The sequence below is a fragment of the Papaver somniferum genome, unplaced genomic scaffold (assembly GCF_003573695.1).
Source record: "Papaver somniferum cultivar HN1 unplaced genomic scaffold, ASM357369v1 unplaced-scaffold_154, whole genome shotgun sequence".
In the NCBI taxonomy this organism is placed as follows: domain Eukaryota; kingdom Viridiplantae; phylum Streptophyta; class Magnoliopsida; order Ranunculales; family Papaveraceae; genus Papaver; species Papaver somniferum.
The window spans coordinates 8034977-8107065 of NW_020624820.1; the positions used below are offsets into that span (position 1 = coordinate 8034977).

Genomic DNA, 72089 nt, shown 5'->3' on the forward strand with positions numbered 1-72089 from the left:
TTAATAGTGCATATTTCGATGTGATTTTATTTTAATTTGATTCTGAAATTCTATATTAGATTAAATTAAAATAAAATATATTATAATTAATCTTTCAATATATTTTTTGTAATTTTATAAGGCTTTTTCAAGATTTAGCTGTTTTCGGAAATAATTTTTGTGGAATGTGATTGTTTATAAAATATTTTATGGGGCAAAAATGTATCTTCTAGGATTTTCTTTTCCAGAATTTTTTATAATTACTATAAAAACAAAATTGGTGGGGCCAGAATCAACCAGAAGTGACGATTAACCACGTCGGTCGAAAAAACTCTATCAGAAGGCCGGATGATCGGCGAAAAGGTTGCGGAGAAGATATTGGATAAGAAAGAACTAGAGTTTTATAAGTGGGATGGAAACCTTTGCCTACATTTGCAGAATGTGAGGGAGAAACTGAACAAAGTTGCTAAATATTGGAGTAGAGAAGAAAAAAACCATTGTTTGGAAGAAACTGAAAAATCATATAAGTTCTCTTTTCAACTCTTGCAACTGATGTTAGCGCAATGATGCAAAAATATGTCAACCTAGTTTCTCCTCTCTTAACATACTGATCTTGTGCTTTGTATATATATATATATATATATTGTACCGCCGAGGGAGGCCTAATAGCATGGAATCTCATTTGTTTGTCTTTCCGGTGTGCCGCCGTCACAATTTTTGTTAAGTGTGAGGATAAAAACTTACTCTAGCTCATATGTTTTGGTATAATTATGTAAATCTAAATAAAGAAAGTTTTATTTGTAACTTGAATTTACAAGAGCGCTAAGAAAATCCAACCTAAAGAATAAAAAAAAGAATAACCTATAAAAAAAAAATCAGCAATTATAATCATCATAAGGGACGATAGCAGTTGTAGTAGTTGCCGTAATACTGCATTTTGCTTCTGGAAGATTCTCACCAGGTGCGTACGAATTCATACAACAGATTGGATTCGGGTTCAAGAACGGCGTCGGCATCATCACTGGAGAAGAAGATGTAGCAGCTCCATTTATCACCAACTCCTCGATTCTTTTAGCGACGGTTTTCTTCAATTCTTCCATTGCTGATTTCATCTGTTCTAATTCATTCAAACTCAACCCATCAATGGGTATTTCCCACCAAAACTTATCGCTACCATCATTAGTAGAATTAAGCTTCTTCAGTTTCTCTACCAATACTCCTCTCTTTTTCTCAAGGTCTAGTTGATTAGAAACCTTAATATACTGTTGCTGTGTCTGCAGCTGCTGTTGTTCATGCGCCGAAAATCCATGTCGATGAACATTGTTCGGTCGAATCGCCAGTTGATGATTATTATTATTATTATTATCATGTGAGGTTAGGAATCGTTTTATGGTGGAATCGACTTGTGGGTTCCCGAAAGAGTATGCTTTACCGGCCGGAGAGAAAACGATAACAGCAACTTCAGCACCACATAATACACAGAGTTCACTTGCTTTCTTGAATAAACCATTGCGACGCTTAGAAAACGTGACTTGTCTGTTTGATTTGATTTCTATCATTTTTATTGGGATCTTTTTCCTACCTTGACTTGGTTTCCTTTCTTTTTTGTTCTTCACTGCCATCGCCACCATAGTTGCTGACAGAGCTTGAAAATCAAGTAAAAATTGGAGAAAATAAGAGCCGAGTTTAGTAAGAACATTGGCATGGACCAGTCTATATATATTTGAGTGTACCAATAAATTTCCATTTAAGATTTCAATTAAGACAAAAGAATTTAGGATATTTTACTATGTTTGGCAATAGTATACACGTGTTCCTAAAGTTTTGGAGGAAGATTGGTTGGATTTTAACTGTTAACATGTTCAAAAATGGCATTTTTGAGAGGCGTAAATGGCAATTACACGGTGTGGACATGGAATATTCATTTGCCGAATCATATAAAAGGAAAGAAAAAATCTTAGAACAAACTGTGGCTTTGTGTGTGTCGGTTCATAACAAAGGAAAGAAAAGTTTCTGAAATTTATACATAATGTGTTGTTGAGTTCATAACAAAGGCAAATGAGGGCAATTTACCAACAAAAAAAAATAAAGAAAAAAATGGAAACTAACAGCTGAGCAAGATTCAATCATCTTGGCATTGGTACGAAATTTCAACTCATCAAAATCCCATACTAAAGATTGCTGAAAATCCTAGTAGAAATGTGAGTCAGTTCATAGGATATGGGCAATTGATTTACTCGGTTCAAGTATATATCACACAACGTACTAAAATGCTTCCATTTCAAATTCACAGAAGCTTTTTGGATCTTCGACTTTTTCCCGATGCATCAAAGAACATCCTGGGCATACATAGAGAAAAGCATCATGTAACTAAAAGGTAGAAGAATATATGAAGAAAGCTTAACAGTCCTGAAAGCATAAATCTAGAAGGGCTTCTTAGCAATTACAGACCTGTACATGAGTATTTGGCATTCGACGTGGGTTAGAAGAAAGGTTGCTAGGGCGAAAAACAGAAGCATTTGAGCTAGTGGTCTGGGCAATTTTCGCACTGTTGCTGCTACTAGAATGTGAAGTCAGGCTGTCTTGCATGAACTTCCTGTTACGAAGAGACTCCGAAGTTCTCAAAGTATCACTAGTAACAGAACCAGCAGAAGGTCCAGCTCGCTTTGAGGTAGGGTCGAGGCGTTCCATCAGCCGGGTTACACCAGAAATACCTGCAGTGACCTCACGTTGAACTTCTTTGCTCAGCTCTTTAACTGAGTTGTTTCGTGATAGTAGCTTTTCTTTAATACCTCGAGTGCTTTTTGAGATGGATTCTTTATATCTGTAACAAATTACGCATAAACTTCAAAGACTTATAGAAGAAGAAAAACAACATCATCAAAGGAAAATCCAGTTGAGACATTATAACAACTACCTGGATGAAGCAGCAGAAAATCTAGATTTAAAGGATTCAGAAAGCGAGAGCAAGTCTGACGGCCGTGATCTCTGTGGACTAGATGGTGGTGTTTCTGCAGCAAAAATACTGAATAATAACAAGCAAAATGTTAAGATTTTGACTTTGCATGACGAATTTTGAATCAAAAGAACTAAAGAATACCACCACAAGTTGAATCTTCCCACCATTACTCTACATTAAAGGGTATTCGAGGAAACTTGTAGAGAGTTCTTATCCACTACTTGTGAGGACCCTATGATTAAGGACTAAAAGCTCAGAGAAGATGTTCTTTTTATTTAATTTTTTTTTTTAATTTCACTCAGAGAAGATGTTCAATAGCATTTAGAATGCAGTCATGCAAACGTGTATCTGTTAGGATATATTGGTTACAAAGCAATAGTGAGAAGATAACCAAATTTTATGACTAAGCTAAAAAAGAGAAGATAATAATGGAAATGCCGAAATATTGCAAGTAAACCTTGGTCTGGGAGGATCATATCTGTTGTCTGATATGTTAGAGGCTGTATGCAGACCAGACAACAGCACAGTTGATGTAGGTTGATTTGATCTTCCAAAAGCCATGACGGATGCTGCTGAATTAGCTTCGTGTGACACCAAATTTCCAAGATTTTGACTGCGAACTGGTGAATTTGTATATGCATGCTCAAACTCAGATCCATTTGAAGGAGAAGCAAAGCCAAGATATATGTCTTGGTCGACATCAGATCGACGGTTCTGCTTCCTCCTAAAATGATGAGTCCTACCCATTGCAGAAGCCGCTAGATGCTGCATAATATTGTCATCAAATTCCGAGTCAACTGCATATGATCCGACCTGCAAATCCAATTTACAGTCAGGACCCAAAATCAAAATAAGCATGCAAGACCATTGGCTTCTAATGACACTTATAGACATACATGATCAGATTCTATATCCTCGAAGGAGTTTTGACGAACTATGGGTGTATTGGAAGATCCACGCCTTGATCTAGATGCCCTTTCAATCCCCACTGCTGCAAGGAGCTCTTGGCTAATGATTTAAGGAAAAAATGAATGATAGAACGTTAACCGGCTAAGTTGACAATTGAGAAGCAAATTAACTCCATTTCCATCACATAGTAATTCAGATACAAACCCAAGTCAAAGAATAACCCTCAAGTTGCTTAAACATTTGACAAACTCAACCATCGAAATGTTTGTAATATACCTTGAAGAGTCCTTCAACACAAGCAACTGCCAGCATATCGGACACTCCTTGCTTCTCTGGGACCTGAAGTAAAAATACCGGTTTAAATTATCAACCTACAAGTGTACGAATACCTTGATTTATTTAGAGAAAACAAGTGCAGGACGAGGAATACAGTAATTCACTATACCATTCGAGAATGCATTGAAGATGATACTCATGTTTGCAACTGGTCACCTGCAATTATACAAATCCAACCATAATTATCACCTAAAGATTTTGGGGTACCCAGTAAAACAATCATAATCTAATTCTACACTAAAAACATCACCACCACCTCCGGTCAACGATGGTCAAACCACCACCACAGGTCATCCACAACCACCGGTCGACGTGGTCAAACCCCTAAATTTCTTCTCAAATTTTCACCAAAAATGTAAAGGAGCATACAAATGCAAAACCAACCCCCATACGAACAACATAAAAACCTAAGTTTGATTCAATTAAACTGATCAAAAACACATTTCATTAGAACACTTACAGCAGAAGGATCATCCGAGGTAAAGGGTTCGAAACAAATGCTACAATCTTCCTTTTCCTCTTCTTCTTCTTCATTAAATGAACAAACAGGTTTCAACATCATCGGATCACTCTTCAAGGGAGTAACGAAATCCTCCATTACAAAGGGAAAAGAAGATTGAAAATGTAGGATTACAGAACGGAAACAAGATTGAAAATGTAGGAGTAGAAGAGAAAAATAAAGAAGAAATGAAAAACCCCTTTGAAAAAAAAAAAAAAAAAAAAAAAAAAAAGAAAGGTAAAGAGAGAAGATGAATGATGTAAGTAAAAAGTAAGGAATTTTTTATTTGATGATAACTTTGAGAAGAGAAAAGGGATAGAGGAGAGAAAGTGGAAGAAGATGTTGCAGTAGTTGAGTGTAAGAGAAGTTGTTGAAGAAGAGAGAATATTCCGAGTCGGATTGTTTGACTAATCGTTTTAGATCTCAACCGACCAGTTTTTTTCTCTGTTACAATCCAAATTTGGGCAAGAGCAGTTAGTTGTCTGTTTTTAGCTGACTCAACCAAATTTAATCTGATCTGAAGCGGGCACCGGTATGTCTACAGAGCACTATGAATCAATTTTGATGCCAAGTGACCGGCAAGTGCTTTTTTTCTTTATTTTTTTTACCGAGAGAAACAAGGTATTATTTTGTTTGTTTTCGAAAGAGAACGTCTGCGACTCCCTCCTTGGTTAGGGGCAGTTATATTCATGGACGGTTTCAATTACTTCATCTTCAACAACCTTTATTCATTGTCTTCAATTTTAATTATTTTACTGGTCATTTTTATTTCTATTTTGGTTTCTGCCTGGATATAGATTATAACTTAAGATCCGGGCAGAGTAATTTAGGTTTCTATATATATGTATTATAAATAAAATCATATGACAACATCTTATCGATACACTTTTGAAGTGGTTTATTATAACCTATTTTGGTGGCGCTTCATTGTTATCGAACACAATACAAGGACGATCCACCTTCGACAAAGTATTGATCAATTCATCAGACAAGATCAACAAATATCGAAGTCGATCGGAGCAATTTGGATGTATCACTTCTTTTTATAGAGCATCAAAGTTCTACGGTGAATATCAAGTACAATGGTTTGACATCATTGTTGATCAACAAAAATGGTTAAATACCATTAAAATTACATTGAATTCTTTGTCAGATTATGGATATTTATTGATTTTTTCATTATTCGTTTCTTTAAGTTTCGAGTTATGTAAACATTGTATTATCCATCATCTTAATCTGATTATTGATGTAATCGATACTACTATAAGCAATTTCATATGAATGAAATTTTGAGGCATTAGCCTTTTCCACCAAAAAAAATAAAAAATTGTTTGTTTGATACAAATGTATTTTCTAGGACAATTTGTAACGTGCATTTACATTTTTATAAATGAAAATTATAAGAACACATAAAGTCGGGATTTGGTAGTGATTTCGATGTAGTGTGCAAATTACCCCTTTACTGAGCATTAACCTTAACGAAGAATAAAATTGGTTCCAAATGAAAAACAAAAATTTTAGCGTTAGATTTAATTTTTGCACCATTCATCAAATGTTGTAGACTTCTGGAAGACTTTTTTTTTTTTGAAAATAAGATATATTGTCAAGCAGAAATTTAATTCCTTGGTTCAGACCCATTTAAAATCAATTGTGTAGAAGTTGTTCTGTTGGTGACTAAATCTTCAGAATTAACAGTTTATGTAACGATTATAAGAGAGTTTTGATTGTTACATAGTTTTTGTGCTTTGACAGAGTCATAAGCAATTGAAGGAAATAAAAACGTGGGTACATAATTAAACCAACATGTCGTCAAGTGTTCCTTTCTCCCTTTCTTTGCTAAAAGTTTACAACCTTGTTGGCTCGCCTGTCGACATGTTTAAAGCCCAAAAAAGAAACTAGTTTAGCTGATTCTGATTTTACTTCTTCCAAAATAGGTATACTTTGCCATTGAACTGAAACAGATTTCCCTGCAGATAGTTGAGAGTGAGTTGATTGTCTCCCTCTATGACCAAATTATGTAGATTATTCTGATTAGCCCATCTGGTAGTTTACAGAAGAGCTAGAGCTTCTGCTTCTTCTGTTGTTGATGCTCCGAAAACTCCCATTGCTGCTCATTTGCATGTTCCTAACCAATTTCGAAGCACACAACCAAAACCTGCATCAGTGTATTTTGAAACCCGAGAGGCATCACAGTTTAATTTGAGAGTATCTTTTATAGGAAAGTTCCATGGCTTAAGCATCACTGTCTAAATTTTAGGTTGTGTTGTGTCAATGTTAAGAGTTTGTGGATGCCAATATGCAAAATGCCTTGTGATATATACAACAAATTGTTCTGGTGTTCTTTCTTGTTTTTCAAACACACGCAAGCATCTTTCTTTCCATATGAACCAACATTTAGTTGCAGCTAAAGCCATAGATATAGAAATCATGTCACCTGTCAACCATTCATTGTATTTATCTAAGAAAGAAGTATTATTAGAGATAGAGTTAGAGTTTACTCCCTGTGATGCCATAAGTGGTAGATTTTATACTGCTTGAGCATAAGACCAATCAAAGAACATATGGTAAGTTGATTCAATGGCCTGTTTATTGAAAATACACTGTGTTTCCACATCAAGAACTGAGCTTAATTTCTCTCTTGTTGGAAGAGTGTTTTTCAAACACTTCCAAGTGAAAACCTTCATTCTTTGGGATGTATCCATATGCCAAAGACCCTGCCAAAATCTTTTAGTCTCATTAGAAACTGATCCCATAGGATTAAGCAATTTAGCATATAAAGATTTTATAGAGAATTCACCATTTCTGGTGAGCATCCATCTCAGTTTATCTTTTTTCAAGTTTACAATTTTGTTGGTGTAAAGCTTGATGTTCAAAATTTCGGAAACTAAATAACTGTCGAAAAAAGAGTATAACAATGATTCATTCCACTTCTTTGTTTCATGATTGATCAAATCAGACACAAGTGTTATATTGGAAAATCTGGTAATTGAATTAGCCAGAGGTTGGTCCCTAGTTGGTATCCATTTGTCGTCCCAAAGGTTGATTGATAATCCATCTCATACTTCCCAGAAACTGTATTTCTTTAAATGTTCTATTCCCTATAGGATGCACTTCCAAATACAAAAAGACGAAGACTTATTTTTTGAGTGTAAAGCCCCTGTCTTCTTAAAGTATTTTCCCTTTAATATTTTTGCCCATAAGTCATCTGGTTTACTAACTAATCTCCGATCTATCCTACTAACCATAGCTTGGTTTACCTTATTAGCTTCTTTAAACCCCAGACCTCCCTGGTTAATAGGGTTACAAAGAAAATCAAAGGCCTTTATGTAAATTCCTTTGGAGTCAGTGTTTTTCCCCCACCAAAAATCCCTCTGAATGTCATTTATTCGTTTTATAGTCTTTTTTGGTAAAACAAAACAACCCATGGTAAAGATAGGCATGTTAGAAAGTATTGTTTTGTTTAAAATAATCTTGCTGGACTGAGATAGTACTTTAGCTAGCCAAGTTTAGACTCTTTGTTCCATCTTTTCAATTATGTTATCAAAAGATTTCAGTTTTGATCTGTCAACAAATAGAGGAACTCTGAAGTGTGTATCTCTAATATTGGTTTTCTTTATTTTCATGAGTCTAGTTATTATTTCCTGATATTTACTATGAACTCTCTTGCTGAAGAATAAACCTGACTTTGTAGAGTTTATAACTTGTCCTGAAGAGTCACTAAAAAGATTTATGGCATCTAACAGGTTCTTACAACTGCCTAAGTCAGCCTTAGTGAAGAGAAGTATGTTATCATCAAAAAAATAAATGAGATATTGGTGGAGATTTTGGAGTAAGCTTAATTCCTGGAATCTTTTTAATTGTTTCCAAATGACAGGGTAACCTAGAGAAAACCTCCATACGTAGGACAAAAAGGTAAGGGGACAAAGGGTCCCCTTGTCTGATTCCTATGGAGGGATTAAACTCAGTGCAAGGATTCCTATTAAGGAGGACTGAGATAGTTGAAGTTGAGATACATTGAGTGATTAGTTCACATCAATGTTCCGAAAAACCAAAAGATTGAAGAGTTTTTATCAAAAATTTCCAATTCACTCTATCGAACGCTTTAGACATATCTATCTTAGCACGCATGTTACCTGTTTTTTTCCTACTTTTCTTCATATAATGAATAGTCTCATTGATGGTATTTTCAAAGTTGTTGTAGTAGTGGTCAGAAATGGTTCGTTCAAGACTTGTGAAGGAAATGATTTTTTTTTAGATTTAAATAAAATTAAAGCAAATTAATTTTCAAAGAGTGATGTCAAGATTTAAAATTGACTAAGGCTCCGGATTCACTGTTACTTCAAGTTGATTGGTTACAAAAATATTTCATAATTATTATCTAGCTCTTTTTTCATTAAATCACTTATTAATATATAAGGTGTCCAAATATTAAATTGTAATCCTTAAGCATGATTTATCAAAGAATTAATTCTAAGCATAGAACATCAAACTGATTCACAACTAATTAAGAAAACCATTTTTATTTCTTTTTTTTATTGATCCAAGTGAATTAAATAAAATAAATAATTAAGAAATTATAAAAAGAATTTACCAATCAAACATGTGTGAATAGCTCCTCCGTCGCCTCAGTCACCAGGTATTTTAGCCGCTCATCATGTTGGAAAACCTCTCAAAATATTTCATTGATGCTCACAAGTGTTTTACAAATGATGAAAAGGAAAATAATTGAGTAAATTGGGTGTTTGCAACACTTATAAATGTTGCAGAACACTGTTACAGAAACGATAGAAATAAACTGCTGCTGACGGTAATTCTAAGACCCTCAGTGTTAGTCGTTATCGCTGTTGAAGAACGACTGCCCTGGTCTGTCCGTTCTTCGTGTTCTTCAATTGCAGCAGCAGCAGCAGAAACTTTCCTGTAACTTGATTTTCTCGCTCTGTTAATGCTCTATACTTCTCCCAAACTCTCCATAAACTTGCTAACCCCTTCTGCTCGACACTAGAGACCTATTTATACACAACAGGTCACTCCAATCCTTGTAATAACTCCAAGAATATCCGTCCATAAAAAGAATATTTTCCGAAATATTTTTTATTTATTTCTCTGATTTGTTACGGATTGTTTCCTGGTTTATATCTTTCACGCATCATCTCTGAGCTGTAGGAGAAGTTTCCAGCCAATAGAGTTAACCCATGCACGTCTCTTCCATCCAACACTTCCAAGAATAGAATATCTTCCCTGTTTTGATTACCACCGATTATCTAACCAAATTTGACCGAATCCAACACCCATACCAGCTCTGTCTAGGCCCTAGGAACAAACCCATTTAATTTGGGTCGTTGAATCTCACTGGAACACCTTCAAATCCTCAACCCTAGTCACGGCAGTTCAAGAACAATTTTTCCCGCCAAAATTTGAATTTCAAAAGGTTGAAGATGATATGCCCCCTATCCTGGACTGGGGTGCGAATAGCAGATGCCTTGGGGGTGCCCCTTAGTAATTAGGTTACCCCTTATCCAAAAGCGAGAGTCTGAATAACACTTGTCCTCCGGGTGCCAAAATCAACTTTTCGAGCTGAATTTTCCAAAAATGTTTATTTCCTAAAAATACATAAAAACACAATATTAGTACAAAAATAGAGTTCCAACAATACAGACATTGAGGACAAATTAGACACAAAAATGTGTCTATCACTCATGAGCTACAATAATATTATCTGAGATTTGTCTAGAAGATAAGAAAGTCGACTGTAAATGAGAGATTGTATTTTCCAAAACTTTTTTAGATCTATTAGCCAATAGTTTAGCAATCACCTTGTAAGGTGTGTTGCAGAGTCCTATTGGCCTATAATCGGCTGGTGATTTGGGATTTCTAATCTTAGGTATAAGGAATAAAAAAGTTTTATTTAGGTCTTGACGTAAGTTTCTGTTTATAAAGAAATCTTGAACTACCGCTATCATCTGATCTCCTACTATCTCCCAATTGTGTTTAAAGAAGCTTACCGGAAAGCCATTTGGTCCTGGGGCTTTATTAGGTTTTAAATTTTTAATCACGTTCCAGATTTCTTCTGGTGAAGGGGTAGCAGTTAACTCACTGTGTTCTAAAGTAATACAGGGTTTAACATGGTTGAAAATTTCCTCATTCATGATGTTAGATGTCTCAGTAAATAAATCAGAGAAGTAACTGTTTAAGACCACTTCTATTTCCTCTCTAAAAGAGACAACATTGTCATTCTTATCAATTATACAATCAATGTTATTTATTTTCCTTCTTTTTAAAGTTGTAACATGAAAAAAATTGTATTTCTTTCTCCTAAAGCTATTGTGTCATTCCTAAACTGTTGGATGTCATAAAGATTTTCTAACTCTAACATCTTTTTATCTACCAAGTCAGTATTTATTGTAGTCATAGGTTTGGCTGCTAAGTGATGTATTTGTTTAAGAAGGACCTTAATCTGTTTATTTGGTTTTCCGAAGATATCCCTTTTCCAAGAACCCAAGTTTTCGCCTAATATCATTATGTTTTAAAGTAAGTTATCAGCAGGAGATAAATGTAACTCATTCCAAGATTGTTTTATGACTTTTAAGCATGTTGGTTCTTTAAGCCAGACATCATAGAATTTAAAAGTAGGAATACAAACAAAAGTTGAGGAATTTAAATTTAGACAATATAGGTCCATGATCTGAACCTATAGATACCATGTTTTCCAGAGTTGCCTCATGAAATTCCATGGTCCATTCTGCATTTGCCATAGCCCTGTCAAGCCTCTGCTTGATGTTGGCTAAGCCTTTCCTTTTATTACTCCATGTGAAAATATTACCCTTAAAGACTAGGTCTTCTAATCATGTTCTATTTAGTAAGTTTAACATAGGCTCAACTTTTTTCTATCGAAAGGCAGACCACCCTCCTTTTGTTCACTGTTGAATATAATGTTTAGATCTCCTATGACTAGCCAGGGCATTTGATTTATGTTAACCATATAGGCAATTTCTTCTAAGTATCCCAAAATTTCTAACTTGTTTTCATGTTTGGGAGACCCATAAAAGCAAGTTAATAGCCATTCTTTTGAGTTGAAGTTGTTTTTAATAATGACATTAATCATGTTAAGGTTCCGCTGAACCACTTCAAAGTGAAAACCATCCACCCGAGAAATTGCCAGACCACCAGCTATTCCATCTGGGTCTACAATGTGGGTGTTTGGGAAATGATTAAGAAGTGTTTTCATCAAGCTCCTCTGAGACTTGGTTTTAGATATAAAAAGTATCTCAGGTTTTTCCAAGTTAAGTAAAGAGTGCAAATGTTATTGTGTTTTTCTGTCCACAACCTTGTGTATTCCATGCAAGAATTTTCATGGCTATAATCAACAGAAAGACACACAAGATATTCCACAAAAATACAGTACAAACTATAATTACTAAATCTTAGTCTAGATAAAGTATTAGTTCATAGAAATATGCAGGATATATCAGGTGCATAGCAAGTAAGTGAAAGTAGAGCAAGAAATCAGATTATAATTTGTTTGTGTGCATAATGTGAATTTTATCTATAGAAATATGAAGGATATATCAGTTGCATAGGAAATAAAAAAATCACATGATACCAGATTGTAATTTCTAAGTGCTCCGAAAAAAGTAGCAAGTATAAATCTATTGATGTTTGCTGAAATTTTAAATCTAAGGAATGCAGGAAGTTTGTAGGACAGAATACAAGAAAATATGAAATTAAATATTAAAAAGAAGGTTTGAAATCAAAAGCTTGAGGGGATAGCAAGGTGATCTGCAAGAAACAATCAGATTTTAATTCCAGTTAGAAACCCTCAAGATTTTGTTACCTCGATTCCTGTTATGAAGTCTTGTTTCTTGATAATGCAAAACACTCTTCAAAATGGATCACCAAAGGCATGCACCAGTAAATCTTGAGTATTAGAATTTCGATGAAGAAGAGAGAGATTATAGCGGGAGATAAAGGATGAAATCAAAGGATTAGGTCAGCTTACCTTCGGGTTTTATCGGGTCAGATGAGCGGAGGTTTAGATATAATATTTAGGACCAGTAAAAGGGTGGTGATTTTATTTAAATTAATTTATAAATTCTTAAAGAGAACGTAACACTAAAAATGTAAGGAAAAAGAACCAAACATTGATTCCTAACGGGAAAAAAACACTCAAGCGCAGCGAAGACAATCCATGTAAGATAGCAATGAAAAAATATAGAAATTAACTGAATGTAGAAAACCTTATCACTATTTAGTACTCATTAATCACTAATACCCTGATTCCAAAGTAACTTACTAGGATACGACGACTATAAGCCTACCAATATTGACTCCTTTGATCCCATGAAGATGTTTAAACCAACAATGAAGTTAATGATAATTCAGAAATCACTTTGATCATCAATCCTTTTTCTAATAACTTCCTGATACAAGACACAACAGATCCCTTAATCTGTTTAAGAAGACCTCAATTATAATTTTCTGTAACCACATGAACTGATAATCCCTCACCAAGAGCATAATGAAAAAATATTCAAAATGCATTTTTGCCTTCTCTGAAACGCGAGACCCGTTTAATCTAAGAAACTACTGAACAAAAACTTTTAGATTTGTAATTTAAAGACGATTCCTTCCAAACATAGTGCACATACACTTATCTCACAAAACATACATCTCACTGCGAAAGTTTGAAATTTTAACACACATAGATGCACATACACCTGAACAATGAAAATAGCTATGAGTTACTTATTTTAAGATGCAAACCAATCCTGGAAAAATGTTGAAAACCGAACGAAAAGGCCCTAGTGTTTAACAATACCAAAGAAAATTTCAATACAAAGATAAATTTTGATTGCTTTTACGACCCAGGGAACGTTTTTTTTTTTAAAAAAATTGAAAGGAAAATATTGACCTCAATGTTGCAGCCAACACAGGTTTTTAGGAAACAAGGTAAACAAGATGAGATTGCTAAGAACCCAAAAACACCAGGGAGGCCATTCAGGACTATTAACAAACAACATATAGGCATTGAATATAAACCAAACCTAAACAAAATTGGGAAATCAGGAAAATTAAAATGGAGTGTATAACTCAAATCCATCGACCCAATCAGACTTGGGTTACAATTATCTAATTGACCTATCACAATTCCAGAGACCTAAACAAAAAGTTAGGAAAAGCAACCTTAAGGATAACAGAAAAAATGTTGAATCAAACTTCAAAAACCCTTATTTTGTCGTGTCAAAGCTACCATACTAATCCACAAATAACCTTAAGGAAATCAGAACAAAGATAGAATCAAAATCAAATGCCAGTTCAGGACTTTTACCAAACAACATATAGGCAAGAAAGGATAAACCAAATCCAATCATCATTGGGATTTCAGCAAAAGGAAATTGGATTGCTAGATTCAAATCCACATATCCAAACAATAACAGAATGCAAGACAACTCATGATGGTTTCCAAGGACACACAAGTTAGGAAAAGTAAAGGCAAGCTCAAGGAAATCATACCAAAGTATAAATAAACTTCTAATACCCCGTTGTTTTGTATGCAATTGTACCATACCTACAACAACCTTACGGAGGAAGAAGCAAATGAACACTAAGCTACTAAACATGGCAATTTCTAAAATGAATCAAAAAATAGAGTTGAAAGAAAGAACTCAGAATCCTGTTGTTGTTGTACCTAATACAACGATACCCACATCAACCTAGATAATGGGAAAGGAGATTCAATCAAAGCAAAAAACAAGAGCATACAATCCAAGGAATTACTTGTGTCAATTTGAAACCACAGCTTGTATTCCTACACGGATTGAAGCGAAGAAAAAGATAAGAAACAATTATATTAAAAGGATGAAGGACCTGAAAATCAAAAAATTCATCACCACTTTGTCATTCAATAATATTCAAATCCTTTCCTCATTGCTCATGACCCAATAATCACCCAAAGGCTAGCATAGAGACTACTCTTCCATGTTTTTTTAGAAGAAACTATTTCAAAGAGGAGAGAGAAAGGAATTGATTTTTTAGGAGAAGAATGACTTTTGGAAGACATGAATTTATGGTTATATCTTTTTTTATATACCTTAAAATACATAATGTTTGTGTGCTTGATTAAGGAATGGGTGCATGCTAGACAGACCGTGCGCCGAACCAATGTGATTAATATTGTATATCGATTTGTCTCGGTTGAGAACGAAATATTGGTACAACTTTGTATCGAGATATTATCGTTAAAATATCGGTTCCAAAATTTATACAGAGACATTTTATAGCAAATATTTTGCACACATAGGCAATATCGTTATAATATCAGTTCCAAACAGGTAATATCGGCGATAAATCGGTCATATCAGTGTATACCAGCCGAGATTATCGACCATATTTCGTATTGCCGGTATAATGGTTTTCTTTTCGCTCAAATATCGAAACCGATTATATCGATCGAGACTACATTGCGCCGAACAACCCCTATATTGATTGAAGAATGAACGACTACAATTTCCCAAGGATCTTAACAAGGACCGATCCTTAATTAAGAATCTCAACTAGGGTCGATCCTAAGGTTTTATGTCAGGATCGTTCGCTTACAAGGATCTAAGTCAGGACCGTTCGCTCACAAGGATTTAAGTCAAGACCAAGGTAATCAATATCGGTTGTACATGCCGATATTACAGGTTTTTATCGGATATCAGAAAATACCTATACGATATCAAAAATATCAGCGATACAAAGACGAAATGATATTATCGGTTGTACAGGCCGGTACAGATCGATATATCGGTTTTACTTGTACACCGATAAATATCGGTTTCGTGAATAAATTTTTCATCAACATGCATATAGTCTTTACAGACAAGTACAATGTCAATTGGATAAGGTAAAAGCCCTAATATATTTATAATATAAAATCAATGACTACATGGTAAGATATAAGATGGAAACTATATTTCGATTGCAAGGCAGAGAAATATAAAAGATAAATATGAAGGATAATAAAAAAGATTTACCGGCATAATGGGACAACAATCACAACATTGGCTAATAAACCACCTTGTATTTTGGAAATTTGAGATGTGTATGATTCATATTATTTTTTACTAAGGTTTTATAATTATTTGAAATTCTATATTAAATGATGTATCGCCTGTAAAAACAAATATTATCACTTGTATAGGTGTATAGGACCCGACCGATACGATACTGATATGCGATATTAACTACCTTGGTCAGGACCAATCCCACATGTCTGGCCGAACCTTATATTGTGAATATATCTACTATCTTAGTGTTTCTGTAAACATCGAGATATATTTTGGTTAGACTGGAAATTTTTACACAATGTCGGCGTAGTGATTTGAACATCTGCTAAAATATAACATCTTAATGTTCAATATTTTCCTTAGATACTCAAGTCATGATCCTAAAATCGTAATTTCAATATCTTATATATATCAAAAATATATGCTTACCATATCCCAATGATTTGCATATCTCTAGTTACCATATTAGTAAAGTACATGGTTGTGTGCTAATTATTAGTTGTCAACTATGCGTGATTTTGGTTTATAGTTTGGAATATAGTTGGTATTTGTTAAATTTGGAAATAATTATTCAGTGCATATCTTTAGAATTTTCGGATTTGGTAATATCTTATCTCCTCTTAAAGCCTTGGTTTATAAAATATAAATAGTGGATTCTTGTCAATTGTTTCTCTTTGGACCATATAGTTTACAAAGTAAGTGGTCCGGAAACCATCATGACTTTCTACCATAAAAACGTTAAAATAATACTATTTTAATATTGTCCAAATATTAGGGGTGTGCATCGGGCCGGGCAGGCCAGTCCAAGCCCGAACATAAAATAGGCCGGGCCGGACGGGCTTGTAGTCCTTACTACCCATTAAGTTTAACATGCCATGCCAGGCCGGGCAATAGCAAAAATTTAATGCCTATGGCCCATCCATACCCGTGAAACAATACATGACAAGCCTTGGGCCCACGAGATAATTTAATTTTTTTAAAAGTATATAGGTTTGTCTTTTTTTCTTGATGAATGATGGTATATCTGTAACTCGTTCAAATAATAGTTCAAGCGATTCATATTCATTAATGTGAAACATAATTCAAATTTTTCTTTAACCCCAATAAATTGTCCAAATTTGAAATTTATGTTCTTGAGAAATCCATCACATTAGTAGAATACTATATTTCATGCTAGCGGCAGTCAGGCAGGCCGGATAACTAAACAGGCTTTTGGGCATGCTAACAGGCCGGACTCAAATATTTGAACAAAAACCCGGGTCCACCCACTTATAATTATCGGGCAAGCCCACGACAGGATGTTAGGCGCCCATGGGCTCCTTCGGACCTGGGTGGTATATGGCAGGCCGCAAGCTTTCGGGCATTCTGTACACCCCTACCAAATATTAGTTCTACTGCATCCTTCGAGAAAAATCCAGAGTTTCAGTCAAGATTAAACTCTTTTAAAAATACAAAATAATGCTCGATGGACCATCAAAGAATACCAAAACTCTCAGGAATGGTCCGCGAATGACATGGTGACACGTGCATCATCATGGCGGGCCATGGTCGGTCCCTTTGGTTATCAAAGTCTGGTCACCTAATTAATCTTTTGCGATCCATATTTGGTTCAAACTCTTTCCATCAACTTGGACCATCATCCATACACCACTAGCTAGTCCGGCCACCACTAATGACCAGTTCCACATCCATTGGTCGGTCCCTCTTTCTAGCACAATTAGGTTTTACTACCTAATATTTTGCAGAGTGCAATTTTAATTATGGTTAAACATTAATTGATCATCCTTGCACCAAATCCTCGTCAATCGACTTTGGTAAGTCCTTTGCACAGCACCTGGGAGCCACTTGATCGGTCTATCACCACCAATGGCCGTCCCCTCTTATTCATTGGTTGGTTATCTTTCAATCATCCGTGGATCATCCATCTATCAAAATTAGGGTCTTGAACCTAATGCTCCGCAGAGCATAATCATGAACAGGTTCAAACGCCAGTAATGTTATGTTGATCCAATGACTAACTATTTTGATTAATTATTTAATATTCAGTCCAGCTATCAATATTTTAATTAATATTGTACTAATATTTTATTGGTTCAACGTCCAAATGCTTTGTAAAGCAATATTCCTCATATTGATACAACTTTCAATGTTTGAGAAACAATATTTCATAGATCCAACTATGAATATTTTATTGGTTCATCAACCAATATCTAGTTGGTTCATCAGTTAATATTTTATTAGTCAGTCAACCAATATTTTAACATTGTAATCTCTCTGCTTCGCCATTCGACTTACTCATGACATGTGGATCGAGGATGAACCTTCTATGATCATTCAAAAATGATCATCTTCATATGACTTCATGTCAAATGCTTGACACATCAACATAATGGTTTATGATCGATCTGGCAATCTCATTAAACCTATGTGTATCTATTCAAATCATTTGAATATCATTGTTGTTTCGTCTGGCATAATGATATGTCACGATCATCAGTGATCCATCAGACTCAACGTCTATGGTCCACAAAGCATGTTGCTTCCTTAGCAGACACTTCATGTTTTATCCATCATAACCATGAATTATGAATTATATTCAATTCATCAAGTAAGATTCATAGTCTAACTAGGTCAACGATGGACCACATAAAATACGTCTGCAAAGCAGACTTTCGCATAAGACACCAGTTCGTGTCACATGGGAGAATATCATTAAGGCTTTGGTCTGGCGGCCTATAACATATGCGATGTTACACTACATCCACGATGAGAAATGTGAGTAAATCGTACTGACAGTTGAAGTAGTAAACAATATAGTGGATGGTCAATCAACCAAATCTCCCACGCAAAATGGGATTCGTTAACACACGATTCCCCACTTTTCCATTCTTACACTCCTCTTCAACCTTCACCACTTACAAGAGATCGGTGTGCTAACCACCTTTTTAATAACACATGCTCCTCAACCTATGACTTGATAAGAGAACTTAAGTTAACAACACTGATGAGCGATTAATTCTTACATATTTACTACCCAAAATATATATTGTTGGTGTTTATTTTGGTATTTATTGTGTTTTTGTAGGTAAATGAATGAAATGGGCTCTTCCAAGAAAATCGTCTAAAACTAGGATTCCAAGAAGAAAATATGGACTACGGAGTACATGGGTCTTGGATACTTTTGGATCTAAATGGGATAGACCCAATTTAAGTTAGTGAAGGAGATGATGGGCTGAAGTTAGTTTAAGAAATTAAATTGCTCTGGCATTTTGGTCTCGTGGATTTTAGGATGAAGGACTTAGTGATTAGTTCTCGAAAGATTTAGGAAGTATCACGAAAAATGAAAAATCCTACTCAATAATTAATGTACGAGGTATGTAGACACGGTGGAGGAAGAAAGGAAATTAAATATCTTTTGCAACTAAAGAAGATTGATTTTGAGCATAATATATACTTCACCACATTAATACATGACATATGTTTTGGAATTGAGATAATGATAAAATGAGTACTTACCTCGTATATAAGATCAGTATGTGCTCATATAATATTTCTTTCCCATGAAAAGATAAGCAAGTGGTCGGACATGTGGCGAGTCTTTATTATGTGATATTGTGTATTCTTAGACAAGTGTCACACTCCCATTGGACATGACATGTGGAAGAGAATTAAAAGAGGAAGGTTAGATTTTGTTGAAATTTATATGCTGATGTCGAGAACAAGAAGGGGGGATGGGAGAGCCGGTGAGCCGGTAGCCTGTTTCACAATTTTCTTTTATTTCTTCTATTTAGTTTTCTTTGTAATAATGAGGAACTAGAATAACATGCTGGGATTATGGAGAAAGCGTTGTTCCAATAATAAAGTGGTATTTTCTTATTAATTTATTATTGCAATTTCTTTATGATTATTTGCACTGAACTATAATTGATTATAAGATTTTGATTAATTAGTTGTGTTCTCTCTTGATGGTACATGCTTAGCTTAGAACTCTTGATGTTCCATACTTGCGATTAACAATTAATATTTTGGAAATCTAATATTGGCAATATCTTAGAATCAAATTGAAGGTGTGAATTGCATAAATATTGTTGTTAACTGAATCACTTAAAAATTGGTCAATGGTGGAATCCATAGTCTCAGTTCTTTCCATAATCTTAAATCCATCTTCACAAGTCCGAGAGAGCGACAACCTTCTTACCTCTATATAAAATTTTATCAAACACGAACTTAACAAGACTCAACGTAAGCAAACTTACAACAGTCAATTATCAAGCACTTACAAAATATTTTTTTCGGTCTTAATTACATAGAGAAATCATCTTCGAAGCAGTTCAACACATCACTCATAAATCAATCAATTTCCATTGATCTCTACACATTCTCAACTTCCCTCCTTACAGACCGACTCTTCTCCTTCCTTGTGAACGATTGAATCTGGAACGACCATTTTCTTGGTTTAGGACAAAGTCCTAAACAATAGTCTGTTGAAATCAAAGTACTTTCGTGCAGTACATTTGTTTAAAGGTTTAGGATATTTGGTTCACTAAGCACTTGCCTTTTTCACCGTTTTTACCTAAGAAACCAACAAACTGTTTTTACCCGCAATCAACTAAGTCTCGGGATTTTTCTATAACAGTGTAGTTTTTCACGTCAACATAAATTTTTAGTGTCTATGTTATTTTTTTATGCGTCGTATTGTTTTATCTTTATAATTGAAATATCACAGGTTGTACGTATCTAAGTCTAGATAGTGTTAATTCAACTGTAAAGAACTACAAGATTCGTTCTTGTTGAATTCATGTCTATAAATTATAGAACTTGTTCTTGTTGGAATAGGTTCATGAACAGTTTGAGTACATACTCGGTTTACCTTGTTAGAACAATCCTATATACAGTTTTGTAACCAAACATATTTATCGTACAAGGATTATCCATATAGGTTTCCGAACAAAAAAGTTGGTGGTGTACTAGTTACCCTATATTTTTCAATTAAGGTCCAGGATTCTGAAATCATGCATAATGATGGTTCATAGGGGCCTAATGGCCTTTGAGCTTAACAAGTATTAGCAGTGTTCAATAACACTCAAGACTAATCAATGATCCATAACACAAAACGATTTTGTGAATAAAATTGTCTTAGAAGTGTCTATGGGAATTATAACGAAAAGCGAACATAAGCATGTAGAGTAGTTCATGACCCTCTGTTAATAATGGAACTGGATAGGTTTGAAAATCGGGATTGCAAATCTCTGACAGTTCGCGAAGTCAGGGTACAAGGGTTTGCAAACCATGGCAGTTTGCGAAATTCAGGCCACATGGGTTTGCAAACTTTGGCAGTTCGCGAAAGTCAGTTGGTAGTAGTTTGGGAACCTACCTAATCCCCGAGTTTGCGAACCTATACAGTCTGCGGAATTCAGACTGACTTTGGTAAAACATACAAGTATGTTTATTTATCTCCAAGAAGATCTTTTTCTCACATAATTAAGTTGAAACATTCGAAATAGCTATCTACAGTCTGCATGTTGTTTGGACAAACTTGAAACAAAAATAGTTTGTGAACAATCATTTTTTCTCACGAATATTACTAAGGACCTAGGACTTCCATTACTGAGTCACAATTCGAGAGTTTCACCAAGACAAGTTTGAACCCAAAATCTATTTTCAATTCGAAATCAGTTCATTCTCCTCCAATGCCTTGGAGGACTACTGCTATTGTTAACAAGTGCATTCTTTTTTTAATTTAAAAGTATGGATTTTTTTTCCTCAACAAAAGAAGAATTGCTAACCTACGAAGATGCTAGTGTCAAGTATCCATCGAGAAGACTTGTATCGTCCGTTCCCCTCCGTCTAAGATATGGCGTATGATGCCCATCTTTATTTCTTGACACATATAAAACTTAAAAACTTACCTTTTCAAATCTCCATAAACTATTTTTGGAGAAAAAGTAGGAAGTTTTAAAAAAATAATTCGACGGTTATCTAAATTTTATTTTCTACTTCATAATACGTAGTAACATACAAAAAGTTGAAGTATGTGTGGCCGCTCCAAAAGCCAAAACCAATACCTATAGGTCCTATAGTGCCTAAAACTAATTGTTGTGTTTATTTAGATAACTTGGGTTGAAATATCAGTTCCATCGATTTCGATCTCAAAAGGGTTTATTTAGGGTTTACATCTTCGTTAGTAGTTTCCTTCATAACTCTGCTACTGCAACTCTCGGGAGTCATGGCAAAAGGAGGAAATCGGCAGAAAAAATTCAAAGAAAACCCTAAAAAGAAAACACAAGATGAATATATCTCCGATGAAGACGTTGTTAATGATGACCATGATGATGAAATCGACGCATGTAAGTTCTCTTTCTTCTTAGGTTTTAGTACTTAAGTATTTCATAAAATACCTCACTCAGTTTTTTTTTTTTTTTGGCTGTTACCTAACTTAAATTTGTGATAATGTTTCAGTTCATAAACAAAGAGATATAATTCCGTTAGATGTTAATGATGATATGGCTGATTCTTCTGACGATGAAGATACTGCAAACCCAGTCATGGATCTTGAGGTATGTTATCAGTACCTAATTTCTTAGTAAAATTAGGAGTTTCGTATATTGATAATGAGATAAATGGGTTCTTTTGAGATTTTAGAAAATTAAACTAAAATGGGTTCAAAATTTGTTTGTTATGTGTTTGGTCAGGGTCTGGAGGATGAGGATGAGGATGAGGATGAAGATGAGGATGATTATGAAGACGAGCCCAAACTTAGGGGGATTGGTGCTAAAAGTAAGGGAAAATGTCCTACTTTCCATGCTTTCTGTACATTCATTTCTTATATATTCGTTGTGCGCAGAATGAATTTGTCATATCATGCTTCTAATAGAAATAGCTATAGAATTCTATCCAAATCCGAATTTGAATCTGGGGTTTTCTCTAATGGCATGTTGCTCATCGTACAAGTTGGTAATGATTAAGTTATGATTTTTATTAAGGATTAACTGCTGGGTGTGTTGGTTAGACTTACATTTCGATTTGGCGACGTATATTGTTAAACTACGCATAGTTCCTTGGAAAATTAGTTGGAGCTCAGAACCTATTAATTTCATATTTTGATTAGTTACTTACAATGTTATGACTTTAGACTGATCATGATGTTTTGTGCCTCTAGTTGAAAGGAGTCTAAAGTACATGCAAGAAAAGTTTCCGATTGTTGATGATGAAAGTGATGAAGAAGAAGAAGAAAAGGAATTACCTTTCGGTAATAGGCGTCACAAAGTTGATGAATTTGTAAGAATAAAACTTTTTGTGCTTAGGAAGTGAGCGAATCTGTTTTTTTATTCTTAATATATCTTTTTTTTTTCTATCCCAATTGCATGAACGTTTTAAAGTCTACGCAGCCTTATTTCAATACTGAATTTGCCTTATGGTTCATTTGAATTTGCAGTCAGATGATGAGGAGGGGGGTGTTGAAGAGGAGAAAGAGGTGTTGATTTTGGAGCAAAGAAAGGCTAAGACTCTTAAAGAAGCAGACTTCATGCCTGATGATATCGATGAGGACGAAAATAACTCGGATATCGAGCCAACTTTAGAGGTAGTGTTTTTTGAAATCCTAGTGTCAATTTCACAAGAATTAAGTTTGTGTTTCCCTGCCTTTGTTTGGAAATTGCTTAAGTTATAGCAGAATTCAATGTCAAATCAGAAGGCCATCCCACTTTGTTGAATCCTTCTTCTTTTGTTTTTCCCCATTTCTGATTCTTTTTCATGGTACTTGAAATGAGAGCTACATTACATGATTGCTTAAATAAATCTAGCTTATCTGGAAAATGAGAAATATTTGGTTATTCAACTTTGTTTTGGGTTAGCTGATGCATTTATATCACACTTGCATTTGTGCAGGAAATTTCAGTTAAGGGTAAATATTCGTCAAAATTTCATGCACATTTAGAAACTCAAGATGGCAAGGACATAGCATACGAGGAAATAAAGAAAGATCATGGTGCTTTGACTAGGGAGGAACAAATGGACGTTGTGTACAGGTGAGCTATTTCGGGACACTTTGCTTTGGTACTGTGTTACTGTGTGAATTGTTGGTGCTCTTTTACCAAATCCGATCACGGAATGCTAGTTCATTTGTGTAAGGCAGTCTGCTAGTTCAAAGAAGGCAGCTTCGAGTGTGTACGAGACATGCTGTGCCATTCCTTATGTTTTTCTTTTTTCATATATATCTTGTTCATTGTGATATACAGCTCAGCCCCAGAAATAGTTGGTTTGTTATCTGAACTGAATTCTGCATATGATGAGCTTGAAGGAAAAGTCAACCCCTTGCTTAACAAGGTATATTTCTTCATCTTCTTAGGATGACCTGGATGTGGATTGACACTTCAACTAGAATGAGCAAATTTGAATTATCTGGTGCCATTAGTTAACTATATTGATATTGAAAGCATAATTAAGAAGGCTAACTGAGTTTCAAATTTGTCACGAAGGTCTAGAATGTTGGTTCTATCTTGATTTTCGACCTCAACTCCTATACTTCTGTATCATATACTTATAAGCTATTGGTATGCTTTTTGAAGGTTGGTATAAAGGAGAATACAACCAAAGGAGGAATGCACTATTTGGAGGTGAAACGACTTCTGCTGTTGAGTTATAGCCAAGCTATTACCTTCTATCTTCTTCTCAAGTCAGAGGGGCATTCTGTTCGCGAGCATCCCGTGTTAGCTCGTATTGTTGAGATGAAGAACCTAGTGGACAAGGTTTATATTTATTCCCTAGCAATCTTCCTGTCCCACAAATATGACCATGCATGCATGAGATTTTGCAGTTTGATGTTTGAGCATACTTTTCTTTAGCCGTTTTGCTTTTTATAAGGTTAGGTTATTTGACTAGTAAGTATCCTTGTAGTTATTTGAGTGGTAAGCTTTCTTGCCTTAGTTTGGAAACATCCTGAATCTCCCAATTTCTTCGTTGTGTATGGTAATTAAGATGTCAAGGTACACATGTACCCTGTAGTCACCCTATTACTTCCTTGTTTACTCAAGTTTTACGAGATTGATTTCTTGATACTGATTGAAATTTGAATTTTTTAAACTGCTGCTGCTGCTGGTACTCATTCTTATTAAGTTAAAAAAGGTTCTTATAGGTTTCTTGCACATCGTGTGTGCTTGTGCTATATCTTAAGCTTTATCTTTCCATGTTTGACCTGACTCAGCCTGGAAGTTTTATTTCTCTGACAGATGAAGCAACTTGATGAGAATCTTCCCGCTAGTATTGGAGAGATCATTAACCTTAATGAAATTGGTATCCTCGAACACGCTGATGCGGTCACACCTGAAGCACACAAAAAAAATCACAGACCTTCATCAGTTTCCGCAAAAACTCAGGAAACGTCATTGGTAGTTTACCTACCACCCTTTTTTTAGTGTATTTTTATCCATGTTTTCTTTTTCACTCAATAATGGACCTTTATCCTCAAAACTTACCAAACAAATTGTAGCCTCCTGGAGCACCCGAGCCGGATAAAGTAGACCTGTCAAAGGCTTACATAAGCAAGGAGAAAACCAAGCAGGTCTGCTTTCATATGTGATTGTCATCTATGCTTTTTGTCTTGCCTGCTGTGTTGTTACGTTCTTGTAAATTGGAAGGATGATATGATTGACTACTCTGAATTTGAAAAATTGTCAGACTGATCAGGTTGGAAAGCAAAGCATGGAGATGTTGAAAATTAGAGCTGATCTCGAGGCAAAATACAAACAGAAGGGTATTATTACTGCAACAAAGCATGATCAAGCTCATAAACATCTAACTGCACGGGTTAATGGGTATAAATTTGACGAACTTGAGCCTAATTTTATACCTTTTCCAATGTCTAATCTACTGAAAATAATAGACATGTAAACTGAGCAGGCAGCTTCAATCATTGGATGATTTTGACGACGAGGTTGTTGAGAAAGATGGACATGCAAGTAAACGCCAGACAAGTAAACTGTCAGAACTTGTTAGAGTGAAAACGAAAAAATCCAAGGTATGAATTTGAGAGGTTTTACCCTGTGGATCTCAAACTTTATTTTAGCAAGTTAAACCATGTGCTGTGATGTTGAGTCATCAAAGACGACCAACAAGGGGCATCATTAGTTGGTGAATCCTGTTTGTTGATAAATGATCTCTAAGCCACTCTATATAACTATTATTGTCGATCTGTATTGAGTGTCTTTTATATGGATTATCATTTTTTTAACCCCAAAATGTATCCATTAAATGTTGATATCTAGGTTGTATCTGGGGATGCCGATTTGCCCAAGAGAGATGATATAGGTGAAAGAAGAAGGAAGAATGAACTCAGAGTTCTAGCAAAAGCTGGAGGTGGCTCTATCCATGATGTCAATGATGAGGATGATGATGGTGATGTTAATGAAGGTAATCCAGGAGCTAGGAAGAGGCGCAGAGCTGACGTTGATGATGTAGAAGCAGAAGAGTCAGAAGACGAATTTTATAAGCAGGTGAAACAACAACGAGATGCAAAACTTTCAGCCAAAGCCCAGTTGTATTCAAGGTCAGGTTTATATAATGTTAGCAGATTTTTGTTTACCAGATCTTTAATACATATGCCAAGTCAGAACTCCAGAATCATGATTACTTCGTCAATACACAAAAACTTGTGTGCATTTTTCGTAATTCAAATTATGTTGCGAGCTTAGTTTTGTGAAATTTTGACAAATCTAGATTTCTCAAACATCTGAAACTACAATGGTTTGCTTATTCTGTTATGCAGAACTTCAGCATCACTGCCTCTGGCAGGAACAGAGGAAGTTGCAGATGGAAAACGACATATTACTACTCAGGTCATTACAGTTTCCTTGTCACCGAAGGGAACTTTTATTTCTTTCTTGATCACTACCGTGAGCTTAGTTTCTTACGCATATATGCGTTTTTAATAACAGATGGAGAAGAATAGAGGTCTAACTCGCCCTCGAAACAAGAGCAAGAAGAATCCCAGGACAAATTACAAGGTAATTTCATGGGAAGATATTTTAGGTTCTTGATGGATCAGAGCATAAATCTCTTGGCCGCAATCTGATAACACTTTTTTGTTTGTTTGCTTCCCTCTCTGCAGAACAAGCACAATAAAGCAGTAATGAAGCGAAAAGGACAAGTGCGAGATGTGAAGAAGCCAATGGGTCCTTATGGCGGAGAAGTATCCGGAATCAATGCTAAAATTAGCAGGAGTACAAGATTCAAGAGCTAAACCATCCTGTTTTCTACACGTGGCGGCTGTTGTCGGTATGTCTTCATGCTTTTACCAGTTGGTGAGAATGTTAGATAAATGCTCATCAAATATGGTCCAATTTTTGACCCAAAGCCTATAAAGTAGTCAGCATCAGTAGAGAGAAGCGTGGTTTTAGGATTAGTAAGGGTCTCCACCAGCCTTAAATCAACTGTGCACCTACAATTTTGATTTAGTTTTTGTATCTCAGCCACAGTACAAGATTCAAAAACTAACCATCCTGCGGTTGTGATTCTCTTTATGCGCTCATGCTTATACCATATAGTGAGATAAATTATCTATTTCGGCCCAATGACCGACCAGTTCCATTCACTGTTTCCTGTATCACTAGCTCATGCTTATACCATATAGTGAGATAAATTATCTATTTCGGCCCAATGACCGACCAGTTCCATTCACTGTTTCCTGTATCACTAGTTATGCCTGTTTGTGTTTACATGCTTTCACCATAATAAATAAAATCTCTATGCCCATGTCTGTCAAATATTAGTAGAGAAATTCTGTATTACACACGTTACGGCTTAAAGCACAAAGCGACTTTGTAACTACAATTTGATATTTTTAGTAATTCATCATAAGGTTCTGGTAGGTACATCTTTAGTTTCAAAAGGATGTGTACTTGAGTAGCATCTTCAATTTCTGTTACTCGCCTTTCTTTTGGACATCATGCGTAGAAAGTGCGCGAACAAAACAATGCATACGAATACTATCCATGTAATGAACCAACCTTTAAGTACCTCAACAGGAGAAGCAGTATGCTTAGATAGGTGCCGTGCTGAAATGGATGTCAAAGTGATGAAGTAGGTTGATGCCGTACATGTGAGTGCAACCCACATAATTACTGTCAGAATCCAAATGGAAGCTTTTTTCTCCAGGGGCAATCTACTTATAAGCTATAAGATTATGCTTAGGGAAGCAAAGAACCCAATCGTGTTACTGACCATGTATAGAAAGTGGATGTGCATGGCATTGTCGGCCAATATAGAGGTTCCAGCCAAGTGCTTAGGTTCTCCTGAATGATCCTTAAGCACAGAGTTATCTTGCCAAATACCACCTGGAGGGTTTAATCCAGCTTCAAATGCCATGGTTGCAATCAATGACGCTACCACCATCAGTACGTTCTGTTGCCTTGTCAGCCAATCATTACAGTTCTCACTGCAACCACTTGCACATCTTAACCTGGATGCTAATGAGTAGGTGGTACTGCTGGATGTTGCTCTCTGTTTAGTAAACCACATTGCATTTCTAAGAAGATCACCAATTTCTACATCTTTAAAATCTATTACTGGATTTTGCATTAAGGTGTCCAGAGCTGTGAAACCATTGTCGTTTATGTTATTTATTGCTCCAACGATTGTCATGAGATTGTCCCTCTCCTGCTCGGGTAGATTGTCCCTCTTTCTCAGTAGATATCGTATCATCTGCATTTTTTTTTTTTTTTGAAAATAACCGCGTTTAGGCAAGTCTCATTAGTCCGAATCAGTCATAACGATAATAAGCACAACAAAATTACAAAGAAAAGCAAAGAAATGACATTTCCTGTTATAACAAATGTTTTTTTGTGACCCTGCAAACTGTTTCGTTCCAAAGTAACGTGTATGCGGTTAATTCCTTACCTCGGTTTGTTTCACGGCTACAGCGAAGTGCAAGATAGTGTTCCCTTTATCGTCCGATGAATTAACTGACACGAATTCTGGATTGTTATTGTTATCATCCCGCGGAAACAGTGACACCAATAGCCTTAAGGCCTCCAGACGGTTATATTTCACACACAAGTGTAACAAAGTTTCTTTTCGACTCGTCAGCACCTGGATGGTTTCAGGACAAGCATCAATCAGTAACTGCATGATTTTTGCTCGTCCTTTCATAGTTGCAACTTGTATAGGAGTATTTCCGTTTCGATCAGTAGCCTTGCAAGCATCTGCAGCTACCTTTAAGAGCACATTCACCATCTCAGCGTTGTTTCCTGCCGAAGCCAAGTGAAGCAGAGTGGAACATTGGGCTGAGTCGGTCTCATAAGCAAGCTCAGGTTTAATACTCAAAACTCTGGTCACGAAATTTACATGACCACATATAACTGCTACATGTATAGGATCTCCATAAAAACCAGTGATTAACCGAGTGAGAATAACTGGATCCTCTTTAAGTAACGCCATTAAGGCATCCACATCTCCAGTCACCGCTATTTCGTTAAGCCCTGTAGACATCTCTATCCCTAGTTAACCTGCTCTTCCTGCGATGCAAGTATGAAATTATCTGCATAACAGAAACCATTTTATAGAAAAGTCTCGTTAGATAAGTGTTCTTAAAATAAGCATTCGTTGAAGAAGCAACTCAAGAAAGTCCAGTTAAACACATTAATGATGTTAACAGTTTTTTTTCCGAATAATCTGAGAATTTTCTGACTGACTCTAATTAAGATGGTAAGAGTACTTAGTTTATTCCAATGTCCACTCCTCATATGCATCCCATAGTATATCATGGTTGCACGTATGTTGAATTGTCCGTACTAACTAGCGCTGCGCGTGATCAATTACAAATGACAATTGCCTAAGCAATCATCTGAGTAGGAATTTTCAATATGGAATTTTAGTATCCAAATCAAATAGTAATCGTCTTCGACCCCGTCCACCCTTGCCCATGTTTGGACTTGATCAATAGCTTCCCGAGTAACCATGAGGTCACGCGAAGAATCTGTGCTTACCTTAGCCAAGCAAACACTATGTCCTTAAAGTACACCAATATGAGCAGCATGTTGCTGAGATAGTTGCCAAAGTGATGAAGGATAAGCTTACACTGTAGATTGAGGTGATTGCAATCCACAATTCCACATACAATTGCTGTAAATCAAGGTGATCGCAATTGATATAAGATTACATTCAGGGAAGCCACTGTACTACTGATTATGTAAAGCAAGTCTATATTTCTTGCACTATCTGCTAATATCCGGAGGTTACAACAAACTGTTCTGTTGTAAAAGAAATTTTTTAGAGACTAGGTGTAGTAGTTGCGGGTTGAATTTTGAGAAACTTGAGGAGAAGCACAAGAATTAAGTTAAGCGGAGTAACAAGGTGCAAAGGACAATTGCCTACTGGTAAGGCGCGCGTTACAGCCCATGGGGGTCAATATCCATCTAAAATAAACCCACCAAAACAAAATCAACACATAAACTCCATTTTACCTAAACTGTATAAATCACCCTTCCGTTTATTTTCTATACCTTCTATTTTCTTCGGTATTATTCTAACCTCTCTAAACCGACAATTCTCTTCCCTCAGAAACCAGAAACTCTCTTCCCTCAGAAACCAGAAACAATAACCCTAGATCTGAAACCATTTTTGATTCCTTCTTCTTCTTACTCACAAAACAGTTCTTTGAACTCAATAATAAGAAATCTAACCTTCCTCGAAAGGAAATTAGGTTTAAGTTTCATTTTGATTTTGACATAAATGGCGAAGAAGCAAGAGAAAAAGCAAGATTAAAAGAAGAAGAAAAATCTTAAGAAAGTAGTCAAACAATCTCCGAAAGGTAAATTATAACCCAATTTTGATTTTATTTATCGGTTTCACCTAATTTATTGTTCTTCAGATGCTCCTTGGTGATTTCATTTTGATGTTGTTTCACATAAACCGATTATGAATCTTAGGTTTCCGTAGTTTACGAATCTTAGGTTTATGTTGTTTCGTCACTGATTTTGCATAAATTAGGTTTCATCATTGATTTCATACTTAGGTTTCTATAGTTTCATAATAGATTTTCTTTAGTGGTTTCTTTGATGAAACCAAAATTAGTTTCCATCATCTTCATCAACATATGGTTTGGTGGTACTGGTATTGCATACGATGGCATTGATAGAATCTATAATATGAAACCAATTTTGGTTTCATCATTTTCTAATTGTTAAATTGGTTCCACCATAACTGATAATGTTTTCTTAGATATATCCTGATCTTTTTGATGAAACCGTTTTTGGTTTCATCACTTTTCATTTTTTCAAATTGGTTCCACCAGAATTGTATTTGTATTTGGTGATGTTTGTTGTATTCTGACATAACCATGAGTTTGTTTGATGTAACTATATTTGGTTACACCATAATCATGTGTTTGTTTAATGTATTCTTTACATAAATTGGGTTTGTTTATTTCTTGTGTTCTCTGTTGGGCGTGTTTATTTCTAGTTTTTCTGATGAAACCAAATCTGGTTACACCATTTTCAATTATTGGTGAATCCAGATTTCAGTTGTTGTTTGTTTGTTTGATGGTTTACATATGAAGAACCATCTGCCAAAGTTGTTTTGTCCTTCCTGATTCATATTGTTCTTAGTTTCATTATTTTTATCTATGATTCACCTAACTTTTGGTTTCACAATAGGTAAAACAAGAGAAACAGAGCCGTACAGATGCTCGCGCGGTAGTAGCTAAAATAAAGGCATTGATAAAAAAACCAAAAAACTACATATGAAGGCTCTTGTATCGTGTCCATTCTGGCGTTTCTTCGATCCCTTATATGATGTGAGGTTTCAACACTATTTTCCACTTACCTTTCAGTTTTGCTTCTGAAAAACCTGCTCACAAGGGGTCCCTGACTTTGATCGAGTACCCTCATAATTTTCAAGTTTTCAACTGCTTTCAACCTCACATCCTTCACCTCATACACCTCCTCATTCTTCGCCTTCTGCCTACTCTTTTCATTAGGATTTTTCCTCCAATCACATTTAGTCTTTATTCTTTTCCTTTTCCCACATGTATAATCATGATATCTGACAGGTTCTTGCATTTTTCTTCTGTCATTCTTCAGTCTTGTGATCATATTACTCAACTTTTTTTTTCGGGACTGATGTCTCGAGATCCTTGCTCACCGTCTTCTTCTTAGCCGTCACACTGCGTCAGTCCTAAACTGAATCCAGGTCCACTATCTTCTAAATCAGCTAATTCCTCTACCATTCTTACAGTTGAGTAGTAGTATACACTTTCCATCTTTGGATTTGACGAACAACCTTTCTTTGCATAAATTCCATTTTCTGAATAACATCTTCACTGTCCTCATCATATACAAACTGAGTTTCATTGTCTTCTTGTTCAATATCTTGCTCCAAAGAAGAACATTTCTTGGCCCCAGATTCGACCTGCTCGGCCACCTTGATATCCTCAATAGTGTTTGGAGTCAACTCCGGACCCTCTTCTTGTTCAGTCCCCAGTTTTGATGAAGAATATTTCTTGGCCTCGGATTCGACCTGCTCGGCCACCTTGATTTCCTCAAGAGTATTCAGAGTTAATTGGGGACATTCTTCTTCTTGTTCAGTCTCGACCTCCGGCTTTGATGAAGATTTCTTAATTTCAAATTCAACCTGCTCGGCTACCTTGATTTCCTCGAGAGTGTTCGGAGTTAACTCCGAAACCTATTCTATTTCTACTCCTCCTTGTTCTTTATCAGACTTTTCTGGTTCTATAAAAAAATCTTCACCGTTAGAGTTGTCTTCATTTCCAACACCAACATTGTCAGATTTTTCTTGTTGTGGTTTTGCATTTAATGAAGCGCCAACATTGTCAGATTTTTCTTGTTCTGGCTCTACATCTAATGAAGCACCAACATTGTCAGATTTTTCTTTTTCTGGTTCTGCATCTCCAGATAGTGAAACCCTTTCTGGTTCCATCAAAAGATCTTCAACAACATTTCCAGGTAACGAATCCTTTTCTGGTTGCATCAAAAAATCTACAAAACCTTGTATTGTTTCTTCACAAGGTTGAAGCCTTTATTGTTCCATAACAACATCTTCGCACTCTTGATACTTTCTTTCATCCTCTTGTTTTATTCCTTCATGCAGTAAATCTATCTTGAGTTCTATTAAAGACAAAAACAGATACAAAACTTGCACATTAAACGGGCTCTCACATTTTCCTTTCAACACAACTATTTTTACTATTTCATTTATGGACATAACTATTTAAACCTCGCTTACCAACAATATCTATCATTTCATCCTCCACCGCTGCATCTTTCCTGTGAACATCTGTTATCAGGTTCACCACCTGCAATATAACGTTTAAGATACAAAATGTCACATATTAACATACAAGTAATATAAAATTTAAGATACAAAGTTTAACATTATTTTGAACCAGTTTGTCAAATTTTAATAACCAAGTCATATAAAAATGTAACATTTCTATTTAATAATAATCAGTAAGTAAAATTCGCAGATCAAATCTAACATATCACCTCAACATCTGAAACTTTTCTGGTTCGACGGAACATCTTCTTTCTGAAGTAAGTCTACTTGGTCTCTCTTAAGTTTCTTTTTGAAGTAAGTCTTCAATGAAGGTTGTAACCCATCCTCAGCGTTATATTTTTCCAATAATTTTTTATCTTCTTCGGAGAGTCCATTGTTCCCAATTTTTGTAAGCTTTGCAATTAACATTCTTTCCTACCTGTATTTGGCCTCATAAGATTTGTCTTTGTTTCTAGCAATATGGTTTTCAACATTGTCTTCAACTGGCACAGGCACTTCATTTTCAGTATCACCAACCGACACTTCAGGTTCAACATAATCTTCACTGCTAGCACCAACATTGTCTTCAACTGGTGCAGGCACTTCAGGTATTTGATATGAATAAAATGTGTTGGCCAGAAGTCTTTCATGAGTATCCACTTGAGTCTCTGATAGAATCTGAAGGCAAGGTTGAAAAAGTAGTTGGTTGCATCATTTACCCGCTGGTAAGTTAAGTTTTGTTTCTTTTGATTCATAAATTAAGTTTTTTTTTACAATGTTTCTGATATTGATGCTTAATTTGAATATGATGGCTATGATTGCATAAAGAAAGGATGGGCTCGACAGGTATCCAAGGTTTGCTAGATAGAACCTTAGACTTGTCTGCCACCAAATATTGGATAACTTCGAGGGTCTCATCGAAAAAAAAGAATATTAATCTTAGGTAAAGAAGATTTATTTTTTGATGAAACCTTTTCTGGTTCCATCAAAAATTCTAGTTGAAACCAATTTTGGTTACAACAAAAAATCTAGCTGAAACCAATTTTTTTTGTCTACTGTTATGGGTCACCGCAAGGGGTCATTCTTGCTTTAATATGACAAACAAGAAACGTGCTTGGTCGAGCGCATAGAGTAAGAGGATATTACTGTTGAATATTATATTCAACCTGAAGTGCCGGTTGGTGATACTGAAAATAAAGTGCATGCGCCAGTTGAAGACAATGTTGGTGCTAATAGTGAAGATAAATTGAACCTAAAGTGCCGGTTGGTGATACTGAAAATGAAGTGCGTGTGACAGTTGAACATAATGTTGAAGACCATATTGCTGGAAACAAAGACAACTCGTACGAGGCCAAATACAGGTGGGCAAAAATGTTCTATTGCAAAACTTACAACAGTCGGCAACAATGGACTCTCCGAAGAAGATAAAAAAGTATTGGAAAAATATGACGTTGAGGATGGGTTACAACCTTCATTGAAGACTTACTTCAGAAAGAAACGTAAGAGAAACCAAGTAGACTTACTTCAGAAAGAAGATGTTCAGTCGGAACCAGAAAAGGTTTCAGATGTTAAGGTGATATGTTAGATTTGATATGCAAATTTTACTTACTGATTATTATTAAATAGAAATGTTACATTTTTATATTAATTGGTTATTAAATTTGACAAATTGGTTCAAAATAATGTTACATTTTGTATCTTAAACGTTATATTGCAGGTGGTGAACCTGATAACAAATGTTCACAAGAAAGATGCAGCGGTGGAGGATGAAATGACAGATATTGCTGGTAAGCGAGGTTTAAATAGTCATTTCCATAAATGGAATAGTAAAAATATTTGTGTTGAAAGGAAAATGTGAGAGCCTGTTTAATGTGCAAGTTTTGTATCTGTTTTTGTCTTTATTAGAATTCGAGATAGGTTTACTGCATGAAGGAACATAACAAGAGGATGAAAGAAAGAATCAATAGTGTGAAAATGTTGTTGGAAGAAGAAATGTTTCAACCTTGTGAAGAAACGATACAAGGTTTTGTAGATTTTTTGATGCAACCAGAAAAGGATTCGCTACCTGGAAATGTTGTTGAAGATATTTTGATGGAACCATAAAGGGTTTCACTGTCTGGAGACGCAGAACCAGTACAAGAAAAACCTGACAATGTTGGCGCTTCATTAGATGCAAAACCACAACAAGAAAAATATAACAATATTGGTGATGGAAATGAAGATAACTCTGACGGTGAAGATTTTTTTTATGGAACCAGAAAAGTCTGATAAAGAACAAGGAGGAATAAAATAGAAGAGGTTTCAGAGTTAACTCCGAATACTCTCGAGGAAATTAAGGTGGCCGAGCTGGTTGAATTTGAAATGAAGAAATATTCATCAAAGTCGGAGGTCGAGATTGAACAAGAAGAAGAAGGTCCCCAATTAACTCCGAATACTCTTGAGGAAATCAAGGTGGCCGAGCAGGTCGAATCCGAGGCAAAGAAATGTTCTTCATCAAAGCCGGGGATTGAACAAGAAGAGGGTTTGTAGTTGACTCCAAACAATATTGAGGATATCAAGGTGTCCGAGCAGGTCGAATCTGAGGCCAGGAAATGTTATTCTTTGGAGGAAAATATTGACAAAGAAGGCAATGAAACTCAGTTTACATATGATGAGGACAGTGAAGATGTTATTCGGAAAATAGAATCATTTTATGCAAAGAAAGGTTGTTCGTCAAAGCCAAAGATGGAAAGTGTATACTACTACTCAACTGTAAGGAATAGTATAGGATGTAGCTGATTTAGAAGATGGTGGACCTGGATTTAGTTTAGGACTGACGTAGAGTGACAGCAAAGAAGAATACAGTGAGCAAGGATCTCAAGACATCAGTCCCGATTTTTTTTTGAGTAATATGATTACAAGACTGAAGAGTGACAGAAGAAAAATGCAAGAACCTGTCAGATATCAGGATCATACACATAGGAAAAGTCAAAAAACAAAGACTAATTGCAATTGGAAAAAAAAATCCTAATGAAAAGAGTAAGCAGAAGGAGAAGAATGAGGAGGTGTATGAGGTGAAGGATGTGAGGTTGAAAGCAGTTGAAAACTTGAAAATTATGAGGGTACTCAATCAAAGTCAGAGACCCCTTGTGAGCAGGTTTTTCAGAAGCAAAACTGAAAGATAAGTGGAAAATAGTGCTGAAACCAAAATTGGTTTCATCAAAAAATGTGTTCCAAGCATTTTTCTTCTTCATCTTTGATCTAGAATTCACTAGCTTGAGTTTTACAGCTCCACGGAGTGGGAGAACAAGGGGCACCAACTGCTGATATCAGGGAGGATGCTGGATAAGTTTATGATAAAGGGTGACGTCGCAGGAGACATCATTGAGTTTTACATCTTGAAATTACAAAAGAACATCCTAAAAGAAGAGTTGAAACCAGATGGTAACCCGAAGTACAAGAGAGTTGTGTTTCTAAGCATATTTGCCTATGTAAGTTTCCTCTACAGTTCTCTAATATAATTGTTTTTAACAGACAACATAGTTGTATGATCCAACTATGAACAGAAATAATTGTTTCAAATGCTGTTGGTTATATAGTTGATTTTGATGGAACCAATTTTGGTTTCACTCTTTAGGAAGAAAAAAATGATGCTCATTATAAATAAAAAAAGAACTTGCATGTCTGTCACTCATTAGGAATATGTTTTCTTGTATTTTTTCAGACATGTCACTCATTAGGAAAGAAATGTGGTAGTGCAATTGAAGGTTTCATCGACAAAATTGATTAAAATGTACTATTTTTATTCCTTCCGTTACTGACAACAGTTGGAGATGTAGACCATTGGACACTGCTAGTTTTTGATATTGAAACCGCAAAATTTTCTCACTGCAACTCCTTGGATTCCACTGAAGAAGAATGCAGAAAAAGTGTTGAAAGCATAAGATAAAGAATAATATCAGCATTTTCACAACACGATGCAAATCTCCCCCTTGAAGAGCATACAAGTCAACCAACACCATACACTATGCAACCCCCCTTCATATTGTTAACAAATGGGGTAAGCTAGAACAATCATCACCTATGTTTGGAAGTCTGGTAAAACAATTTATTCATTTTTTTTTGGCAATTTTAAAGGAGTGCAAAATATTAAATATTGAGACATTTTTTGGGTTGTTTCAGGAATGATTGTGGTCTTTATGTTTGCTATTACATGAAGAGCCTCTTGAAGGGAAACATGACATCTCCTAAAGATGATATTTCAGAAAAGGTGCATCAGATGAGACAAAAGTTGGCGTGTAAGATACTCCTTGATACATGAAGTCTCATGAGAAGAATATTCCAGAAAAGGTGGAAAGCATGAGAGCGAAGTTGTGCTACAAGATCTTGGTGGACAAAACGAAGAAATCAAAATGTACTGTCAACTATTTGTAAACTTGAATGCTTATAATAGTTTATAAAAGGTTTAAATGGTGTATGAATGGTTTCAATTAGAATACTGTCAACTACCTGGACACAATGTTTGTAATGGTTTCAATTATGTTTAACCGAAACCATATTGGCGTAGAATCTTATGTATGTCTGTTTTTTTATGAAACCAAAAATGGTTCCAACATATTTTGATTCCACTTTAGCAGTAAAATGATGAAACCAAAAAGGATTCCACCATATTTTGGTTCTACTTTAGAAGTAAAAGGGTTGTATCACGGCTTGGTTTATAGCCAAAATTTTGATATATTTCAAGGCATGAAACATTTTCATGTTCCAAGGGATAAGTCTAATTACAACGAAGTATTAAACTATAATAGAAAACACACCAAGGATAGCTTAGCGATCGACACTCGACACACTGGTAACAAGTCCTGGCAATAATTCATAACACAACAAAGTTAATGTAAAAATGTCAAGCCAATTACAGTATACTTGGACAAACTCAACAATGCACAGTTACAAAAGCAGTGATCTAACCAAAAAGGGTTCCAACCTATTTTGGTTACAAAATAACAGTAGAAATGATGAAACCAAAAAGGGTTTCAACATATTGTAGGTGAAACCTAAAAGAAAAACTTAGTCTAAATGAAACAAAGATGAAACATCTACAGGAAATCAACATGTTTAACTGTATAACAATGTAGACAAGAAGATAAATGAGCAATAACAGTCAAATAAAATACAAAAAAATGGATTCTCAAAATGTAAATTAAACATATTGTAGTCTAAACTAAAACTAATACTCAAAGTTGACGAACTGTAGGCGAAATGCTATTAGAATAGAAGAAGTCTGAACTAAAATTAAAAGTCAATCAGTCTCAAAAACACTTCAAATCTGCTTCGTAGGGAATTTCCTTCGATTATGAGTAGTCAATTCATTACAGCTACCACAAGTTCTCATCTTCTTCTTAGAAATTGAACCTGTATTAGGAATCCTTTTCTTCTTACTTGGGCGACCTAATTGTGGTAAAACTTTAGGTCCATGAACAACATACTTGGGTGTTATTGTCGCAGGCCTTTCAGCTGTGGGAACTGGATGAATTGGTCTTGAATACGATTCTCGATAGGACTTAGTAGTGAAGTAGTGTTGAACATATTTATAAGGATCTTCTCCATTTGCCATCATATACCTAACATCATGGGCGCAAGGGAAGCCATTGATTTTCCAGCGGTTGTAAGAGCGTGTCTTTTCTTTCAAATCAACCGTTTGTGTTAATGAAGCATGGACTTCATACACAAATTCTGACGAATTGGTAACACAGTAAGCACGACCATGCATCTTATTGTTAAACAGTTCAGTTTCCATTTTTGGACATAAAACTCCTCGCCAATTGACCGATGTTGCAGATTCTTCACGATGGGTGCACATCATTTCCATAAGCTTCAGTCGTATTTTATCAACCATGACAGCGATAAGCATCTCCCTCTCTTCCTTAATCCAACCGTTCAAACATTCAACAACATTTGAACACATCTCTCCATATCGATAGCTCGGGAAAAAAAAAACTAACCCATTTATCAACTGGAGCTCTACTAAGATAATCTTGTAGCTTCTGATTTTTAACCAGCATCAACTTATCCCAACTCTTTGAAAACTCTACACATGTATTTGCATATGTACATCTTTCAAACAACTTCAACAAATAATTATTATATGTCTTGGCAGCCTTCGGCAAGCATGCATCAATATTGTTTGTCATGTGCCAGTAACACCACCCATGATATGCACCTGGAAAAAAACATGGATTTGGCTGACTAAACCACTACCTCGATCACTCACAAATGTAAGTTTTCTTTGAGGAGAAACGACTTCCCTGAGATGCTCCATAAACCATTTCCAGTTCGTATCAGTCTCAGCTGAAACCACAGCATAAGCTAAAGGATAAATTCTTGAAAAGTAAAATCAAACGAAACATGAAAAAATGACAAAAACAACATAACATAAAAATGATGAAACTAATGAAACAGAAAAAAGGTTTCAGTAAAAAAATGTTGAAAAAAACCAACAGAAAAAATGTTTAGAACATTACCATTATTCCCATTTAGTCTTGTTGCTGCCATCAGGTGACCGAGATATTTACTCTTCAAATGTGCTGCATCCATGAATAGCAAGGGATGACAATGATTAAATTCACGGATGCATGCTCCGAAGGAAATGAACAATCTCATAAACTTTTGACTCCCGTCAGTTTCCAAAACAACACGAGATCTAGGATTGGTTTCAGACAATTGCTTTGTAAACCAATTCAAATAAGCAAATGATTTCTCATCCTCTCCCCATGCCATATTCAATGCATATATCTTCCCTGTGTATGCATCAAAGCCATATTCTCTTGTAATTTGTTCCATAATCTCATTTGTCTTCTTCTTTAGGTTCTGTATAATCTCATCCTTGATCAAGGAACTTCTTAGCTTCTTTGATACATGTGGTTTGTTAACAAAATACAGCGCCACAAGTTATTATTTAACTCCTTGATAATAAAGGGACTTCCTTCGACACCTTCACAAGAAACAACATACATGTGCCATTTACACTAGTCCTCCTCCTTGTTAGCACAACAAGCACTGATCCGCAACTTCTCGTTTCTTGTTATCTTAGATGCATAACCATATGCAGCTTGGTATTTCATCAAGTCGTGACGCACTTGGTCCACACCTCCTGGAAACAATTGTTCAAGACTCTGAAAAAAACATGCATAGCCAGATGCAGCTTGGTATTTCATCAAGTCGTGACGCACTTGGTCCACACCTCCTGGAAACAATTGTTCAACACTCTGAAAAACCTAGCCAACAAGCGGATTTCAACGGTTCTTTGACTACGTTAGGTTCATCATAATCAGTGACATTGGTAACTGGTGGCTGATTAATAGGTACAAATTCTTCCTATGACATGATGAACTTGAACTCTCACCTCTGTATCATGCTGGACTTGGACTTTCACCACTATGATATACATATAAGTCTAGTGTTGGCAACTTATTAAACAGAGAAAACACAACAACTGATTGGAGATCAAAATCAGACTGAAGAACCTTTTGTTGCTCACCAAATTTGTGAATGATTTCAATAGTGAATGGTGATAACTGAACCCAATTTAAACAAATATTATCCATTAAATCCATAAGAGTTGATCTTAAACCAATACGAAACGTCAATAAAGTTTCATTGTGATATCCAACTGCAATAACAAAGTCCATATCTACAAGAAAAGTATGGAACCAAAAAAGGGTTCACTTAATTTAAACGTGGAAACAAAAAAATTACATTCCTATCGATTTCAACATGAACAACAACAACAAGTAATCAACAGGAGAAAATGATTTCAATATGAACAACAAAGAAAAAGTATAAAATTATTGTAGCTTCTCTAATGAAATCAACTAGAAAATTCAAAAACAAATCAAATCAGTAAAAGTACCTAAAAATCGAATTTGGGTTCCTGATGAATATGGTTCGACTACTCAATCTGAAGATGATAGACTTAACATGACAATTTAAAGCACTAAACTGTTACTTCTCTTATTTTCTTCAAATTAAGCTGAAAAGAAGATGATAACGAAAAACCAAATTACTTCAATTTCTTCAGTAATACAAGTCAATCTCGATCTAAGACTGAAATCTACGATCTCTTCTCTAATTCAACTAAACTGAAGCGAAAAAAGAGATTTCAAAATTAGTTTATGAGATGATCAAATATGAAACTGAACAATAGAAAAAGATAAGAATAGTTTGTGAATTGAAAATATCGATGAAATTGGTGTAAATCTGATATATATATATATGAAACCTAAAATCTAAATACAGGAAGATTCCGGTAGAGAATATATCGAATCCTCTCTATAAATCCGATCTCCATAAATTCCATTATGTTTCCGCCAAAATTTCCATTATAAAGATCGTGTATATATGGGGTTCTGGGCAGAATTGAAATTGTAAAATCAGCTAAAAACTAAATTTAATTATTTCGAATTGAAATGGGGTTTTTCTTCCATTTTCATTGGATACGGTTTTTATTTAACCCAAATAATATGGATGGTGTTTTTGTAACTCCGAGAATATCACCCTGATTTTTTAGAGCTTAATATGTTATTTATTGCTTCAAACTGTCATTTATTATGGTGCGATCTTTATTTAACAATTTATCGTACCATAAAGGTAACTATAATCAAAAGTAGTAGAGAAGTGTTGTATAATAGGATTAACACATAAATCATTTCTGACTGCTTAAAAATGAACCAGTTCGATACGACTAATTTGATCTGACAAATCATTATGACATGAACCGTCGTGATTTTGCGCTCCTCACTGAGATTCGTGATGGGAACGCGCTCCGAACACGAGAGAAACACGCTTCTTTTGGATGACAAACGTTTCAATACTATGCCAGAGGAAAATCGATAAGAAGAAAGGGAAAAGAAAGCAGATACAAAAAAGGGAGAAGAAATGGGAAAAGAAAAGGAAGAAGAAGAAGAAGAAAGCAGATAAAAAAGAAACGAGAAAACAAAGTAGAGGAGATGAAAGGGAAGAATATGGCAGACGTGCGGCTGCACAGAAAGGGGAAGAAAAAAACTGTAGTTTTGGTATTAAAAATTTAAAACCCTAGGTTGAAATCATTTAGTTTGGGTCATTTTCAGTTAAAACGTCTTGTTAGTCTGGGTTAAGTCAGAGCCCAAGCCCAAGGACTTCCCCTACACTACATATGACATATCTCCACTTCCACCTCAAAGATCAATGAATATAGACACACAAAAGTAGAAAAGTAGCTTCAGAATGCTTCAAGAGAAGGAAAAATAAGTGAATGAATTAGTTATTGTAGGAAAATCGGCCATTATGGGGGTTCCACCCGAGTGTTTTGGTTTTTCTGAATTATCTTGCCAAACACCGCTGGTGTGTGTATCCATATTCTCCCCGCTCTAAATTGTTCATTCAACTCAAACAAGAAACATTTTCCAAAACAATAAGAAATCTATACAGATTGATGTTTACTTTGAATATCTCTTTGGTCATCATTCACATTGCCGCGTCAACGAAGTGTAGGATTATTTATGTATAATGTTTATTAGAGTCAATGGGAAGCAAACTATCTAGCCTAACAATTCTTGTCATTTTTTGTGTTACCTAAGTCGCATATTACATCATCCTGGATGATTTGAAGCAGTTTCACTGGATTTTCAATTTTATATTATGGGAGACATACACGAATAATAATCGAAATGTTGGAAATTCAGCTCCTAACTAACCCATACTTAACATGGTAGAAGATAACCTTATACTGAAATTAGACTTTGAACCTAGTACTAAGAGAAAATCTAATTGGATGGTTACACCAATGGATTTTCCCCTTTTTACCCCACGGTGTGACTGGCATACAAATAAAATGTATGGACAAGCCCTCACATAAAACGTATCAATCTGAGACGACCGCCTCATCATGGGCCGACGCTTATCAGATTGATTCGATATTTGTCTCACACAGAGACGAATGACCTTGGTTGATCCGGAAACTTCTACACCCATCTAAGGACGACACTCAATCCGTTGGATTCCGCTCCTTATAAATTTAACCGATTTCAATTCCAAAATCACACTTTCTCCACCTTCTACACCCACAACTTCTTATAATTTCACTTCAAACTTAATCTTTAGGTCTCAAAATACTACTCTCAAAATCTGTAGAAAAATATCTCAATAAAATGTCTGTCAGAGTTCGTGGTCCTATGTATACTCAAGAAGAAGATTTAGCAATTTACACAGCTTATGTTTTCCAAACAAGAGATAATATCCATAGTGTTAGAAATTTTCGCGAACGAATTCGTGGGAAAATGTTTTCGTAATGTTCGTTGCACAAACTGGGAACCTGAAAAACCGTGATGCTCATGGATTGCCGAATCTTTACAAGCAATCAGTCATGCTGTCAACTAATTTGTTGGCATGTTAATGCAAACTGACTGAAATAGGTGTAACAGTGAAATTGAAGCTAAAGTGATCCAAAGAACTGCAGCGATATGGCAGCAAACTAACGGGAGAGCTTTTCAGTTTTTACCTTGTTTCAACATCGTTAGCGATCTTCACAGGTTCAACCCCTTTTTCCCTCTAGATATGCTCCACCAGCTACTCCACAAGCCGCTCCATGAATGAGAATGTATATCACCTCGCTTTTAATTTAGTAGTAATTGAGTCTAATTTAATTTTATTTAATCTTATATATTTTAATTTAAAATTAGAAATGTTCAAATTAGTTATCAGAAAGAATCAGAGATGTAGATAGAAATCTAAAGTTTATTATTGCACGATAAAATAGACTAGATACAAGACAAGGCTATTTATAGCCTGACACAGTAACTAAAAGACAGTTACAACAACCTGTAACTGTCAACAACAAATAACATGAAAGCAAAGTAAAAAAACACCTCAGATACACTTAATATTTTGACACTCCCCCTCAAGCTGCGCATGACACAAGTACATCAGCTTGCTTGCTAAAGTAGTGAAAATAGAATGAGTAAGCTTTTGGAGAAGAAGTCTGCAACTTGCAAGTGAGAAGGAACAAAAACAATCTTGAGAAATGAAGCAGCAACGAGATCCCGGATAAATGATAGTCTATCTCAATATGTTTTGTTCGAGCATGAAAAATAGGGTTACTGTCCAAGCTAGTAGCAGACATATTATCACAGTAAATAGTAAAGGGTTTAGTAAGAGATATACCCAATTTCGTATGAAGAAAAGAGACCCAAGCCATCTTTGCTGAAGCAACTGCTAAGGATTAGTACTCAACCCCAGCTGAAGATCTGAAGATAGTAGGCTGCTTTTTATAAGACCAAGAGATAAGTGACTAACCAAGAAAAACATAAAAAACTGAAGTAGACCTCCTGGTATCAGGGAACCCAGCCCAATCTGAATCACAATAAGCTGGTAAACTGCAATCTCCTGAAGAAATAGTAATACCAGAGCCTAGAGTGCCTTTTTAAGTACTCCAATATTCTTTTAGCAAGAAGAAAATGATCTTCAATAGGTTTATGCATAAACTGTGCAACATAATTGACAGAGAAAGATATCTGGTCTAGTCACAGTAAGATATTTCAAGCCACTGATAGACACATTTTTTTGACTGAATTGTCCTCAATTTTCAGTATTGTTGGTACTCGATTTACTACTTATTATGGTGTTTTATGTGTTTGTAGGTATTTTTGGAAAATAAACATTTTTGGAAAATTCGGCTCGAAAAGTTGGTATAGGCACCCGGATGACGCATGTTATTCGGACTCTCAATTTTGGATAAGGGGCACCCCAGGGAGCCAGCTGCTAATCGCACCCCATCACTGGTTAAGGAGACTCCATCTTCTTCCTTGATTTAAAAAGAAAAATTGGCGGGAAATTTGATGTCAACGGTAAAGGATTTATTATCTTTAAGATAAGAATATCTTCTTGACTTATAAACATGAAGTTTTGAAGAAAAAAGAAGTTATCTTATATTAAACAAGAAAGATATCCTTAGAAGATTTTATCTTGGATTTTATTCTGCGAATTAAAGAAGATATAAGTTTAGTAAAGAAATATATAGAATAAAGAGAAGGAAAAATTCTGAAGATATTTTTAATTAAAAAGAAGAAGATTTTGGAGTTATGGAAGAATCTATTTGAGTAATGTGTATTTGTGTGTATAAATAGAGAGCTAGAGAGCACATTTGGGGAGGCGGGTAGTCCGGAGCCAAAAGCGTTATTTCATTTGGAGTTTAATATTTTTAATTCTATTTTCTACTGTTTCTGATTATTATTATTTTAGAAAAAGGATTGTATGGTTTATTGTGAGAACTCCAATGGTGATTGATAAAATAAATTTATTTAATCATATTATCGTCTCTGGTATTATCATGAGGATCTAGACCCCATTTCTGGGACGACGGAGGAAACCAAATCTCATGAATGCGGTAATTATATTAATTTTATTATGACTATTTGCACTGTTATTTAATTGATTTATGATTTTCGTTGAATGGTTGTCATTACAATTGATGGGTTATGCTTTCTTAAAGGTTTTGATATCCCATGCTTTAGATTTACATCCATTATTTTCGAAACCTACTTTAGGCAATGAATTAGAGTTAATGAATTTTTATGAGCTATTACTGTTTAGAATTGATATTTGAACCGCATAAAATTGTTGTTTGGTGAAATCCTGAGTCCCAGTACCCCTCCATCTTGTTACTCATATTTTTTATATTTTTGATAGTTTTATTATTTTCTTTAATTCAACCTTAAAAATCAATCTCATCAAGTTCGAGTGAACGACAACTCTATTTACCACTATATAAAAATTCGATCAATTTTTTTTTTCTTTTTTTACGCGTTTTGGTATTTTTCAGGTTTGGAGTTGAGCTAAAGAAAAAGAGAGAAAAGTGCTTAAAAGAAAAGCGAAGCCAAAGAAGGAAAGAAATGAGAAATCCAAAAGGAGTGAAAAAGAAGATTTTGTATATATTTATTTGATTTTATTTTTAAAAATTGTAAATAGGGTATTATTTTTTGTAATTTTTTTTATTACTTTTAGACTTTATTTTTGGGACTTTTGGACTTTATTTTTATTTTTAAACCCTGAGGAAGGGTTAAGTTAAATAAAACTGCTGCAGGGAAGGACGACGGTTACGATACTGTCTCGGCCCTCGGGTTCGTACGCTGACATTGGAGTCGGTGGCCTGAGTCGACATCAACGGTTCATCACCCGTCTGGTACGGAGGTAAGAATCTATCTACCCACGAATCGCCTGTCAGTGGGTTTATTTTGTGTTGAGAATGTCGAACTGGTATAACAATAGCCAATAGAACGAATATCCGACAGATTTTCAAAATGGAAATTACTTTGACCATAGTGTGAATAGTAGTTGGGAACGCCAAACTTTTGAAGGTTATGGGTCATACCATGGTGAGCCCAATTACTATCCACGCGCACATCGGTTATACGAGCAAGAAGAATATAATACTGGTTCTTCGTCTTTAGAAGATACAATGAAACTATTGAAAAGTAGTCCTTTTTATGATCCTTCCGTTCCTATTCCTTCTCTAGAAGAGTCCCTCAGGGATTTATCTGAGTTAACACGAAAGTTAGCTGAATCGACATGTGAGTTAGCTGAGGTAAATAACGTAGTTATGGACGAAAGAACTGCAGCAACGATTAAATATTCTTTAGAGGATATCCACAATAGATTAACCCAAACCTTAGATCCAACACTAAGGGAACTTTCTTTGGAAGAGACCCTTGACAGGATAGCTGAGTCGACACGTAGACTTGAGTTCGAGACGAACGAAAGTGTTTCTCGAAATAACTTGAATTGCCAATATAGTGTATCCAATAATACCCTTGAGAATGAAGATATTTATTCACATAATCAAGATAACGAGGTTAGAATTGGTAACACTACTTGTTTTAATGAGGTTCGATCATTTTCATGTTATTATGATGATTTTGATAAGGATAGTATTGATGAAGAATCTGAAATATGTAGGCATAGTAATCAGGAATTTGTTACTTCAAATATTGACCTTCATGAAAACAATGTTATTTCTGGTTCATATCCTAATAATTTTAACAATTATTCACCTATTCAAAAGGACGAGGATTTGACTAGAGATAATGTTTTACACGATGTAGTATTTCCTTTTTACGAAGCCGATAATGGTTTAGAGGAACGAGTTTATCCTGAGAATAATATTTTAGAGTCTAACGATTTAAAAACAATAGTCTCAGACAAGGAAGATGAACTCGTAGAGATGAGTGAGTATGCACCGCCCGATTATAACTTAGAAGAATCAATCGACCATTTTCAGGAATCTGATGGCCTAGAAATTAGGGAGATTGTGACTAGTCTATCTAGAGACACTGAAAACTCTAAGTTTGGGGGTAATTATTATTCTTCTTGTGCCTTACCACTGACTCTTAAAAAGATCCCTCACTTGGGACTTGACATATGTGCCTAAACCATTTTACAAGATTATCTTCATACACATTTTCCTGAACCTAGTGATGTCCATGGGGAAGTTCAGTTGTTAGAAACCCATCCTCTGGCTGATGTGGTTTACCCAGGCTATGATACCCAGATTGATTTTGTTTTCACACCAAAAACTTTTATTCCAATTGTGGGAACGTTTGAATTTGAAATGTGTCAGTTATTGAGTTTTGAGACTAAGCCTTACTTTAGGAGATTAGGGTCGACACATTTGTTTAAGGAACACCACCACGCTCATTGTGGTCAACTATATAAGTCAAATATGATTGACTCAGAGGATCCTCAATTATTCAGGTTATTATTATGTGCTTCTAAGTTTTTGTTTGAGTTTTTCCAGACTCTAGAACCTAAACATTCGGATCTAACTTATGAGGAAACGCAACCCATGAAAATATTTTATCTAGACCCAGTTATAGAACCTGAACCTAAACCACAACTAGATGTAGTTGTCTTAAACAGGAAACTAGACAAGGGTGTGCTTTATTTGTTAATTTTCTTGGCATGTTGCAGATTCCTTTTACTTGTGATAGCTCTATTTGGTTTTGATGACCCACAAATATTTCGGCTATTACTTTATGATTTTATAAGTTGACTAATCCTTTCTTGGTATGGCTGAAGACATTAAACTTAGCACTTCTTGGGAGGTAACCCAATCTCATGCAACACGATAATATCTTTCCTTAACTCTTTTGCTTCAAATGATAACAGTTTCTCCTTGTTCATGCTTTTAATTTTATCTTTAGAACATTGAGGACAATGTTAGATTTAAGTTTGGGGGTATGGGAGAAACTTTTTAGTTGCAATATATAAACTCCAAAGCCTAGAAATTTATGTTTATTAAGGATGACACTAACCAATCTAAGTGGATGGAAACATCTTGGTTGTAGGAGCTGAGGAACCAATCTGAGTTGGATGGAAAAATCTAAATAGAGTCTATTCATAAAAGCACAGAGCTCAGGTGTTAGAAAAAAAACATGGTAGTTTCGCCATATCTCGTTGAATCCTATTCACTTCTGTTTTTATTTTATTTTCTTTTAAATATGTTTCTAAGTGATTTGGTGGGGCATACAATTCAAGTTGTTACCATTGCTAGGGTGAAATAGAGTGATTGAGATACATAAAAAAAAATGAGACCGGACCATCAGACCAACCGGAATAAATTCAATAAAGTCGACCACTGGAGCCCTTGTATATGCCAGTTGTGTTGACCTAGAGTTAGGATTATCACCCGCTGGTTCCCTTGTATATGGCAGCTGTGTTGATATTAGTCAGACCGGTATCTCAGTCCATTAGGATAGGTTCACCTTAGTCAACATCAAAACCATCTATGTTTTTCTCTACGTCCATCTTCTTAATCTTTCCATGTGATTGGTTGACTCTGGTTATGATGTTCAGAAACTATCTGAGTAGAGCTCTGTCACTTATATATGAATTTTAGTATGCTTGAGTGCAAACTCGTGGACAACAATTGGAATTTCGCATCAGGGTACTTCCTCCTGTAGTCAATGATTGTATGCCAACCAAGGAGGTCCTTTAGTGCTATCCAAGGTTCTGCATAAGTAGCTAGGGTTTGGAGTATAAGGTTTTGTGTGTACGCCTCTGATAAACCCTCCCGAGACTATAACTCGGTCACTAGGTCCACCTAGTGAGTTTGGATTTTATTTTCTAAATTAGATTTGCTCGAGGACTAGCAAATAATAAGTTTGGGGGTATTTGATAGACACATTTTTGTGACTGAATTGTCCTCAATTTTCAGTATTGTTGGTACTCGATTTTCTACTTATTATGGTGTTTTATGTGTTTGTAAGTATTTTTGGAAAATTCGGCTCGAAAAGTTGGTATAGGCACCCGAGGACACATGTTATTCAGACTCTCAATTTTGGATAAGGGGCACCTAACTGATAAGGAGCACCCCAGGGAGCCAGCTGCTAATCACACCCCATCACTGGTTAAGGTGACTCCATCTTCTTCCTTGATTTGAAAAGAAAAATTGGCGGGAAATTTGGTGTCAACGGTAAAGGATTTATTATCTTTAAGATAAGAATATCTTCTTGCCTTATAAACATGAAGTTTTGAAGAAAAAGGAAGTTATCTTGTATTAAACAAGAAAGATATCCTTAGAAGATTTTATCTTGGATTTTATTCTGCGAATTAAAGAAGATATGGGTTTAGTAAAGAAATATATAGAATAAAGAGAAGGAAAAATTCTGAAGATATTTTTAATTAAAAAGAAAAAGATTTTGGAGTTATGGAAGAATATATTTGAGTAATGTGTATTTGTGTGTATAAATAGAGAGCTAGAGAGTACATTTGGGGATGCGGGTAGTCCGGAGCCAAGAGCGTTATTTAATTTGGAGTTTAATATTTTCAATTCTATTTTCTACTGTTTCTGATTATTATTTTATAAAAAGGATTGTACGGTTTATTGTGAGAACTCCAATTGTGATTAATAAAATAAATTTATTTAATCATGTTATCGTCTCTGGTATTATCATGAGGAGCTAGACCCCATTTCTGGGACGACGGAGGAAACCAAGTCTCATGAATGCGGTAATTTTATTAATTTTATTATGACTATTTGCACTGTTATTTAATTGATTTATGATTTTCGTTGAATGGTTGTCATTTCAATTGATGGTTATGCTTTCTTAAAGGTTTTGATATCCCATGCTTTAGATTTACATCCATTATTTTTGAAATCTACTTTAGGCAATGAATTATAGTTAATGAATTTTTATGAGCTATTACTGTTTAGAATTGATATTTGAACCGCATAAAATTGTTGTTTGGTGAAATCCTGAGTCCCAGTATCCCTCCATCTTGTTACTCATATTTTTTTATATTTTTGCTAGTTTTATTATTTTCTTTAATTCAATCTTAAAAATCAATCTCATCAAGTTCGAGTGAACGACGACTCTATTTACCACTATATAAAAATACGATCAGCCACCAACCAGACTCCTATAAGCAGTAACATTTGAGAGGATAACATTTTGATATGCAGAAATTTTAGGGCCATGTGCAACAGGGGTTTTACAAGGCTTGCACTGTAACATATCAAATTTACTCAACAACTCCATTGTGTATTTCTCTTGAGTAAGCAAAAGTTTATCTTCAGTGGGATGAAAACAAGCCTCAATGCCCAAAAAATAGTGTAGAGTGCCTAAGTCCTTCATAGGATATAAAACTTGAAGAAAAGAAACCAAAGATTCCAGTAGAGACATAAAAGAACTTGTAAGCACAATGCCATCCACATACAAAAGTAATATCATCATGTCCTTCTCATGAGTATAGAGAAATATTGAATGATCACAAGAAGACCTGATAAAACCAAATTCTTGAAGAGAAGAGCAAAATCTCTTAAACCAAGCTCCAGGAGCTTGTTTGAGTCCATAAAGAGACCTCTTCAATTTGCAGATATGTGTTGGTTTAGTAGGATCAGCAAAACCAACAGGTTGTTGCATACAAATTGCTTCCTTCAAGTTTCTATTAAGAAAAACATTTGAAACATAAAGTTGCTTGACAGGCCAGTTCCTTGTGAGAGCTATGGACATAACAATCCTTATTTAAGTTATTTTAATAACATGACTGAAAGTTTCACTGAAATCAATACCATCTAATTTATTATAACCTTTAGCCACAAGTCTTTCCTTGAACCTATCCACTGGCCCATCTGAGGGAAGTTTAATCTTGTAAACCCACTTGCACCACAAAACATTCAAAGAATAATCATAAGGAACCAATTCCCAAGTACCATTAGCAACAATTGCAGTGAACTCTTTAAGCATAGCTTGAATACATTTAGGATCCTTACAAGCTGTTTTATAAGTTTTTAGTTCAACAAAGGCAACAAACAAGGAAATAAGAGGATACTTGGTGGTGAAATGAGATACAAAATATGAAGGTAATGATTTGGGTTTAGTAATACCAGCTCTAGATCTTGTCATGATAGTAGAAGTTGGCAGAGGAACTGGAACTGAAGAAATAGGATCTGAAGTGGGTTCAATAGAAATAATGGGACAAACAGTGGAGTCAGATAGAATGACATAGTTAGATTAAATGACAGGGTCAGATGAAAGAATAGATGACTCAGGCTCAGAAGCATTGTATGTAGAAGTAGGCAATATGGATATATATAAGGATGTGTCAGTCGAGGAGGTAGTGACAGAACAACCTGAGGTTGTATCGGAGCATGTAGTTGAAAAACAAAAATTATGTTCATCAAAAACTACATGTACTGAAATATAGACCTTATGAGTGGAAAGATCATAACACTTATAACCTTTGTGAACATGACTGTAGCCAAGAAAGACACATTTAGCATATTTAGGACTAAGTTTAACAGGTTTATATGGTTTAAGATTTGGATAACAACAACAATCAAAAGTTCTGAGAAAATGATAATCAGGAAGTGTGTTAAACAACATCTGAAATGAGGACTTGAAGGACAAAACTTTGGTAGGTAATCTATTAATGATGTAAGTACATGTAAGGAAAAAATCATACCAAAAATGTTTAGGTAAAGAAGCTTGAAAAGCCAAAGTATTACCCATTTCAGTGATATGTCTGTGTTTCCTCTCTGCCAAACCATTTTGCTGATGAATATGAGGACAAGAAATTCTATTACTAATGCCACATTCAACCAAGAAACCTTAAAATTTGCCTTTAACTAATTCAAATGCACCATCACATTGAAACAACTTGATACTTTTTTTCAGTAAATTTTCAGACATATTTTTGAAATGTTAAAACAATGAAAAAGCGGGGGCTAACAACCACACCCAATATTTCGTTTGGAAATCTGAATAAACAAACTCCAATATACTTTCAAGAGAATCAACTAGACAGTCAGATTCAATCTAGAGAAAAATATATGAAAGAGTTTTCTATCTCTATCTCTCAATTCAATCCGCAATCAGAAAATAAAAATTTGCGAGCCCGATTGAATATAAGAGAAGTAACTTGAACAGTACCAAAGACCAATGTTCAAGGAGAAATCAATTTCAATCAACAACCAAAGGTTGGATTTACCATTTGATCGATTCAACGCACAACCTGTGATATTTCAATTATATAACAAAATATAATGCGGAAAAGAAATAACACAGACACTAGAATTTTGTTAACGAGGAAAACCGCAAATGCAGAAAAACCCCGGGACCTAGTCCATCTTTGAACACCACACTGTATTAAGCCGTTACAGACATTAGCCTACTACCAATGAACTTCATACTGGACTGTAGTTGAACCCTAATCAATCTCACACTGATTCAAGGTACAATTGCGCTCCTTACGTCTCTGATCCCAGCAGGATACTACGCACTTGATTCCCTTACCTGATCTCACCCACAACCAAGAGTTGCTAAGACCCAAAGTCGAAGACTTGATAAACAAATCTGTCTCACACAGAAAAGTCTACTGGAATAGATAAATCAGTCTCCCACAGAAATACCTACGAGTTTTGTTTCGTCTTTTGATAAATCAAGGTGAACAGAAACCAATTGATAAACCAGACTTATATTCCCGAAGAACATCCTAGTATTATCAATCACCTCACAATAATCTTAATCGTATGGTAGCGAAACAAGATATTGTGGAATCACAAACGATGAGACAAAGATGTTTGTGACTACTTTTAATCTTATCTATCAGAGATAAAATCTCGAGCAAATCTTAGAGAAGATAGTACTCAATACGATAGTAGAAGTAAGATCAGAACACGCAACTACAGAGAAAATAGTTGGGTCTGGCTTCACAATCCTAATGAAGTCTTCAAGTCGTTAACCTACATGGTTTCGTGAAAAACCTAAGGTTAAAGTAGAATCGACTATAGATTATACAACTAGTATTACACAGGAGGTGTGGGGATTAGGTTTCCCAGTTGCTAGAGTTCTCCTTTATATAGTTTTCAAATCAGGGTTTGCCATCTAAGTTGCCTTGGTAACAAAGCATTCAATATTCACCGTTAGATGAAAACCTGATTAGATTCAAGCTAATATCTTTCGACAGTTAGATCGAACTTAGCTTGTTATACACAAATGAAATGTACCCTCATTTAGGTTTAAGTAACCGTACCTAAACGTGTACATCATGTTGGCTCAACAATAGTTAACCGAGGTAAGCTACATGAACACTCTCATATCAACCTTATTCATCTTGACCATAACTAGTTCAAATGACTCAAATGAAACTAGTTAAATAATTGTTCAATTGCTATATTCTCATAGAAGTATACAAGAACAAAATTGAAGCAAAATCGATTTTATTCACTTGAATCAATTCATGAACATTATAGCCGCGGTTTGAAAAGAATGCATTCCTTAATATATAAATATATTAGTTCATGTCACAACCGATTCTAGAACTTTAACCATCAAGTATGCAAACGGGTATGCATACTTAAGTAGCCAGTCTGAGTTTGGGTTCGTCAGTATGCGAACAGGTACACATACTTAGTACACTTCCAAAAAGCAGAAATTCCCAGACATGTACCTTACGCAAGTATGCGTACCGGTATGTGTACTTGGTACCCATAATTTCATAACTACAAGTACGTATACGGGTATGCATACTTTAGTTCCGGTCATGGATCACATACATGCAAGAATGCACACTATGTTCATAATCCAATGATGGTTAAGTATTCTAAACTCTATTTCAATCATTGAAACTTTCTTAGAGGATGACAATAGCCGTTTACAAACGCTGTTAACATCAAAGCTATTTTCTAGTTATTGAAATAATCATAACGAAACATTCCAAGTCTACACCAAATGATTGTATCACACAAACCATGTAATATGTTAGTCGGCGATTTTGACATGATCATCTTTTGACTTTCCTCAAGAATATAAGATGAACTTTGTTGAAGCGAAATCGAGTTAATCTCATCTCAAAATCTCAAATGTACATAATTGACAACTATATAGTAATACGACTTTTGTCTCAATATAGGAGATACATTAGAAATAGACTTTCCAAGTGATAGATGAGTTTTAGTCTCGACATACATTTTGTTGATGAAGTTCCACAAGCTCTCCTTAGTTGTTCTTCGTCTTCAATTGATGAACGTCGTGAAGTCTAATGCTCAACTACACAATCTATCTTAGTCTGAGACATCACTATAAGTAGACTAGAAATCAAGACTTATAGTTTCGAACACTAACATTAACAAACAACTTTGGGATAGCAACGCTTGCGAGTTCGACCGAGCAGTGCTCTAACAAACAATCAACACTTTCATATTTTGTTTTTAAAGGATAAAACCAAGGAAACCTAGAAAAATCATCAATGTATAAGATGTAATATCTAAAACCTAATGTGGAAGAAACATGAGTAGATCCCCATAGATCACAATGAATTAAGTTCAAAGGCTCAGTTGTAACTCTGTCTGAATGATAAAAAGGAAGCCTATGATGCTTACCCAACTGAGAAGAAGTAGTGTTTATTGAAAGACCAGTTGAAGAAGCCACCTTATGAAGTATTGTTGAAGAAGTATGACCTAATCTTCCATGCCAAAAATCAGATGTATGTGTAACAGCAGTATGAGCAACAACTTGAGTATCTTGTACAACAGTTAATGGATATAGGTTGTCTTTCATAAATCCTTCAGCAAGCACTTCTTTAGTATCCAAGTCCTTGATTTCCTATCCCCAAGGAAAAATTCAAAGGAGACAGAGTTCTCTTTAGTAAACTTAGCAATAAAAATGAGATTTTCCTTAATACTTGGAACATATAACACATCATGAAGATGAAATTAAACAAAATTTGTATCTAAAATAACATTACCAGTTTGTTCAATTGGTAAAAATTTACCATCACTTACCATGACCTGATCATTACCTGTGTAATACTTTGCATTATATAGGCAAGACCGAATGTTAGTCATGTGACTTGCAGCTCCAAAATCATTAATCCAGCAAGAAGCAACATTTGTATCAGTACGCGCAGATGCAGAGTTAAGTTTAATGCTATGAAAAGCTTGTTGTAGGGTATCTGAAGAAGATGCTGATGTAGAAGGTCAATCTGTCGTAAAAAAAACTTTTACTTGCAGGCTTAGCACCAGATTTGGAACCAGAATTTAGAACCATACTTAGAAGTAGGAGTGTAACGCCATCTACAACGATTATCCAAATGACCAGGAATCTTACAAATTTGACAAACAACAACATCAGAATTAGAAGGTGATTAGAAATTCGGACTATCCTCTAATCCATAAGATTTCTTCTTAGACTTGTTTGATTTATTCGTATAAAACGCAGCATTTTGACCATCTAAAACAGATTCTGACTCTAACTCCTCAGTTTTCAAGTACTGCTCATGATGTAGAAGTTTAGAGTACAAATCACTAAAAGAATACTCAGTTTCTCTGTAACTTGCAGTAATAACAAATTGACTATACTCCCTGCCTAAGCCTTGGCGCGTGTACATAACAAGATCGGAGTCGTCCACGGGAAGATCAATCGCAGCCAAAGAATCAGAAATAGACCTAATCTCATCAATATAATCTGAAATACAAGACAAGAATATTTATAGCCTGACACAGTAACTAAAAGAAAATTACAACAGCCTGTAACCGTCAACAACAAATAACAAAAAAGCAAAGTAAAAAACACCTCAGATACACTTAATATTCTGACATTATGATAGTACACCGATGGTGCAAAGATAAATACATATCCATTAATTAAACACTGTACAACATAATAAGATCAGTTTATACATACACTTAATCAGCCCACTCCAACTCAAAACACAATATGATGGACATTTCCAGAAGTATTTTCCAGATGTGTCTTCTTCTGTAGAAGTGTGCAAAAGCATAAAATATTTGCAACCAGAGCTTGATCATTCACTAATCAACTGTGTTGTAAACTCTACTTCTCAAAGTGCTCGTGTTGTGACTTCTTCAATTTGGCTTTGATTTTCAAGTTTTTGCACAATGCTGCTACCATTTCATCTTCTTGCTCATTCATAACATCAGCTAGCATTCGTGGTTGTGTTTAGAAAATATTAGTTGCAAGTATAATTTATATATGAAAAATATAACCGTTATAATAAGGCGGTTATAAATTTAGCCGTTATAGATGAGTCCCGGCTCAGTGCGAGAAGAGCGATCTAGCATGAGCCGACAACGACTCGTCCCATCCAACGACTCTTATTCCGCTCCATATAAATTCAATCAATTTCAACTCCAATATCACACCTTATACACCCACAAATTCTTAGAATTTCATCTTAATCTTTCCTAGTTTAATTGGGGGTCTCCCACTAGAGAACAAAAGGTCACCCAATCCTAATTTGGATCACCCCTTATCCAAATATTTTGGTAATGACTAATCTACCCCTTATCTAATTAGTGGTAATCTCACTTAATTAGTATTAATCTTACTTAATTAGAGTTTAATTATTATTATTTTTCAAATTTTATGTTTGCAAATTTTTTTATTTTTTTCCTGCACAGATATGTATGAAAAGTCGTCATGGTATTTAAGTGTTTCAGTGACGACTCTAAACAGTCGTTATTGTTTCAAAAACGACCCTCAAGAGTCGTCATTGTTTCAGTGACGACTCTAGACATTTGTTAATGTTTAAATACGACCATGAGGACCCTTTAATGTATTTCCGCCATTAATGACTCTTCAAAGAAGATAACGACTCTTTTATAAGCAATAACGACTGTTTAGAGTCGTCACCGAAATAATGACGACTATTGAGGATCGTTTCTGAAACAATAACGACTGTTTAGAATGGTAACTGAAACAGTGACGACTCTTGAGGGTCGTTTTTGAAAAAATAACGACTGCTTAGAGTCGTCACTGAAACAATGACGACTCTTGAGGGTCGTTATTTTTTCTAAAAAATTCATGACGACTTTTCATACAAATTTGAGCAGAATTTTTTTTTGCAAACATAGAATTCGAAAAAAAAAATCTAAAAATATTTTGATTTTAAAAAAAATAAGAGGTAAAACAGTATTTTTACTTTACTATTGATACGCCCCTGAAAATTTTGGGGTGCAAATAAAATGGATGAGGCCCCCAATTAAACTAGGTAATCTTTCATTCTCAAACTTCTGTAGAATAATAACTCAAAAAAATGTATGTCAGAGTTCATTGTCCTAAATATATTCAGTCTCCAGAGAGGATGGAACCTCCATAAGACCCGGTCATAGAATTTACTTCCCGGTTTAAAAAAATTGATTTATTTCAAGTACACACGAAACAAATCTATTATTCTGAAACAGAGATAATATTTTTTTTGTGATGTAAACTAGAAATAACCCGTGCCGTAACGACACGTCATGGGAAGGTTAAGCATGCGGGATTCTAGGCCATTTGGTTTTTTCAAAATCTGGATGCTGGTCAAACTTGTTAGTACTCCAACAACATTTGTGAAAAAATAACGAATAAAAATTAGACTAAAAGGAAAGAACAAACACAAATACAACAAACAACAATATTTTTGGTAAGGGTATGGCTAAAAGGAAAAAACAATGAGTACCCGTAAGGTAATATTTTTTATTCTAGACTCCAAGTCATAAAATTCAACAAAGGAAAATGCAAGCATGGGAATGCCTTAGGTATCTCTAACAAACAGCCAACCTCGGTATTCCATTTGAAGAATAACTGATGATCATTCTTCGATGGACGAAACCTGGATTTCTCCATTGTGGTGTTGAACTTGGAGAGTGTATAAATCCCTCCCTCGTGGAGCAATGGCCCGAACTTCCATATCGATTTCTTAGGGACGATGCCGTGCATGGTATCTCCCTGTGTAGGATGTAAAGATTGATTAGAATGCATTACTAATATTTTATTGTATTTAAAAAATAAAACATTAGTTTCATTCAGATCGGAATAACAATATACTCACGCTTTCGTCAATCATGAGTAAATCCATAGTAGTGACTTCGTTGGTCGCCATGAAATCGATCTCTTCCAATTTTTTGCAACGCGAAACTTGAGCACCGAAGGTTTGTTTTCATCGCAATCATGCATTCTCTAAAAGTAAGCAAACACGTTTTGAGTAACGCTTTTCTTGGGATGCAGCTAATCATGTTTGACATGTCGATACTCTTAAGCTAAAAATTTCACCAATAAAATAAGTTAGGAATAAGTGAATGAGTGGAAAATGTGTGAATGAGTGGATGGGTGTGGTTGAAGAAATACATTCCTCTATTTATATACACGCTCATTGAACAATTGTTTAAGTGTAACTTTTAAATATTTGGACGTTTTTTTTCTACCTATCATGGGCGAATATAGGAGCAGCGGTTTCGTTCCTTGGTATGGAATTTCTACACTATTAATGGGCATTCATGATGGTGGGAGGATAATCAGGAAAGTAAATATAGGAACGAAAGAATTACATGCAAAATATTTTGGTAACTATTCCTATTCAGAACGGTAAGCTTTAATCCTTAATTTGCCGTGCATGTCCCAAATATTAGCCCATTTGTGATGTAACGTTTGCCGAGTTGAAACAGACGAGAATTCCTTCGTGAAAATTAGGTAAGTATTTCTAATATTAGCCCATTTCAGATTTAATCCTTATTTATTTATTTGTCCATGTCCTAAATCTTAGCTCCATTTATTATGCATAACTGAGTAGAAATTACTCCCCCCTTTTAATAATGTAAACATTTAGTCTCTCTTCATTCGGAGAACTGTTCTTATTCTTATTATTCTAACAAAACCATCTTCATCAGTCAACATGATAAAGTGGTTTCAAAAAATGTAAGACTTTTTGAAAAATATTTTTGAAGATTCTGACAACAAAACAATCTTCCATCGGTTTCGCAAAATGTAAAACTTTCTCGTTTGTCCATAACCCGCCACATGAAGATGATCCATTCCTCCTCTTTCCAGCTCCAAGCTTCATTGAGGCTGTGAGCTTCTGGTTGATTTTGGCCCCACCATTCTAAATTTCAGCCAATAGAATTTCAAGAGAATTTATTGGTCCCACGAAATATTGTTTGGCCAATCACATGTAAGAAAATAATTGCCTAAAATTACTAAATCTTATTTAATTTTGAAAAAAAATAACAAAATAAATATAGACAACTTCAACATTACCAAAAAAAAAAACGATTTTATGTAGGGAATACATTTGCGAAACCATATCATAATAAAATTAAATAGCAATATTCATCATGATTTCATCATAAAATTAAATCAATCATAGAAATTTTTTTAAAAAAAAAACCAATGTCCATTTACAATTTCTATAATAAAATCCGCCTAATTACAACTGCAAACTACCGGTAAAATTTTTTTTTTTGCAATTACACTTTCAGTTGGTATTAAATAACTGGATCATTGGAAAAATTTAGATCAACGATTAAAAAAAATTACCTGATTTATCTGTGGATGTCACATATGAATCGAGTAATCTTCTTTCAAGGGCTTATAAAAGGGTTTGATAATCCTGTAAAAATAAAAATAATACAAAATCAATAAGAGTACAAACACCAAACAATAAATTTTGCAGGAAAAAAAGGATCATTATCTGCGACAAAAAAAATTGGAATATGATTTTAAAAAAGAAAAGAAAAACTTCACTGAATGGAAATAATACCAAAATATCGTTTAATTCCATAATTAAAAAAATTACAAAAAATTATGTATTTCATTTTAATTCCATAATTATTTTTTATATTTTTCGTATGAAAAGCAAAAATTAAAAATATGTATTATTTTTTGGAAAAAAAATTTACAAGCAAATGGTAGTTATCAAAAAAAATAAATAATCATTCCATAAAAAGAAAAAAAAAGATATACAATATTTTTTGCACAAAAATGCTGAAATGAGTAAATGTGATTTTCCAAAAATATAGTAGCTAACCATGATTATATGAAACGTTACCATATCCATTGACATTATTTCCGAAAGATTATTTTTTGTTTATGGAGTTAATAGGCTTGGTGACTCTCTATATAAAGTATTCAAGGAAAGCTGAAACTCCATTGTTTTGGCGTCGCTACTCTGTCTCTCTTCTGATGTTTCTTTTTCTGATTTTTTAGGGTTTTGTTGTCGGATACGAAAGTAGTTGCAAATGTTTTCTCGATGCAATTTTTAATGTTGTCGCGTCGTGGAGGAATTGGTGAATCTCTTTGTCTCTATTCAAATCTTAGTGTATTCATATTATGATTGTGAAAGTGTTGCCATCAACAGGTTTTGTTAAATATTTTTTTGAAGCATGTTTTGTTGATTGAATGTGTACTTTGTTTGTTTTGCAGTTAGAATTACCATATCTGTGTATCCCAGAAAATTGTAATCGACATCCTTTTCTCCTATTCATATTCTTTCCTACAATCTGATTGTTGTACGTATGGAATATGTTAGAAATATCTTTATTTCTGCTGATTTTTGAGTTTTTTGTATTTTATTAATTGTTTACCGCATAGTAATCATTTGAGCGAGTGTTGCTTTTGGTTCTCATTATTCCTAATCACAATCGTAAGGTAGTACTTAATTTTTTACATTTTTCTTTTTCTCATGCCGCCATTGATTTTTCAAATATCCACTCCAAAATTGAAGCAATGTGCGGGAAGTTATGCGGGAGATTCTCAATATAGTATTTTTCTACATAAATATATTGTAAAAAGTAAACGTGGCTGCCCAAAAACATGTTTCAATTTAGGTATAATGGAAAATCAATCTAATAAAATTGGAAACATATGATTTTTTTTATTATTTACCCATAATACCGTGTCAGTCTTTTTATAAATTTTTACGAATTAGGTCAAGAATCATAAAATAAGTAATGAAGATTAATATGCTAACCAAAAATAATAAAATTGTAGATATATTTAGATCTTGACTGGCATAATTCTCAAAAAAAGGCGTTTATTTTTTAGGCTCGGTATCTCTATATAAAAGGAGTCGGAGCAAAAGCCAAAACTCCCATATTGTTTTGTCCCACTTTTCGCTTTATATATATTTTGTTGATTTTTCTTTTTGGAGCATGCTTTGCTGTTGACTGATACTTGTATTTTGTTTATACTGCAGTTGAGTTACCATAGGTGTGTATCCCAAGAAATTGTAATAGACATTTTTTTCTCCTATCATGTTGTTTCTTTTAAACTAGTTGTTATACTATGTGATATATTAGAAATAACTTTATTTATGCTATTGTTTAGTGTGTTTTTTTTGTATGTTATTAATTGTTTGCTTCAAGAAAATCTTTTGATGGGGTGTTGCTTTTGGTGCCAACTATTCCTAATCACAATCATAAGGTGGTACTTAATATTTAAAATATTTCTTTTCCTCGTGCTACTGTTATTTTTTCTGAATCTACTCCAAGAATGGAGAACTACTCTTCCTTGTGTAGGTGCAGATGGAAGAAAACTTTTGCTTTAGGATTGGGATGAACAATTTATATGAGGAGATGGTATTAGCTGGTCTATAGACTGGTGATGTGGAAGATGGTGGCCGGTGATGGTGGTAAAGGATGTCGGGAGGAGTTTTTATGCGATAGAGTTCATGCGGTGTAGCTTAGATGATGGAGGAAGTCAAAGAATTGTTGTAAGAATAACATGTGAAAGAGTAAGTCGAGAAGAACTTTCTAAATACTATCTTCTGGTAGTCTTTTGTACGGACAGGTGAGATAAACAACTAGACTTGTTGGCTTTTGGTCTTAAATGCTCAATTTGATATGGTTTATGTCCGTAGTAATCATTTGGTTAAAGTAATCGGATTCATGTTTATGTTTGGTTGGAATCAGAAAGTAAAGAATCTTCATGCTGCTTAACCTCAATGAAATATGAGATCCAGTCGCTTAGTATTCTCACAATTGATATATTAAATTTAATGGCCCCTACAACAGGGAGTTTGCCTTTAACTTCATTTATGAAACAAAATCAGGATAATTGCCAGCGAAACATTAGCTCCAATCTCCATCTCGGGGGTTGTTGTGCATGTTGCAGCCATATGCCTCAGCCAACAATATTTGTTTATTGCGTAAGTTCCGAATTTTGATATTTATGGCAAGTTCAAAATATTAAGTATGATAGCTTGAGCACAATAGATTGGAGCTATAAAGATACTAGAGCGTGCTCATTTTAAGTTGGATGTAGCTTATCAGTGTAGAAATACGCGGTCCAACAATATGTTTTCCCATGTTTTGGTACAATAACCAATCATAAATCATTGGTATACATACCTGGACATCATATAAAATAGTGGCTACTCAAAGAACATCTGCATGGTTACTTCGTTATTCTTAATATTTTCAGCCAAAATCCCGACATCTCTTACAACTGTAATGATCGTGCTACTTTTGTGACAAAGTTTGCTCAATGATGTAGTGCAAAAAACTTGGAATATTCATAAGATTTTTTTTTTCTGGTAGATGCTTAGAAGAGACACTGCACATAACAATGCAACAGTGATCGGTGAGGCTAAAATTTGAACTTTATAGAAACTAGAAACTCATGAGTTTGACAGTAACTTCCTAGCGAAATTTTGCCCACAACATGATTTGCTTTAAGTGGAAAGAGTTCCACATTTGATTCAATGCCCTTTTTCCTTGGTTAGATGATGCAACTTTGGAAAATTGGAAAATAAAGTCTCCATTGCATGAAGTTCTTATAAAAAACTTTTCTTGCTGTTATTACCTTGAACAGAACTTAAATTCGAGATGTTGTCATTTTTTACATTTGAAAGGTTAAATATCGTAGGCTTTCTAAGATCTGTAAGTTAAATTCAAAAATGCTGGTAGTTTTTACATTTTTTTCCTATTATGTCACGGGCTAAGAGTAAAAGATATTCATTTGCGGACTGGCGAAGAACACTGGATGATGGAGTACAAATCATGTGATCTGTATTCCACGGAGGCGGAGATGGAGGGATCATTTCCTTATAGATCAGGTATCTCTTTAAACTCTATCCCTCTCTATCCCTCCTGAAGTTGCATTCTTTCTCCGAACATTTATTCATAAGTCTATATTTCAATTAAAAAAAAAAAATCTTAAGTACGCTCCATCAGGAATGACTCTGCAAAAAAAGATACCTCTTGGTACGTTGCTTCGACTTAGTGCTTGCTTTGTGACCCTAAAGATGAAGAAATTGGGCCTAAACATGTTGGGAATGAGGCGGGTGAAACGACACAAAGTCAGGGAACTTAACTCTTTAATCCTTTATTTTTTATGTGAGGATGTATTTAGAGGCTATATACGTGGAAAATTATTTTGAATTGGGAAGATATATCCACCAGTTTGTATTTTGGATTCCTTTTGTGATAAGTTTATCGCAATTATATCTTCTATAATGTTTTACCAGAGCGCCGCTTGGTTGTGGGTAGTTTAGTGTATGTACTGGTGGTTAAGTGGGTGATTGGAGGAAAGAGGTTTTATAGAGCTCTTTGTTTATAGAGTTTTGAAACTTTTGCACCGGAAATAATATACTATAGAATCATTCTAGGTTGGCACAAAAAAAAGTCGGAAAAAATCCTGTGAAGAGATCAGACGAACGAGGGAAAAGCTCTCAACAATGGGATTTAAATTGGCAGAGGTGGGTCCTGGGGATGTGAGTCTCGGTAAATATCCCGAGATTTTCTATTGGGATATAAAGCATTTTCGTATACTATAAAGATATCAGATATATATAAAAAAAACGTAGGATACTCATTTTAAAATGCTACATTATATGTTTCGGAAGATTGTGAAGCTCGCAGACTACACTTATTTTAGGGTTGGAAAATGATTGATCATTAACTAATTTTTCTACGATAGAAATGCTACATGCATATGTTTCAGTTGATGGATTGTGAAGTTTGCAAACGTTCGTCGAACATCCCTGTGACACAAATATATGGTTCCAAACAGGAAAATGAGTACCATCTGATATACAAAAGAATTTGAATCCAACGCATCCAGTGGCGGAACTAGAAAATGAATGATGGGGTGGCTTGAAAACAACTTGGCTTAACTTGGACTGGCTTAAGCCTGTTGTTTAGGCTTGATATTTGCTAACCAAACACAAATACACTATAAAAATGTAAGTTTTTATAGACTTTGGGCTGACTTAAGTCAGCCCAAGTCTCTACACAGTTCCGCCCCTGAACGCATCTCTAAGACTCAAATATAGTTCCAAACATGACAAGGACCATTTGATGTACAAAAAGAGATGAACGAAACATCTTTATGACACAAATGGAGCGTAAACTTTATATAAGATTAGGCGTTAGGAAATTATTTCTAAAACTAAAAGAATTATATTCTATACATAAAAAAAAGTGTAATTTACGTTCAAGCAGTAGATACACAATTTACAATTCATGAATTTACTAAAATTGCAACAGTATTTTGGTATTGCTTGTTTAGAAAAAACAATCATGTAGGTAAAAATAAGAAAAAGGACGTGAATGCTTTATTAATTTCTAACAAATATTAATCGTTTTTTAAATTAATTAATTTCTGAATGTGGCCTCCCAAATTCATAACGATGATTTTAATCTTATGTTACATTTTTATTATAACGGACACTGATGACATGAAGAGATTCCAAGGCCCATTTTCAACCCACATGAAAGGGGAGCAGTTGTAGCTTCTACGAAAGTGAGTAATCTAGAAATGGAAAACAACACCATCGAAGAAAGAAGAGTAACTCCATTTCATCATGCAATTATTTCAAAAAATAAAGTCACTGCTAAAGTCACAAGGAAAAATTTAATTAGCAAAATATAATGATACTCCGAATTTTGTGGTTTCATTTTTTAATGGTAAATATAGGCACTTCAAGGATATTTAAGATTGCACTTCACTGATTAGACGTATATTGGTTTGGTACCAAAGACTTCTATTGTATAAATTAAATTTTACTAGACTAAAGGATAATGCAACATTCTATGTAAGTAATTTCTCATGACTATTATTATAGTTTGTTTCCACTTTGTTTTAGACTATATTCTTTTCTATGTTATTTTAGTCCTAAGTTATTCTATGTTCGATGATTTCATCATGTAAATTTGGCTTTGTGCAAAGAGAAAGAAAACCAAAAGAAATTCATCTGTTACCAAAGAAAGGCACCACCCAATATTTATTTTACCTTGATAAGGTACCAACAATATCATAAGACAAAATCTAGAAGGAGGAACTTATAAGACAACAAGATTTTCTTGAACATATGGTACATCACGATCTCGATAACAATTATGCTGATGAAATAAAGGCACATAATAATTGAATAGACTAGAACAAAAATATAACGAAATACAACATCATGAATTTAAGAAATTTAACGACTGTTATTTTTAGTCAATTTGTTGTGAAACTACAGATAAATGTTAATCTTTGAATATATTTGATTATTACAAGTCCAAGCCCTTAATTTTTCAATTATTTTTTCTTTGTATTAGTATTTACTTAGATTATTGAATTTTTTATTTTAGTATTATGAGTTTACCAGGCTTTTATAAGCTTATTTAGAATAAATTTTTTTATAATGATTTCTTTTTGTGTAACATGGATCCAATTTTTCATAAACGAGAGCAGACCCGTGCATCGCACGGGTGCAAGACTAGTACTACCAGAAAGAATGATCTCTTCGTTTCCCTCCGGGAAGAACACTCTCCTGTCATTCGTAATCCAGATATATGTCACGTGTATATGTCCAATCTGCCACGACATAATACCAAATCACATGTGTGTCGACCTATAAATTGCTATTTTGAGCATCAACTTCCCTTTCCTCCGTCAGAAAAAGCAAAGCACAAAGATGTTGCATGGGGTAAACACGTGGGCGTACAGGATGTAGTTGTTGGCTAAGGTTAGCTGTTGTGTCATTGATCTAGCACAAATTCCATGGATATTGCTTCTTTTTCAAGTGAGAAATAATATTATCCTTCTATTTATTTAATGCGTCCCTAGTAAGAAGCGTTAACTTTTCAGAAACCCCTCGTATATTCAGCTAAATAACAAAATAAAACCAACAACCAACCGTGTCATTGTTTCACTAGTTTTATACTAAAAATAAAAAATTAAGAAAAAAAAGAAAAAACAAGTGGTTCACTGCTTTAAAGTAGCTTATTATAGTAAAATTGCAATAAATTAGTAACGACCGGATGAAAAAAAATTATTATTTTAGCGAAATTATTAATTTATCGAGTTAAAATTTAGCTTAGCCAAACCTAATTGGGACCAGAAAATTTTATTATTTTAGCAAAGTAATTAATTTATCGAAGTTCTACTGTATAAAGCTCCGAACATTTGGTTTTGAGTACTCACAAAATGACGAAATCGGATCATCAAATAGCAATTAACAAAACCTCTAATTTTATTACTTTTGTTTATGCCTTACCATCAATTAATTAGTGCTAATGAATGATTAACTTACTAATGATTGATTGATTATATAAATAAAAGAGCTATCTTGATACCATATTTAAACATAAAAAAATAAATCAAAAACCAAAAAAATTTGATTTTTTTTCCTGAAAATTGAACTTACGGTTTGAAATCTGATCATAAATAAAATATACGGAAGGGAGCTCATACTTTCCCACCTGTAAACAAATCCAGGATAGCTTATTGTTGGAGAAATTTGAAATAGGGTTGGGTTTCATAACCGTAAACCACAAATACGTTTTTTTTTATAGACAAAGAAATTTTATTCATCAAAACGAGAGGGTATAAAAGAATTATACCACCCTAACAAGGTACAAAAAGAGAAATAAAAAAGAAGAGAACTGCTAAAAACAGAGAAATAGCATTCTGTAGAAAATCAAAGTCAATGGTTTTCCAATTCTTCGTCACCTCAGTAGCGTCCACCTCTTCAACCTATTTGAAAGTTAAAACCCAGCAAAACAAAACATAAATAGTCTTATTAGCCACTGCAATGGCATTACAATGAGTATTTGAGAAGATCATATTATTCTTTTCCTTCCAAACACCTCATATAATAGCCGCCGGAGGTATTCTCCAAATCTAACTCTTTTTCTTGGTTGAAAAATGTAATTGCCAGGATTGCAGAGAAGAAACAACCTCATAAGGCATAGCAAAAAGCCATTTAAGCTTTACAGTAAGAAAATCCCAGACTTTTTTACCAAACTCATAGTGAGGAAGCAGATGAAAATTAGATTTTGGGCAGTGCAAAAAAGAAAAGTCTCTGGCACATCTGTTCTTCTTCTGATCAGCATGTCCCTAGTAGGAAGCCTATCATGAGCAATAAACCATAAATTAATGGAACCCAATTTTTGGTGGACATTTCAGACTCCAGATGTACCAATGCAATATTTGTGTCGGGAAAATTTTCATTGGAAGTTTCTCATGAACAAAACTTACTCGAGTTTAAAGATCAATAAAGTTCATCCTCATGATTCATGTTGAAAGTGAAAGTCTGCAAGTCAGCTGAAAGCAAATTGAGTTCAGTCCTTGCTGCAGAATTTAATCTTTTAGGGACATGAAAATCCCAAGTAAGAACATTACCAATTACAATAACCATTTCTGCAACATGATGAAGTTTAGCTCTTGTAGAAGCAAAAAGATTCGAAAACCAAGATTTTATAGGATGCTCGTAAAGCCAATTGTCATGCCAGAACCTGACAAGGGTGCCATTAGTTATGCTTCATAATTGCCTGCACAGACCTGTTAAAAGTGCATTTAGGAATTTTAGGAGACCAAACAACATCACGAATACCATATTTTTCAGTAATAATATCCTTCCAAAGAGCATCCCCACTGTAGCATGTCTCCAAGACCACTTTGTAAGCACAGATTGATTTAGCAGATTTAGTCTATTAATAACTAAGACACCAAACCTCTTTTTCCTACAAAGAGCAGTTCATTTTACTGGATGTATTTTTTTGTTCCCTTTATTGTTCTTCCATAGGAATTCTCTCATAATTCTTTCATGTTTCTTCAAAACAGAGGCATACATCTCATATAATGACATATAATAGACAGGGAGGTTTCACCGAAAGAAGCCTTTTATGTGAAAAGGCTTCATCAGAAAAAGCTTCACAAAATTCAATCTTTTTATTAAATTGGACATTTGTGTTAGGTTTCATTTTATAAAAAGATGGCCTAAAAGGAACTCTCTCCTTTCGGGCCGTCGGGTCAAGACGAATTGTAACAAGTTTTTATACATAAATTATTATTATTATTTATTTTATTTTTGGGAAAAACACTACGATTTACTACTTTGAAGTTCAACGTTGATAATCAATCCATTTTCAACTATTAAATACAGCGAAATTCGGTGTTTTGGAATGCACTCAATTTATATACAGAGAGCGCTATAAAGCGAACAAATTCCCAAAATATAGCTTCAAATTTGTTACCATTGGATTTTAATGAGAAAAATGATATTGAAAGGGTGAGAATCGTGAGATATCATAGTGCCCTATTACGTCGGTAGCAGCCTACTACTGGCGTTTGTAATTTCTGAATTTGTGTAGGGATGATATTGCAAAACAAACCAAAGCTTAGGAGGGTATTGTTAAAATAACTAACCGAACAAAAAGTTAGTTCAATATAAATGTGATGTACTTGCAGTTCAGTAAAGAAATCTAAAGTTTCATCCTATTCTGCTTCTCAAAGCTTCTTCTGAACATCAACAATGGCTTCCTTTAGATTTCAGCAATTCCTACTCGCTCTCCTTCCAGTTATTCTCTTACTTTCGTCCGCTGTCAAGTCTGATAATGGTATGAAGTTTTTCTATATCTCTGGCTCTCTTGTTGGTTGCATTTACTTATCTCTGACATGAATTTTATTTTCTATTTCATTATTTGATGCATTGTATGTTGTTTCGATGACTTTGGGTGTTTCTCATTAGGAAAATTCTAAGTGCTTGAAGTCTATTTTTTCAACGTCTATTCAAGTACTATGTTGATTCTGGCTCTGGTTTTTCTCAAAATGTTCTGTTGATGTTTACTTGGTTGTTCTTAAACCTTGATTTAGATTTACTTTCCTTTTTCTTTCTAATGGTCTTAGATTTTGAGGGGGAAAAGGCGGATTTTGTTTTTTAATCAATTTCACTAGGTTATCTTGTTTTATGTGGTGTGTTATGTTATCGATTTGTAGAAATGTGTTAAAAATGTTATGATGCCAAATGATGATCCAACTATAAAGGGTAGGCGTTGAATACATAATTAAATGCTTATATCTGCATTTTTGAGCTTGTGTTCTGTTAACTTTCCTTTTTGGAAACTTTTTGATGGAACCCAAGATCTAGATCTAAGAATACTACTTTAATTTAGATTTATGTGGAAGAAGGAAATGGAAGGAACAAAATTAGGTAGAAACAATACTGATCTTGTGTTCTTCTTATGTGGTGTGTTTTTACTTGGTTTGGCATGATTTTGCACACATTGGAATTGGTGCTTCATGTTTTAGATATAGAATTTGTTTTTATATAGATACCAAACGAGTGCCATAATCGGAAAGTGTTATCACTGTTCAATCATCCTTCTAGTTAGTGTTAATATGTATAGGATTTTATTGTCAATATTTGTTGTTACAGGACGCTAACATTTTGCCAAAGTTAAGTGTGATCATGCAACCTAAATAGTTCCTTGGATGTTTATCCTGGTTAAAACAATGAACATATGTACATAGTCAACAACTGTCATTGAGTGCTCAAGTGTCTGTGGTCGGAGTATAGACTACTAGAAGGTAAGTGTGGAACTTCAACTGTTAATGGGCATTCATTCCATATTAATATGCATTCAGTGAGTCATCCTATCTCTCTTGTTTTGCTGTTAACATTGTCTGTGGTCGGACTAGTACAGATGACTAGTAGGGGAAATGTGGAACTTGAACTGTTTCGGTTTATAATGTGCATTCATTCCATATTAATATGCATTCTGTGAGTCATTATCTCTCTCTTGTTTTGCTGTTAACACTGTGTTTTCAATCTTTATACTTGCATTGCAGATGAGGAAGAGACTCTCCTTAAGAGTATAAACAGCTACAGGGCATCTCTAAACCTTACAGCCTTTACAGAGAACGACAATGCAGAATGCCTTGCAGATAAAATGGCGGACAAATATAAAAAACAACTCTGCACCAACACCACAGGTTCTAACACCGTTCCCGGCACGGAAACTCAGTTTCCGGACTACCCACAAATATTGGAGAAGTGCCATCTGAACATAAACGGCACTAAGGATGGTATCGTAATGCCTGTCTGTGTTCCGAGACTGGATCCAGCATTGGTACTCACCAACTTCACACAATCCCAGTACTCGGCATATTTGAACGATACCAAATATACTGGTGTAGGAATTGGTTCTGAAGATGACTGGATTGTGATGGTTTTGACCACAAACACAGCGGGTGGGGCGTTTACGCCTGCTGGTTCAGCTGCTTCAGTTCCTAATGTGGGGTTAAAATATCTGTTGATATCTTTGCTAGGGTTCTTTCTTGTTTTATGGAGTTGAATGTAAGTGTTTGTGTGATGCACTGATGAGTAGTTATGTAGATGTTGTATTCCCGCGTCTGAGTTTTGGTTGTGTTACATGTTACATAAGAACTTAAAATACTGGCTAGTGGCTACTCTTTCATTTCCTGTTCTATTGGACTGATATTGAAGCAGAATCCTACTAGAATTTTAATTGCTTAGTTATGACAGACCCTTATCTGTTAAGAAGATGAGATCTTGATTCCAGGAAGAACTCCTTTTCATCAAGGGGCAAAAAAACCTGTCTCAAAGTAAATCTGTAGAACTAATTTCTCATCACCACCGCACATTGTTGTGTGCATACCTGGAAACAAACTTCTTATCACAATCGGTGTTTCATTCAGCTGCTTTAACTGGTGAGAGTTGTTGATGATGCATTCCCCGAATCATAAGTCATACATTGTGATTAGTTATACCAAGATACCTAACAGTTACAATTCATAGAATAATCGAAGAAATTATCACACATCAACCATCCTTGATCATCATTGATTTCACACATTTCTCAGCTTCCCTCGTATAGATCGATCCTCTTGCCTCTTTGTGACCGAATTGACTCTGGAACGGCCATTGTCTTAGTTTAGGCCGGAGTCCTACAGATTGATCTCTCGAAATCAAAGCACTCCGTGCAGTGCATCTGTTTGAGGTTAAGCAGTTTGCTCGGCCGAGGAGTCCCGTTCGCACGGTCGTCTCTCCATTTTCCCAAAACCCAGCAAATCGTTTTTCCCTATCAACGATTAATGTCTGGTAATTAATGCTTATAAAATCGAAAACCTTACTTAAAAGATTCTTAATTTATTTCGGCACAAGATCACCTTGAGTACTAAGGAATATCTTTGAAAAATAAATGATAAGAGTTATTGCTCGTGTACAAAGTATGTTGACATCTTTTTACTGCAGATCCTTATTTCATATTTACATGGATTTGCATTCTTGGAATCGGTTATACCACACTTCCAAACGAGTTTAGAATTGGTTCGCCTGTTTTCCAAGACTACCATGTGATTGATCAAATACCAAATCGCATACATGGGTTCAATCGGTTCTACCAATCACTAGGATCGGTTATACCTAAATATGGAAACACTTGTGATCGGTTACACCATTCACTAGGATCGGTAACACCAGTTACAAGGATCGGTTCTATCTACGCATGGTATTACTTGTTATCGATCACACCAGTTACCAGGACTGGTTACACCTGTTAGAGCACTGCTCGGTCGAACTC

At 34.9% G+C, this 72089-nt stretch overlaps 6 protein-coding genes across 6 annotated transcripts; 2 read left to right on the plus strand and 4 right to left on the minus strand.

Annotated features, from left to right (window-relative positions):
* Window positions 1-854: 854 nt before the first annotated feature.
* Window positions 855-1610, minus strand: LOC113336807 (agamous-like MADS-box protein AGL61). Its single transcript, XM_026582482.1, has one exon. The coding sequence runs from the start codon at window positions 1608-1610 to the stop codon at window positions 855-857; it is 756 nt and encodes a 251-aa protein (XP_026438267.1).
* Window positions 1611-1979: 369 nt separating this feature from the next.
* On the minus strand, window positions 1980-4854 carry LOC113336717 (E3 ubiquitin-protein ligase RHF1A-like). The gene is made up of 8 exons (XM_026582374.1): window positions 4644-4854; window positions 4293-4339; window positions 4124-4186; window positions 3835-3946; window positions 3396-3751; window positions 2897-3004; window positions 2431-2803; window positions 1980-2318 (listed from the first exon to the last, which is right to left on the minus strand). The coding sequence occupies exons 1-8, from the start codon at window positions 4779-4781 to the stop codon at window positions 2307-2309; spliced, it is 1209 nt and encodes a 402-aa protein (XP_026438159.1). The 5' UTR covers window positions 4782-4854; the 3' UTR covers window positions 1980-2306.
* Window positions 4855-21915: 17061 nt separating this feature from the next.
* LOC113336909 (something about silencing protein 10-like) lies at window positions 21916-27415 on the plus strand. Its single transcript, XM_026582611.1, has 16 exons — window positions 21916-22074; window positions 22187-22284; window positions 22420-22504; window positions 22887-23005; window positions 23163-23309; window positions 23615-23754; window positions 23965-24052; window positions 24295-24474; window positions 24955-25113; window positions 25215-25286; window positions 25403-25539; window positions 25625-25742; window positions 25990-26270; window positions 26490-26559; window positions 26659-26727; window positions 26832-27415. Exons 1-16 carry the CDS (start codon window positions 21954-21956, stop codon window positions 26961-26963), a joined length of 2016 nt encoding a protein of 671 aa, XP_026438396.1. The 5' UTR covers window positions 21916-21953; the 3' UTR covers window positions 26964-27415.
* Window positions 27416-27895: 480 nt separating this feature from the next.
* Window positions 27896-29209, minus strand: LOC113336809 (ankyrin repeat-containing protein BDA1-like). Its single transcript, XM_026582483.1, has 2 exons — window positions 28619-29209; window positions 27896-28423 (listed from the first exon to the last, which is right to left on the minus strand). Exons 1-2 carry the CDS (start codon window positions 29207-29209, stop codon window positions 27896-27898), a joined length of 1119 nt encoding a protein of 372 aa, XP_026438268.1.
* Window positions 29210-38291: 9082 nt separating this feature from the next.
* Window positions 38292-39811, minus strand: LOC113336810. Its single transcript, XM_026582484.1, has 4 exons — window positions 39493-39811; window positions 39230-39337; window positions 38974-39059; window positions 38292-38894 (listed from the first exon to the last, which is right to left on the minus strand). The coding sequence occupies exons 1-4, from the start codon at window positions 39809-39811 to the stop codon at window positions 38292-38294; spliced, it is 1116 nt and encodes a 371-aa protein (XP_026438269.1).
* Window positions 39812-68954: 29143 nt separating this feature from the next.
* LOC113336682 (uncharacterized GPI-anchored protein At3g06035-like) lies at window positions 68955-70998 on the plus strand. The gene is made up of 2 exons (XM_026582326.1): window positions 68955-69104; window positions 70336-70998. Exons 1-2 carry the CDS (start codon window positions 69020-69022, stop codon window positions 70839-70841), a joined length of 591 nt encoding a protein of 196 aa, XP_026438111.1. The 5' UTR covers window positions 68955-69019; the 3' UTR covers window positions 70842-70998.
* The last annotated feature ends 1091 nt before the right edge of the window (window positions 70999-72089 follow it).

What these genes read in the sequence shown, in the direction of transcription:
- LOC113336809 (XM_026582483.1), bottom strand. Translation starts at nt 29,209, where the DNA reads ATGTCTACAGGGCTTAACGAAATAGCGGTGACTGGAGATGTGGATGCC. An exon ending in TAGCCGTGAAACAAACCGAG is followed by an intron (nt 28,424 to 28,618) that starts GTAAGGAATTAA and finishes AAAAAAATGCAG; the next exon opens with ATGATACGATATCTACTGAG.
- LOC113336717 (XM_026582374.1), bottom strand. Translation starts at nt 4,781, where the DNA reads ATGGAGGATTTCGTTACTCCCTTGAAGAGTGATCCGATGATGTTGAAA. An exon ending in CCTCGGATGATCCTTCTGCT is followed by an intron (nt 4,340 to 4,643) that starts GTAAGTGTTCTA and finishes GTATAATTGCAG; the next exon opens with GTGACCAGTTGCAAACATGA. An exon ending in GTGTTGAAGGACTCTTCAAG is followed by an intron (nt 3,947 to 4,123) that starts GTATATTACAAA and finishes TTAAATCATTAG; the next exon opens with CCAAGAGCTCCTTGCAGCAG.
- LOC113336909 (XM_026582611.1), top strand. Translation starts at nt 21,954, where the DNA reads ATGGCAAAAGGAGGAAATCGGCAGAAAAAATTCAAAGAAAACCCTAAA. An exon ending in CAAATGGACGTTGTGTACAG is followed by an intron (nt 23,755 to 23,964) that starts GTGAGCTATTTC and finishes TGTGATATACAG; the next exon opens with CTCAGCCCCAGAAATAGTTG. An exon ending in CTAACTGCACGGGTTAATGG is followed by an intron (nt 25,540 to 25,624) that starts GTATAAATTTGA and finishes TAAACTGAGCAG; the next exon opens with GCAGCTTCAATCATTGGATG.
- LOC113336682 (XM_026582326.1), top strand. Translation starts at nt 69,020, where the DNA reads ATGGCTTCCTTTAGATTTCAGCAATTCCTACTCGCTCTCCTTCCAGTT. An exon ending in CGCTGTCAAGTCTGATAATG is followed by an intron (nt 69,105 to 70,335) that starts GTATGAAGTTTT and finishes CTTGCATTGCAG; the next exon opens with ATGAGGAAGAGACTCTCCTT.
- LOC113336810 (XM_026582484.1), bottom strand. Translation starts at nt 39,811, where the DNA reads ATGGAACAAATTACAAGAGAATATGGCTTTGATGCATACACAGGGAAG. An exon ending in AAGACTAAATGGGAATAATG is followed by an intron (nt 39,338 to 39,492) that starts GTAATGTTCTAA and finishes TTTATCCTTTAG; the next exon opens with CTTATGCTGTGGTTTCAGCT. An exon ending in TACATTTGTGAGTGATCGAG is followed by an intron (nt 39,060 to 39,229) that starts GTAGTGGTTTAG and finishes ATACATGTGTAG; the next exon opens with AGTTTTCAAAGAGTTGGGAT.
- LOC113336807 (XM_026582482.1), bottom strand. Translation starts at nt 1,610, where the DNA reads ATGGTGGCGATGGCAGTGAAGAACAAAAAAGAAAGGAAACCAAGTCAA.